Genomic DNA, 72089 nt, shown 5'->3' with positions numbered 1-72089 from the left:
CATAATACATGCTTTTTCCCATTGGGGAGTTGTCAGGTCACCTTGAGGCGAGGTGACAGATGCACATCGTAGGGATCAGGAGTGCACCGCAAGGTTGTGGACCCTACGGCTGACTGCTGCGGACAGGTCCCACCGGGGTTAGAGCGTACGATTCCCTGGGGCGCGGAGTCTAAGAGCCAGCAGGTGTTCACCAGAGCCTCGAGTGGTGAGGATAGACTTGGCTGCAACTGGCTCCAGGTCGCTACCCCCAGGGTCCCCCAGCTCACACCCACAGTAGGCAACAGGAGGATAGGGATGGTGAGGGACAAAGCCAAGGTCGGGGCCACAAGCAGACAGGAATAGTCAGGGACACGCCAAAAGGTCAGGATCACAGGCAAACAGGGATAGTCAAAGACACGCCAAAGTCGGTAACGTAACAACAGAAGAGCACACGGCAGGTAACAGGAAGCTAACACACAAAGGAATACACAATGGTTGGCCTGCAGTGCACAGGTTAATATAGAGTTCTCTGATAGGAGCTAGGGTGGAGTCATGCCAGAGGATGGATTACAAAAGCAGTCAGGTGAGGGTCGGTTGGTCTCTAGAGATGAATACATGGAAACAGGTAAGCAGACCAACTCTATTGCACAACCATGACAGGAGTACTGAATTTCATGCCCAGGTCATTTTCCCATTTCTCTTTATATTTTTTATTTAAATCTTGGGATGGTTGATTCAGCCAGGAGTATGCCAATTTTTTTTCAAGGTCTGAGATCTTTTATGACAGATATGTTCTAGGGGCTTCAGTTGCATGTAGTATGAGGCTTTGTGCTTACCGTTCAGTAAGAAATCCTTAAGTTGTAAATAGAACCAGGGGTTTTGGAATGGATCCCCATATTCTGCTTTTAAGATGTCCAGAGATTTCATTTTATTTCCGTTGAGACAGTGGATGGTGAGTAGTTTAAAGTCATTACCTGGAGTTATTAGTGATTTTTGGTTGAGGCCTGGAAGGAAATCTGGGTTTTTAGCAATGCGTGTTGAGGGGCCAGGGATTGAGGCAAGTTTGTTTTGGTCGGCAATGTACAGTAGTAATATGGCTGAACCGGAATGACTCCATCTTTATAAGTTCATATAAGATTAACTTGGGTTAATCTGCTAATTAGTTTAAATTCTGTATTTTACAGACTGTAGCAGTTTCCTATAAAGCATACATATAAAAAAAATATAGCTTGCATAAGCAGTTTTATTCTGTACTGTCTAAATAAAGAAATTGTGTCTCAATATGTCTGGACCACCCCAGACATGACATAGGGACATGCGGACATGGGGAAGCGGGACTCCTGACTATGAGTCATGAAAGCAGATGACATACTTAATAATATGTAATGTATACCTCTGTATTAACCACACCCATGTTTTATGCAATGATTGGCTAATAATAGTGTATATAAGTTGTAGACCCACCCAGAATTCAACCAGATAAGCTTTGAACATCAGCTTTGACTCATTTCTTCTTGTGTTCAGAAAGAAGCTGTCTCCTCAGTGCTGCAGTGCTGAGCGGGTTCCGTAAGTGTGGTAATTGCCGTGATTATACCTAGCTGGTCTTTGTCAAGTATATAGAAATACCTGTTTAATCACAACAGTTTTGAAGGCACTGCTGAGATTTGGATTTAGGACTTGACGGGGTGGGTGGTCAAACTTTGACTTTGGTGAAGTAAACGAATAATTGTTCATTGCCTTAGCTTTGACAGACACAACTTTGGTCAGATACATTTAAATTAAGAAGAGAATTGTGAGACGGACTAGGCTGTTAAGAAGTGGGTCTTGGGAAGCCTGTGTCCTGTGGGACTGTTGAGAAGTTTAAAACATAATATCACGCTCTTTTTGGGAAAGAGAATAAGATAAGGGTAATAGGGCAATTACCAATTACTACCGGGACCCACAAAACTTTTGCTCTATCTGGCTTTTTTTGTCTATCACATTTGCATAAAAGTAATAAGATATCTGTTGTGTTGTGTGGGATACAGGGCTGTATGGGGTAAGGCAGCCCCTGTTTTCACTGTTATATGATATCCCAAAAGGGGCAAATTAGATTAGTGAAGTAAATTTCCCTTGTTATGTTCAGGTATTGTGGAAAGGGTGAGTACTGTTATATGCATGCTCATATAAGTTCACTAAGGTTTTCTTTGAAGAGAAACTGATATAGTATATGAATAATATGACTTCTCCCCTTTGCTAGTAAGTTGGTTATAGAGCTTTGGAATGATATGTGCTTGATTCTGCTTGAAAAGTGCATCATTTGTTTGGACATGTTTAACACGTGTTTTGGTAACTCTTGGAATGGTATCGGAATCGTATTTTTTGAAGTTTGTGGAACAATTTGTGTTTAGATGGGAGGGGGTTTGTGAAAAGAATACGAGTGTTTTGGAGATAAGTAAGTGACAGTAGTTTAAAAGGTGTTTTTTTTTAATAAGAGCATCATACATTGTTGAGGGTAAGGTAAGTTAAGTAAGAAGGTAAGAAGAGAGATTTGAGTTATTTATTAAAAGGTGTGCATTTTGCAAGGTTTATTAATGCATTGTTCTTTTTAGACAAGCCGATTTCAAAGCTGTTTTAAAACTGACACATAGAGAAAGGAAAAAAAAGTGAAGGAAAATACTTTTAAAAACGGGAAGTTAGCAGTCAGAGTTGTTTTGAGATTTAAAGGGGACATTTTCCGGCATTGCATTCCGAGATTGAGGGATTTTTTCTCATGTTTGCTGTAGCAATGTGGAGATATTCGTGATCATGCATTTATTGATTATGAAGTATCTTTGAGGAAATTATTTTAAAGGACAGCCGAGATAGGAGGTTTTGGGCAGTTAAGGAAATTAACACAGAGAGAGTTTTGTTTAGAATAAGGATTTTTAAAGTGTCACAGCTAGTTTAATTTGAATTATAAGATAAAAGATGTTGTTAAAATAAGGATTTTTTGTGTAGACTTACCCTGTTACCCTGTTACCCTGTTTGTCTGTTTGTTGATTGTTTGTTCATTGTTGTTTTCTGAAGTTATAATGAGTCGGTACACGTGGGTCGGTAGAATGTGCAGATCAGTGTAGATCACTGTACACAGGCACGGAAAAAGGTTCAACCAAGGGTAAAAAGAGAGAGAGTTGGTGGGGAGGCTAGAACCCTTGTTGAAAGCACCCTACCTTGGTGCTAGGGTCTCGTGAGACTTTTGCGGGATTACGGAACCAGAGATTCACAGAGACATCAAGATGTCGGTTTATTGGGCAGTGATTAAATTGCTGATGGATGCACTGACAGGGGGACATGGTTACTGTTTTAGGGGGTCTGAATGAGGTAGAAGGAGATTATGAATCTTCCTCCTTCCCCCTCGGATTCCCCCAGATTCCCTCATCGCTCCCCGATTCTCCACCTCTGAGCTGGTGGGTTTGGGGGTGTAAATTCTGATATGGATCTCCGGTGAGGCGCTAGGGTCGCAGCTTCATGCACTGACTGTTTCTGTGTTGATCAGTGAGGATTCTCAGAGTGCAGCGATCATCGGAGGGAGAACATGTTTAAACACTTCTGCCACGACTGTCTCTGTTTCATGGACTGTTTGTGGACTGTGATCAGTGGCAATCCTTGGGGTCGCCGCTGTTTGCACTTTCATAAGACGGACAACTAGGTAGAGGAAAGTTGTTAATAGAGAGAAATGCTTAATTTTATGTGTATGTGAATTTTTGTCTTGTCTTGGACTTCCAATTTAGAGTATAAGATTGTTTTTTGTCTTCTGAATGCAGATAAATTGTTGGGTACCGTAGTTGATATATGTCCTATGATCCTGCCAAGACAGAGAGCGTTGTTAAAGTGGGCAGGTGAGAGGGACAGAGTAGGGTACTCATCTGTGTGTGGTGCTTTTAGAGGATTGAATCGTGGATTTGGACAAAGACAGATTACTATTTGAGTGATCCCTCCTGTCCAAAGTACTGTTTAGCACAATGCATGGAGGTACATATCCGCTCACAGAGATCTTCTATTTTGTTTCGGGTGGAAGAGAGGACCAAACCACCAACCATGCCTTCACCACTCCTTTTGTGGGGAGCATACTGCTATATTTGTATTCCATAGTTAGCGAGTCAGAGAGACTTGCTGAGGTGGAGAATGAATGTTAAAGAATTATTTGATTCAGAAAAGTTATATATGAAGGTATATGTTTATTGTTAAAATAGCGTCACTCTATTCATGAAATGTGTTGGGCACATATTAAGCCCATGCCCACTCCATAGTAAATTGGGAACATTAAAAGGGGAATGTGACATGTCACTGATAAAATTATATGTATGCGCTGGTACCAAATTTTTTATTTATTTTTTAGGAATCTGATCAGATACAAATTTTTAGAGTCTGACTTTAAGGACTGTTTTGGTTGTAGTTGCCTATCCTTACATTATTGAAGTTAAAATGTGTTTCTTCTGATAACAGCAAATATGTCCTATATTTGTGCAAATTGTTTTAACCACTTAAGCCCCGGACCAATTGTCAGCCTAAGGACCAGAGGTCTTTTTACAATTTGGCACTGCACTGCTTTAACTTGTAATTACGTAGTCATGCAATGTTGTACCCAAACAAAATTTGCGTCCTTTTCTTCCCACAAATAGAGCTTTATTTTGATGGTATTTGATTGCCTCTGCGATTTTTATTTTTTACGATATAAATGGAAAAAGACTGAAAATTTTGAAAAAAAAAATATTTTCTACTTTTTGTTATAAGAAAAATCGAATAAACTCAATTTTAGTCATACATTTAGGCCAAAATGTATTCAGCCACATGTCTTTAGTAAAAAAAAAATTCAATAAACGTATATTTATTGGTTTGCGCAAAAGTTATAGCGTCTACAAACTAGAGTACATTTTCTGGAATTTACACAGCTTTTAATTTATGACTACCTATCTCATTTCTTGAGGTGCTAAAATGGCAGAGCAGTACAAAACCCCCCCCCAAATGACCCCATTTTGGAAAGTAGACACCCCAGGGAAATTTCTGAGAGGCATATTGAGCCCATTGAATATTTTTTTTTTATCCCAAGTGATTGAATAATGACACAAAAAAAAAGTTTACAAAAAGTTGTCACTAAATGATATATTACTCACACATGCCATAGTTATATGTGGAATTGCACCCCAAAATATATTCTGCTGCTTCTCCTGATTATGGGGATACTACATGTGTGGGACTTTTTGGGAGTCTAGCCACGTACGGCACCCCGAAAACCAATCACTGCCTTCAGGATTTCTAAGGGTGCAAATTTTTGATTTCACTCCTCACTACTTATCATAGTTTCGGAGGCCATAAAATGCCAAAATAACACAAACCCCCCCAATGACCCCATTTTGGAAAGTAGACACCCCAATCTATTTACTGAGAGGCATGTTGAGTCCATGGAATATTTTATATTTTGCCACAAATTGCGGGAATATTGTCACTAAATTATATATTGCTCACACATGCTATGGGCATAAGTGAAATTACACCCCAAAATATATTCTGCTGCTTCTCCTGAGTACGGGGATACCAGATGAGGGGGACTTTTTGGGAGCCTAGCCGCATACGATACCCCGAAAATGAAGCACCGCCTTCAGGATTTAAATATAAAACGCTACCAAAAAAACTGTTAGCGATCGTAGGGATCAGGCCTGACTCTGCGAACGCTGAAGTTATGTGTTTAGTGTTTTGTAAGTGACAGTGATCGATCGATACTGCACTTGGGTGGGCTGGGCGGAGGGGCAAAACGCAGGTGCTAGCAGGTATCTTGGCTGATCCCGCTAACAATGCATTTTTTTGGAACCCTAAACTGCTGGGGACGCCAGTATAGATCTGATCGGATATTGATCTGTTCAGATACTATACCACTACGGGAGGTGTATGCTTTGCGCGTGGGTGTTAGCGGTACTAGCACTAACCTAGCGCTGCCTGGGGTGACGCAGACCCTATCTGACCCTAAAACCTAATTGATATCACCCGCCGGGTGATCAGGGGGTTAAACCTTTATTAGGTAATAAATGGTGGGTGCCCTGATGCTATAAAAAGCAAACTAACTAACCAGAGTCACCCGTAACACTTATACAGTGATCACTGGTGAAAGGGTTAACTAGGGGCAATCAGGGGGTTAAAACCTTTATTAGGTAGTATATGGGGGTCCCTGACGTTATATAAAAACCTGACGGGGAACCTAAATAACTAACTGGCTAACCAGCGTCACCAGTGACACTTATACGGTGATCGCTGGTGAAAGGGTTAACTCTAGGGGCAATCAGGGAGTTAAAAACTTTATTAGGTAGTATATGGGGGTACCTAACACTATAAAAACCTGGTGGTGAACCTAAAAAATAACTAGCTACCTAGCGGCACCAGTGACACTAATGCAGCGATCAGAAAAACGATTGATTAGTGACACTGGCAAAAGGGGGTGAAAGGGTTACCTGGGGGGGCAATTAAGGGGTTAAACCTTTATTGGGGAGTAGTGGGCTACCCTGGACCTAACACTAACTGTCCTGACACTTTTTACAGTCACAACTGACACTGAGAGCCCGTTCACACTGAGGCAGCACGACTTGCAGCGCGACTGCCTCAGGCGACCGGGATCCGACTTTAGCGGCGGCTTGTAAATTGACTTCTGTATAGAAGTCAATGCAAGTCGCCCCAAAAGTCGTACAGGAACCTTTTTCTAAGTCGGTGCACTTGTGTCGCTCCGATTAGAACGGTTCCATTGCATAGAGCGGGACGCGACTTGTCAGGCGGCTAAGTCGCCTGACGGGTCGCCCCTGTGTGAACCGACCCTAAATGCAGTGATCAGTAAATAAATGATCACTGCAATCAGTGACACTGACTGGGAGAGGGGGGGATCAGGGGGGTGATCGGGGGGTGATCAGGGGGTGACTGGGGGTTAAAGTGTGCCTATGTGTACCTACATGTCAGTGTAGTGTTGGTGCACTTACTAGGATGTCTTCTCTCCTCACCGTCCGGTCAAAAAAGACCGCCACGAGGAGAGTGACATCACTTCCTCCTGCATGTGTTTACACTACACAGGCAGGGGAAGCTTCTCATTCGCCAGGAGCGATCGAGAGGGGATGTCCAGAAACCAACGGGCATCCCCTCATCCCGGATCGCTCCTGAAGACCCCCTACCGGCTGGAAGGCAGGCACGTACAGGTACGTGCTTGTGCCTGTCCGTGCCATTGTGCCGACATATTTTTACATGCGGCGGTCCTAAAGTGGTTAATAGTGTTTAAGCTGTATTAACAATGATTGGGGATTTTAAAATGTTGATTTTAACAAATTTAAGAAGATTATAATTAAGAGTCCAGAATTCGAAAGTAAACAAAAGGAAGTTGTATATTCCAGGCACTACGCCAGAGGAATTGTGGTTAGTAAAAAGAAAAGAGAGAATTAACTTTGTTGTGTAATTCCGGACACTAGAGAGAAAAATATTAAGGTTTGAAGGTGTTATGGACAAATGAAGGATGAATGGAATGGCCAAATGAATGTGGAATGAGAGAGTTGGTTGTATTGTGTTTAATGAACACACAGGGTATCATTTAGATTATTAACCACTTGCCTACTGGGCACTTAACTACTTCCTGACCTTCCTACTTCATTTAATGGCCAGGCGCGCCCCTATTGTGGTGGGAGGCCGCCATATGACGGCCTCCCGTTTAAACTGGGAATGCGCGCGATCGTGCGTGCACATCCCTGTTTCTTCGGTGGCAGCGTGTCAGGGAGACACCGAAGGGGGTAAACAGCCATTGGTTATGGCTGTTTACCACGTAATTGGCCGTTATGTAGTAACGCCGATCATAGATGGTCACACCCCCACATTGGTGGCGGCGTGTTTCCCGGGAACACTGCTCATCGCCGCTGCTGGTAAACAGCCGGCCAATAAAATGTAAACAAACTGCGGTAACGAGATGTTACCGGGCTCTCCTCCTCACACACGATCTCGTTACCGCTTATAGTGTACACCAATCACACTGGTTGCCCCCCCAATAAAGAGGACCTGTCACCACCCCTCATAGTACCTGTTACTCACAGTCCATCAGAGTACCTGTCACAGTACATCAGAGTACTTGAGTACCTGTCACAGTCCATCAGAGTACCCGGGTACCTGTCACAGTCCATCAGAGTACCCGAGTACCTGTCACAGTCCATGAAAGTACCCGAGTACCTGTCATAGTCCATCTGAGTACCCAAGTACCTGTCACAGTCCATCTGAGTACCCAAGTACCTGTCACAGTCCATCTGAGTACTCGAGTACCTATCACGGCACATCAGAGTAACCGAGTACCTGTCATGGTCCATCAGAGTACCCGAGTACCTGTCACGGTCCATCAGAGTAACCGAGTACCTGTCACAGCCCATCAGAGTACCCGAGTACCTGTCACAGCCCATCAGAGTACCCGAGTACCTGTCACAGCCCATCAGAGTACCCGAGTACCTGTCACAGCCCATCAGAGTACCCGAGTATCTGTCACAGCCCATCAGAGTACCCAAGTACCTGTCACGGTTCATCCGAGTACCCGAGTACCTGTTACAGCCCATCTGATTACCAGAGTACCTGTCACCAGGCCATCAGAGTACCAGAGTACCTATCTGCAGCCCATCAGAGTACCCGAGTACCTATCTGCAGCCCATGCCTCATAGAATATATGTTGGGGTGTTTGCTTTCCAAAATGGGGTCATTTTTGTGGGTAATTTCACTGTCCTGGTGCTCCAGGACCTTCAAAAGTGTGACAGGTAGGAATGAAAAGAGATGTGTCATTTATGCTCCTAGAATGCCTGAACGTACTACTTCAATGTTCGGCCTCTCTATGTGACCAGGCTGTGTAAAAGTCTTACACATGTGGTATCGCCATACTCAGGAAGAGTAGCAGAATGTGTTTTGGGGTGTAATTTTTTCTATATACATGCTATGTGTTAGATATATCTTATAAATTGACAACTTTGTGTCAAAAAAAAAATGTGTTTTCATTTTTTTCCACATATTCCAAAAACTTCTGGACAAAAATGAACCGTTCAAAAGTGTCATAAGATGCGCACGGGTAAAGAGCTCTGGCGCACAGCTGTGTGCAATAAAAAATTAAATAAAACAAACAAGAACACACACACATGGTGTGACCCCTCGCTGACCTAGGAAGTGAGGTCATCCAAACACACTGCTGGTTCGTCTTCAGCTTCCTGTGATTCCCACATCTGCTCCTGTGATCTGTATTACCCGTTGTGACCCGGATTGCCTCATCGACCTCGCTGATCTTCTCCTGACCCGACCTCTGGCTTGACCTTGGACCGCTTTCTGAATGTGTTTGACCCTCAGCCTGCATCTGGACTTACCTGCTATCTCCTGTGTTCGACCCCTGGCTTGTCTTTGGATTACCCTTCTGTCTCAGCATTCCTGGTACTTGTCTTCTGATCTGGACTGTGTTTGACCCCTGGCCTGCCTCCTAGATTCTGCCTTTGCCTTACGGACTTGCTACCATTGCTTTTGGACCTTCCCACGGGACATCACCTTTCAGCTCTGCTCAAGCTACCTGCTGATCTACTAGCAAGTGACTGTCCTACTGGTAGCTTGTGCCTCTTGGTGCAACCACCCACTGTGCCACCTTCAGGGTTGGTCTGCGCCGAGTCGCAACAGCAACCGCTCTCGGCATCTTGGCCTCGGTGAGTACATTTATATGATCAAAAGACTCATTATGCCTCACAGATTATACGTTGGGGTGTTTGCTTTCCAAAATGGGGTCATTTTATGGTAAATTCTATTGTCCTGGTACTCCAGGGCCTTCAAAAGTATAATAGGTGGTTGAGAAATGAGATGCGCCATTTTCGCTCGTAGAACGTCTGAAGGTACTACTTCAATGTAATGCCGCGTACACACGGGCGGACTGTATGGCATACTTAGTCCGTTGAAACACATTTCAGCGGACAATCCGCTCGTGTGTGGGCTTCAGCGGACTTTTTCAGCGTGCAGTCCGGCGTACTAAGAATTTCGGATTTTTTTAAATTCTGTCCGTCGTACTCGCATTTCGGCAGACAATCCGGCCGTGTGTATGCCAGTCCGCCGTACTTTTGAAATGAGCGGACTTTTCCCGCCCGGAGAAAAGTCCGCTCATTTCGAGCGGGTCTCCAGGTAGGCGGGGCCCGCGAAGGAGACGTCGCTGGCCCCGCCGCCTGGTATGAACTTAAAGGGGAACCCCAACGCCGAAAAAAATCGGCGTGGGGGTCCCCCCCAAGTCCACAACAGACCCTTGTCCGAGCACGCTACCCGGCCGGCCAGGAAAGGGGGGTGAGCGAGCGCCCCCCCTCCTGAGCCGTACCAGGCCGCGTGCCCTCAACATGGGGGGGTGCCTTGGGGAAGGGGGGGGGCGCGGCCCCTCCACCCCAAAGCACCTTGTCCCCATGTTGATGAGGACAAGGGCCTCTTCTCGACAACCCTGGCCGTTGGTTGCCGGGGTCTGCGGGCGGGGGGCTTATCGGAATCCGGGAGCCCCCTTTAATAAGGGGGCCCCCGGCCCCCCACCCTATGTGAATGTGTATGGGGTACAATGTACCCCTACCTATTCACCTGTAAAAAAAAAGTACAAAAAAAAACACAACACACGAGATAAAATACTTTATTGCACAGCTCCGTGGGTCTTCCGTCTTCGGGGGTCTTCTCGCCGGACTCCTCCGCTATCTTCTTGTAGCTCTTTTGCTTTCTGCCTCGCCGCAGGCCTCTTCTCCCGACTTTGGGGGTCTTGTCCCCCTCTTCGGTTCTTCTGCCGGGCCACCGCGCCTTCTTATAGCTCTTTTACAGGCGGTGGCCCGGTCTTCTGTCGCCGCCGCCGCCGCCGCCTTCCGTTCTTCTTCTTCTTCTTCTTCTTCTTCTTCTCCAGGAGATGTTGACTCGACGCTCTCTCCGGCCACAATGCCAGGGACGCACTGCGCGGCCACTTATATAGGAACAAGGGGCGGTGTCACATGGCTTTATGTCACATGGGTTGGTGTCACATGGTGACCCCGCCCCCTTACGATGTCACAGTCCCCATGTGACATCAACCCATGTGACCAACCTATGTGACATAAAGCCATGTGACACCGCCCCTTGTCCCTATATAAGTGGCCGCGCAGTGCGTCCCTGGCATTGTGGCCGGAGAGAACGTCGAGTCAACATCTCCTGGAGAAGAAGAAGAAGAAGAAGAACGGAATGCGGCGGCGGCGACAGAAGACCACCGCCTGTAAAAGAGCTATAAGAAGGCGCGGTGGCCCGGCAGAAGAACCGAAGAGGGGGACAAGACCCCCGAAGTCGGGAGAAGAGGCCGGCGGCGAGGAAGAAAGCCGGACTCCTCCGCTAGCAAAAGAGCTACAAGAAGATAGCGGAGGAGTCCGGCGAGAAGACCCCCGAAGACGGAAGACCCCCAGAGCTGTGCAATAAAGTATTTTATCTCGTGTGTTGTGTTTTTTTTTTGCACTTTTTTTTTTACAGGTGAATGGGTAGGGGTACATTGTACCCCATACTCATTCACATAGGGTGGGGGGCCGGTATCCGGGGGCCCCCTTATTAAAGGGGGCTCCCGGATTCCGATAAGCCCCCTGCCCCCAGAGCCCGACAACCAACGGCCAGGGTTGTCGGGAAGAGGCCCTTGTCCTCATCAACATGGGGACAAGGTGCTTTGGGGTGGGGGGGCCCCCCCCCCCCTTCCCCAAGGCACCCCCCCATGTTGAGGGCACGCGGCCTGGTACGGCTCAGGAGGGGGGGCGCTCGCTCGCCCCCCTTTCCTGGCCGGCCGGGTAGCGTGCTCGGACAAGGGTCTGTTGTGGACTTGGGGGAGACCCCCACGCCGATTTTTTTTCGGCGTTGGGGTTCCCCTTTAAGTTCATACCAGGCGGCGGGGCCAGCGACGTCTCCCTCGCGGGCCCCGCCTACCTGGAGACGCGCTCGAAATGAGCGGACTTTCCTCCGCGTGTGTGGGCGAGTCCGTTGATTTCAAAAGTAGGGCGGATAGTACGGCGGACTTAGTACGTCGTATTAGTCCGCTCAAAAAGTGCCGTGTGTGGGCAAGTAGCCCGTTCGGAAAGTCCGACGGACAGTCTGGCGGAAAGTACGCCAGACTAAGTACGCCATACAGTCCGCTCGTGTGTACGCGGCATTAGTGTTCTGTATGTGGCCAGGCTGTGTAAAAGTCTCACACATGTAGTATCGCCATACTCGGGAAGAGTAGCAGAATGTATTTTGGAGTGTAATTTGTTGTATGCATATGCTGTGTGTGAGAAATAACCTGATAATATCACAATTTTGTAAATAAAAAAATCTTCATTTTGCAAAGAATTGTGGGAAAAAATGACAACTTAAAAAAACTCACCATGCTACTTACGTAATACCTTGGAATGTCTACTTTGTAAAAAGGTGTCATTTGTGGGGTATTTGTACTTTCCAGACTTGTTAGTGTCTCAAGAAATGAGATACACCTGATGTACTGAAGGCCTGATCAGATGTGATCAATTTTCAGTGATTGGCACCATAGTTTGTAGACTATAACTTTCACAAAGACCAAATAATATACACTAATGTGGGTTATTTTTACCAAAGATATGTAGCAGTATAAATTTTGGCCAAAGTGTATGAAGAAAAATTACTAATTAGCAAAAATTTATGACAAAGAAAAAGGCATTTTTTTCACAAAATGTACGTTTTATTTTTTTTATAGCACAAAAAATAAAAAACCCACTAGTGATTAAATACCACTAAAAGAAAGCTCAATTTGTGTGGAAAAAAGTGCATGACTGAGTAATTGTCATTCAAACTGTGAGAGCGCTGAAAGCTGAAAGCTGAAAATTGGTCTGGTCAGGAAGGGGGTGTAAGTGCACTGTATTGAGGTGGTTAAACACCCTTCCTGCCCAGACCAATTTTCATCTTTCGGTGCTTTCACACTTTGAATGACAAAATGACTTTTGGTGGTATTTGATCACCTCTGGGTTTTTTTTTTTTTTGCACTATAAATGAAAAAATAACGAAAATTTTGAAAAAACACATTTTTCTTTGTTTCTGTGATAACATTTTGCAAATTATTAATTTTTCTTCATAAATTTTGGCCACAATTTATACTGCTACATATCTTTGGTAAAAATAACCCAAATTAGTGGATATTATTTGGTCTTTGTGAAAGTTAGAGAGTCTACAAGCTGTGGTGCGAATCACACAAAATTGATCACATCTGTTGTACTGGTGGCCGATCTCATTTCCTGTGACCCAAACAAGCCAGGAAAGTACAAATACCCCCCAAATGACCCCTTTTTTCAAAGTAGACATTCCAAGGTATTTAGTAAGAGGAATGGTGAGCTTTTTGATGTTGTAATTTTTCCCACAATTCTTTGCAAAATTAAGATTTTTTATTTTATTTTAATTTTTTCCACAAAATTGTCATTGTAATAGGTTATTTCTCTCACGTGGCATGTGTATACCACAAATAATTCCCCAAAATAAATTCTGCTACTCCTCCGCCTGGCCACATAGAGAGGCCCAACATGCAGGGAGCACCATCACCTGTTCTAGGAGCATAAATTACACATCTAACTTGTTGACTACCTATTACACTTTTGAAGGCCCTGGAGCACCAGGACAATGACACGTGACACTGACATGGCACTGATGACAGATGGCACTGATACTTGGCACTAATACGTGGCACTGATGACAGATGGCACTAATACGTGGCCCTGATGACACCTGACACTGACAGATGGCACTAATATGTGGCACTGATGACAGATGGCACTTATACGTGGCACTGATGACACATGGCACTAATACGTGGCACTGATGACAGATGGCACTAATACATGGCACTGATGACACGTGACACTGATGACAGATGGCACTGATACCTGGCATTGATGACACGTGACACTGATAACAGATGGCACGTGGCACTGATGGCAGATGGCACTGATATGTGGTACTGATGACTGATGGCACTAATATGTGGCACTGATGACGCGTGACACTGGTATGGCACTGATTACAGACGGCACTATGTGGCACTGATAACAGATGACACTATGTGGCACTGATGACACGTGGCACTGATGTGGCACTGATGACACGTGGCACTGATGACAGATGGCATTTATACGTGGCACTGGGCACAGGTGACACTGAGGACAGCTGGCACTGGGGACAGCTGGCACTGGGGACAGCTGGCACTGGGGACAGCTGGCACTGATGACAGGTGGCAGTGGGGGCAGATGGCACTGACAGGTGGCAGTGGGGGCAGATGGCAGTGGGGGCAGTGGGCACTTTATTTTGATTTTTTTTTTACACTAACCGCTGCATCTCTGCAGCGGTTCATCTCTACCTCCTCACACGCTGTCTGTGTGAGGAGGGAAAGCCGGCAATGAGAGATGATCTCATATGTAAACATATGAGATCATCTCTCATTGGGCACGTCGATCACGCTGTAAACGGCCGCTGTGATTGGGCGTTTGCAGGGATCTGTGACTGGCTGTGTCCGGGGCACACGGCCAGCACAGAACTTCCCCAATGCATGCCCGCGGCGGTGCGCAGAGGGGAAGTTAAAGGGAGGACATCCAGGGACGGCCTCCCGCAGATAGTGTCTGCGCTGCAGCCATCTTTTGGCTATAGCACGGGCGCGAAGTGGTTAAAGTATTTTACATGTGTGTCTGGAATATGCACAACAGGTTGTCTCATATTGTGTTTAGGCCCATGTTATATTTTCCCTAAAAGTTTGGGGTTAAATTAAATTAAAATAATTGATAAAGGGATTTTGATAACGGAAGGGTGAAATTTGAAAAAAAATGTTTGAAGAAGTTACTGAAATTAAATGACTGGGATCAAGATACATTGCTGCATATATTGAGTCCATGGGGTACTAAAATGTGATGGGAAGGATTTATTTGAAATAAGCAATCAGAACGACTATTCTGGATATTTACATTCTGAATTCCCAGGGTGTCAGTCATGAAGTGTTGATGATGAAATGTTGTCTATCCATCAATGTTTTGTTTGTTGCTGATGATCAGACATATTTGCAAAGTCGGGAGACTTCTGGGTCAGAATATGTGTTTGGATAAAATGTTCTGTCCTAAATCCCTCGGGTCCACTTGGGTCCCGGGAATAGAAGAAACTAAAGAGGTTTAAGTTTTGTTGAAGTTCTGCTATAATACTGGATTTGGAAAAATGTTTAGTTTTTTTTTTTTTTTTTCTGTCAATAATTTTTATTAGGTTTTAACATGTTCAAACAAACATTTAATCAAAAAAAAAAAAAAAAATAAAAAAAACAGGTAGGAGTTACACACAATACAGCAGAGTACTAATTAGTTGTAATCTTATCAGTAATGCAAAGTACAAAAGGTAAGAAGAGGGAAGGAGACAATCCTTGAAGCAGAACGTTAGAAATCTTTATACTGGTCTCGAAAAATGTTTAGTTAAATATATTGAATCTATATAATGAAAACCCTTGCTGAGAAACATTTTCATTCCTGCATGTTTTACTTATGTTTGAGTCAATGAAGAATATTATTTCTAATACCTCTAATGGTTAAGGCCTGAATTGATCAGCTAGATTCTCTGATTACTCATGTCAGATGAGGAGTATCTGCCCCAGCCAGCCTGCATTCACCTACAGCCCTATGCACATGAAGAAATGCCCATCCCAGTCATACCCTACACCCCATTCATACCCTGCCCTATACCCTATCCGGATGAAGTGATGACTACAGCTTTTACATGGAAATCTTCATTGTTCATCTTTGTTGTTCAAATACCATAGGAGGTGCTCAGATGACTAAAGGCGGACTCCTGCTAGAAAATGTTCCTGCGAATGACACCTCAATGGGGAGCCAGATGACGCAAACCCGTCAGCACCACATGAGAGAGATCCAGATGTACCAGCCCAAAGTCCCCGGTCTCGTCCAACGCATCAGTTCCAGTCTGTCTATGGATATCAAGTTCTGTGATTACAAAGAGGCAGTGTTTTGAGGTAGAGAACTCATGCCTGTACATATGAGTGATCACAGAATTGAACCAAAAGGTTTCGGGAAAAGTTGAGCAGAATGAGTGTTATAATGTGGACATTTCTTTTTTTCCTTCCTTTTTTGCAAATGTAATGGACATTCAGAAGCCATCCAAGAGACTTTTCTTTTTGAGCTTTTCTTTGGGACTATTTTTATTTGGCCTAAAGGCTGTCATGCCCCTCCCACTTGTTTCTATGGACTATCACACTCCTTCCTCCCTTTTGCATTCCATGGACAATTGCCATACAGCTGAGATTACGTGTTTGTTGTTTTCTATTTTTGCATGTTTAAAAGGTGGTCCGGGTGAGGGTCAGGTGGCATATTGGGATTGTTGTTGTAGTGTGCCCAAGACATGCTCGACCATTTCAGTGTATATACTGTTTGAAGGGATGCTGGCATAGGCACTGTATTGTATATGTATTGGTTCACATGTCATCTACCAGCCTCTGTGTTCTAGGGGGAACCTTAAGGTTATATGTGGCCCACCCGATAACACCACTAATAACACACCCATTGGACATAGAGGGGATGTGTATTCAGAGTATTCAGGAACTCCACAGTGTTTGACACCTTAGATCGTGCCCTACATAACACTTCATGCATACCTCTGACCCCCATACTGAGATGGCTATGCTACTTTCACAGCTTGCCCTTGCAGGATTCTCTGAAGGTATTCAGTGGGTCCTTAACCACTTAACGACTGTCGCATGCCATTGTACGTCATCACAATGGCATGTACAGGCACAAGCACGTACATGTACGTGCTTGCCTTCCAGCGGGTGGGGGGTCCGATCGGACCCCCTCCCGCTGGATGCGGTGGTCCGGTTCGCTTCAGGAGCGACCCGGGATGAGGGGATGGCCGTTGGTTTCTGGCCATCCCCCCTCGATCGCTCCTGGCAAATAAGAAGCTTCATCCCACTGTGTATTGTATACACAGGCAGGGAGGAAGTGATGGCGGTCTTATTGACCAGACTACGAGGAGAGGACACAGTAAGTCTGCACCAAACACTACACTGACACTAACTAACACACAGGCACACAACCCCCCCCGATCAGGTACCCTGATATACTACCCAATAACTGTTTTAACCCCCTGATTGCCCCTAGTTAACCCTTTCACCCCCTTTTGCCAGTGTCACTAAGCGATCATTTTTCTGATCGCTGCATTAGTGTCGCTAGGTAGCTAGTTATTTTTTTAGGTTCACCCCCAGGTTTTTATAGGGCTAGGTACCCCCATATACTACCCAATAATGGTTTTAACCCTCTGATTGCCCCTAGTTAACCCTTTCACCAGCGATCACCGTATAAGTGTCACTGGTGACGCTGGTTAGCCAGTTAGTTATTTAGGTTCCCCGTCAGGTTTTTATATAGCGCCAGGGACCCCCATATACTACCTAATAAAAATTTGAACCCCCTGATTGCCCCTAGTTAACCCTTTCACCAGTGATCACCGTATAAGTGTTACGGGTGACTCTGGTTAGTTAGTTTGCTTTTTATAGCATCAGGGCACCCACCATTTATTACCCAATAAAGGTTTAACCCCTTGATCACCCGGCGGGTGATATCAATTAGGTTTTAGTGTCATGGTCTGTGTCGCCCCAGGCAGTGCTAGGTTAGTGCCAGTACCGCTAACACCCACGCGCAAAGCATACACCTCCCGTAGTGGTATAGAATCTGAACAGATCAATATCTGATCTGATCAGATCTATACTAGCGTCCCCAGCAGTTTAGGGTTCCAAAAAAACGCATTGTTAGCGGGATCAGCCCAGATACCTGCTAGCACCTGCGTTTTGCCCCTCCGCCCAGCCCACCCAAATGGAGTATCGATCGATCGCTGTCACTTACAAAACACTAAACACATAACTGCAGCGTTCGCAGGGATCAGGCCTGACTCTGCGAACGCTAATGCCGCGTACACACGAGCGGACTTTTCAACATCCAAAGTCCGACGGAATGATTCCGTCAGACTATTCGATCGTGTGTGGGCTGCAACTGATTTTTGATTCGCAAAAGTCTGACGGACTTTAGAAAATGGAACATGCTTCAAATTTTTCCGACGGAACTCCGCCGGACCAGGTCCCTTCGAAAAATTTGCTCATGTGTATGCTATTCCGACGGACTAAAACCGACGCTAGGGCAGCTATTGGCTACTGGCTATGAACTTCCTTATTCGAGTCCAGTCGTACGTCATCACGTTCGAATCCATCGGAGTTTGGTGTGATTGTGTGTGGCCAAGTCCGCTCAGTCGAAAAGTCCGTCAGAACTCTGTCGGAACTCCGGCAGAACTCCGGCAGGACTCCTTCGGAAGTCTGTCGGACATAAATCCTCTCGTGTGTACGGGGCTTAACAGTTTGTTTGGTAGCGTTTTATATTTAAATCCGGAAGGCAGTGCTTGGTTTTCGGGGTCCCGTACGTGGCTAGGCTCCCAAAAAGGCCCCCACATGTGGTATCTCCGTACTCGGGAGAAGCAGCAGAATTTATTTTGGGGTGTAATTTGACTTATGCCCATAGCATGTGTGAGCAATATATCATTTAGTGACAACTTTGTGCAAAAAAAAAAAAATTTTTAATAGTCCTGCAACTTGTGGCAAAATATAAAATATTTCATGGACTCAACATGCCTCTCAGTAAATACCTTGGGGTGTCTACTTTCCAAAATTGGGTCATGGGGGGGGGGGGGGGGGTTGTGTTATTTTGGCATTTTATGGCCTTCGAAACTGTGATAGGTAGTGAGGAGTGAAATCAAAAATTTGCACCCTTAGAAACCCTGAAGGCAGTGATTGGTTTTCGGGGTGCCGTACGCAGCTAGACTCCCAAAAAATCCCACATATATGGTATATCTGTACTCAGGAGAAGCAAAAGAATATATTTTGGGGTGCAATTCCACATATAACTATGGCATGTGTGAGCAATATATCATTTAGTGACAACTTTTTGTAAACTTTTTTTTTTTGTGTCATTATTCAATCACTTGGGACAAAAAAAAAAAATATTCAATGGGCTCAACATGCCCCTCAGCAATTTCCCTGGGGTGTCTACTTTCCAAAATGGGGTCATTTGGGGGGGGGGGGGGTTTGTGTTATTTTGGCATTTTATGGCCTTCGAAACTGTGATAGGTAGTGAGGAGTGAAATCAAAAATTTGCACCCTTAGAAATCCTGAAGGCAGTGATTGGATTTCGGGGTGCCGTACGCGGCTAGACTCCCAAAAAGTCCCACATATGTGGTATCCACGTACTCAGGAGAAGCAGCAGAATATATTTTGGGGTGCAATTCCACATATAACTATGGCATGTGTGAGCAATATATCATTTAGTGACAACTTTTTGTAAACTTTTTTTTTTGTGTCATTATGTAATCACTTGGGACAAAAAAAAAAATATTCAGTGGGCTCAACATGCCCCTCAGCAATTTCCTTGGGGTGTCTACTTTCCAAAATGGGGTAATTTGGGGGGGGTTTGTACTGCCCTGCCATTTTAGCACCTCAAGAAATGAGATAGGCAGTCATAAATTAAAAGCTGTGTAAATTCCAGAAAATGTACTCTGGTTTGTAGACGCTATAACTTTTGCGCAAACCAATAAATATACGCTTATTGACATTTTTTTTACTAAAGACATGTGGCTGAATACATTTTGCCCTAAATGTATGACTAAAATTGATTTTATTCGATTTTTCTTATAATAAAAAGTAGAAAATATCTTTTTTTCTCAAAATTTTCGGTCTTTTTCCATTTATATCGCAAAAAATAAAAATCGCAGAGGCAATCAAATACCATCAAAAGAAAGCTCTATTTGTGGGAAGAAAAGGACGCAAATTTCGTTTGGGTACAACATTGCATGACCGCGCAATTACCAGTTAAAGCAGTGCAGTGCAAAATTGTAAAAAGACCTCTGGTCCTTAGGCTGAAAATTGGTCCGGGGCTAAAGTGGTTAAGCAGACAGCCACTGGCTTTGGGCAACAGCAAGTACATATGTTGTGGAAGAACATGCCATCAATGGATTCTGAATGATTCCAAGGGATGGTGTTACTTGGCCTCATTGGTTCCGATAGTGGTGATTCTCGGGGACAGTGAGGAACGTCACTTGCTCAAGGCTGGTGTTTATCCTAAATTCCCTCTCAAACACCGTTATGCTGGGGCATTGTTTCTGGAAAAGAACATGACCTGGGCATGGTTCCCCTTAGGAGCCTAAGGGGGTATTGACATGATGAAAAGTCAAAATAATTGCTTTTGGAGCCCCTGGGTAACATGGGGGGGGGGGGGGGTTTGTTTCAATGCTGGATCCTGGATTAATCCTGGATTAGGGATTTTGCTATGTTTGTTGTATTTTACTTATGGTATTACTTTTATATGCCTGTTTCAAGTTTATTATGTGCATGATTTCCCGAGGTACTTGACCTTCCAACCCAGCTGCAGCTAATAGAATATATCTTAACTTTTACTATGGTCACCGAGATGAGTATGTCACAGTGAGAAGAAATAAGTCATGTTCATGATTTGATTTCATGACTTAAAGAGGGGATTGTAGTGATATGGTTGAACTGGAGTGACTCCATCTTTATAAGTTCATATAAGATTAACTTGGGTTAATCTGCTACTTAGTTTAAATTCTGTATTTTACAGACTGTAGCAGTTTCTTATAAAGCATACATAAAAGAAAATATAGCTTGCATAAGCAGTTTTATTCTGTACTGTCTAAATAAAGAAATTGTGTCTCAATATGTCTGGGCCGCCCCAGACATGACATAGGGACATGGGGAAGCAGGACTCATGATTATGAGTCATGAAACCAGATGGCATAAATAATGATATGTAATGTATACCTCTGTATTAACCACACCCATGTTCTGTGTAATGATTGGCTAATAATAGCGTATATATAAATTGTACACCCGCCCAGAATTAAACCAGATAAGCTTTGAACATCAACTTTGACTCATTTCTTCTTGTGTTCAGAAAGAAATTGTCTCCTCAGTGCTTCAGTGCTGAGTGGGTTCTGTAAGTGTGGTAATTGCCATAATTATACCTACAGTAGCTGGTCTTTGTCAGGCATATAGAAATACCAGTTTAATCACAACAGTTTTCTCTCAGCAGTGCCTCCAAAACTGCTGTGATTAAACTGGTAGAGAGGATGTGTATTCAGAGTCTACAGGAACTCCACAGTGTTTGACACCTTAGATCGTGCCCTACATCACACTTCATGCATACCTCTGACCCCCATACTGAGATGGCTAGGCTACATTCACAGCTTGCCCTTGCAGGATTCTCTGAAAGTGCCCAATGGGTCCTTAAGCAGACAGCCATTGGCTTTGGGCAACAGCACGTACATATGTTGTGAAAGAACATGCCATCCATGGATTCTAAATGATTCCAGCCCTGACTCGTGCCATTTTGTAGCCTGTTCTGAGCTGTACCCAAACCATACTTTTTTTTTTTTTTTAGGTCCAAACTTGCACATTTTTTCAACTAGTTCCTCACACCCTTTAACACTAAACTTGTTATTAAACCAAAACTTATTTTACCACTTAGTACAGTATTTAACCGTTGCTGGGTATTTTTATGCATAAACTTTTTGTCTCCCTCTAAGGGAGTGGCGGGGACACAGCAGCAGCAGTGACAGCCACATCCCCCTTTACAGATGTTGTTCCACATATCTCTGTTTCTTTTACTTCAGTTTTGAGTTTATTTAGAGAATTTAGTAATTCTACTCTTGAACCCTGCCAAAATCTATATAACAACAAACAGAGTCTAAACTCCCCAAGCAACAGGAAATATAAAAAAAAAAACTATTTATAACTTCACCTTTTTCATCACAAAGTATAGTTGGTTAACCACTTGCTTACTGGGCACTTAAACCCCCCTCAGTCCCAGACCAATTTTCAGCTTTCAGCGCTGATGCACTTTGAATGACAATTGCGCGGTCATACAACACTGTACCCAAATTAAATTTTTATCATTTTTTTCCCACAAATAGAGCTTTCTTTTGGTGGTATTTAGTTACAGCTGGGAGTTTTATTTTTTGCTAAACAAACAAAAAAAGATGCAAAAAAATAAATAAAAAAATCATGTTTTAATAGTTTGTTATAAAATTTTGCAAACGGGTCATTTTTCTCCTTCATTGAAGTGCGCTGATTAGGCGGCACTGATAGGCTGCATTGGTGGGCACTGATGGGCTGCATTGGTGGGCACTGATGGGCTGCACTGGTGGGCACTGATGGGTTGCACTGGTGGGCACTGATAGGCATAGTTAAGGCGGCACTAATAGGCACAGATAAGGCGGCACCGATGGGCACAGATAAGGCGGCACTGATGGGCAAAGATGGGCACAGATAAGATGGCACGGATGGGTGGCACGGATAAGTGGCACGGATGGGCACTGATAGGTACCACTGATAGATGGGACTGATGGGCACTGATAGGTGGCACTGATAGGTGGCACTGATGGGCGGCACTGCTGGGCACTGATGGGCGGCACTGATGGGCGGCACTGGGGTGAAGCACCTTTGAGGCAGATTGTGGGCACTGTGGGTGGCACTGTGGGTGGCACTGTGGGTGGCACTGTGGGCACTATGGGCACTGCTGGGTGGCACTGACGGGGGGCACGTACTTTTATTCAGGATGGCACTTCAGCGGGCAGGTGGGCACTGGCAGGGGGCAGGTGGTGGCTTGTATTGCAGGCCGTGATCGGGACATCAGTCGGTGATCGGCTTTTTTTTTTCTTCTCCTCACGCTGACAGCTGTCATTGGCTGCATCCCAAGTGGTTAAAGCAGAAACAGTAAAATCAGTCATCTGATCAGAAATCAATAACATACACACATTGCGCGCGCACACACATGAAAGAGGAAGTGCACTTAGATGTCTGGATAATTCTAAGGCCGCGTACACACGCGCGGACTGTTCGCCCAACTTTGTCCGTCCAACAGTTTCGGCAAACAGTCCGCTCAAACTTAGCATGGACGGACATGGCCACACACGACGGACGAACAGTTTGCTGAAACCGTGCGCGATGACGTGAACGGCACGTACGACGGGACGAAAAATACGACGTCCTATACACTGCATTATAGCTTTCGGCGTGAAAATCCTTTCTGAGCATGCGCGCAACTTTGTTTGACGAACAAGCCTACACACGGGCGGACTGTTCGCTCAAACAAGGTTTCAGCGGACAGTTTTACGGAATTTCCGAAAAACCTTGTCCGTCCAACTGTCCGCTGAAACTGTCCGCTGAAAGCCCACACACGAGCGGACTGTCCGCCCAAACACTGTTCAGCGGACAAAGTTGGGCGAACAGTCCGCGCGTGTGTACGCGGCCTAACAATACAGAGCTGACTCACAATATCTCTTCTCTTGTGACAAAACTGTCTTTTTTTTCTCTACCTAGGCAGGGGACTCAGTTTTAGTTACCTTGGCCCCAGTCCAGATGGCACTGCCTTCAGCACCCCAGAGATTCCCTCTACAGAATCCTACTCGGGTCACCGGTACCGGTAATGTTAATAAACCCAAAAAAATAAAAATACAAAGAAAAACAACTTGACTAATACTATCACTATCATACACAGGAGAAATCACCACAATACAAAGACCACAAAATAACACTTTCCGCTACAATCATAAGCCAAAAGAAAGATTCTTACCTTATTCGGAAAGTGGGAGGACCCGATGGTCAGATTCCAGACGAGCCCCCACGATGTCAGGAAAATCTTCTGTTCACCTTGGATCAATTAAGACTCCCAGTCAGCAGCAAGGAAAAAGCCTTATTCTTAGGTATCGATACATTCATATTGGTGAGGTCCATAGATGCATAGATTCAAGTGAGGAGTCACACCCAGTGACCACAGACTTAGCTTTTAATAGTAGTAAAAAAAGGAAGTTACAGGAGTCATAAGTCTCTGGGCATATGATGGCAGCTCATTTGGACTTAACTTTATTCTCTGCGTCAGCTAACCTTACAATCTTAGAATATTACCATATATAGTTATAGGAAAGAAAAAAACTACAACACTTGAGTGTGTACAGGATATAATCGCCATCTTGCAATACTTCTTAAGTGTCCTTAATTAAGCCTATAAGTTGGAGAACAGGCACAAACAGTTCTTTGATAATTCCAAGAGTTTGAGTGACAATATTATACTGAAATAATTCACATCCACAGTATGACCTTTAGATGTGAAAAAAATAAAATAAAATCTAGCTGAAAAACTCAGCCTACATAGTTTACAGAAGGTAGATGGATTCAATAGCTGTTATTTAAATAAAAAATGAATCAATGCAATGTAATGTCAAAATGTCATGCTATTCAGTTAATAGTTCATATTATATAATATAATTATGACGCTGATTAATTTTAATTGTGCATTCAAGCATTTACTGTGTCATGGGTTTCTATACATCCTTTAAAATGTAGCGCATATGAGACAGTAATACAAATAATAAAATTATTTTTCATGGAGCTTTTCTTCTTACTTCTATTAACTGGGATTATGTTACAATGCTTTATATCTGCAGATTACTACAACAACAATTTGAGCTTTGGTCCAGGACCAGATGTACATCAATTATAGTGTTTAATTATGTGATCATTTACACTCTGCAATAACCCTTAAAGTTAAATGCGCTTATACTTGGTAGTCAGGGTCTATAAAAAGGATCCTACATTGTCTAGTTTAATTCACTAACAGTACATAACAAGCAACAAAATATTTTATTCAAACCTGAACTCCAAGTAAAGAGCTAAATACACAATGAAAATACATATAAGGGAGCACTTTAACCTGCCAAAGTAAAAGAGCGAGGTTCATCTCTTGCTAGTGTCTTAGGATGTTGGATGTCTTTTCCTCAGCTCTGCTGAATAAAGTTTACTATATTTTTCATCCCTCTTCTCACTCTACTGCCTCCTTTTGTCACCATGTTAATTGTCAGCACATGTGTGTTCAGCCCATATCTCTAACAGTCTACTGATACCAAGTCATATGCAGTTACAGCATTTATAAATATATATATATATATATATATATATATATATATATATATATATATATATATATATATATATATATTTTTTTTTTTTTTAACCACTTGAGCTCTGGAAGGTTTTGCCTGCTTCATGACCAAAGCATATTTTGCTATTCAGCAATACACAATTTTAACTGGCAATTGCATGGTCGTGCAACATTATACGCAAATTAAATTTATAGCTTTTGTTTTCAAAATATTTTTTTTTAGTTTTTCAAATATTATGTAAGTACATGAATGAAACACAATAAACAGTATATATAACATATTGCTGGACTTGGATCTGTAAAAGGTATGCACCGAACAAGGTGCGTGCATTCCAGTTTAAGGTAAAAGAAACAATGGAGAAATCTAACGTAGGCAACACGAGCAGTAAGATATATTCACAAAAAAATGTATATTAAATAAAAAGAAGGGAGGGGGGGGTGAGGATAGGAGGGGGTGGAGTAAAGGAGGAGAGGGAGGGGATGGGGGTAGAGAGCATTCAATGAGAGGTTGTTGATCAAAGGTTGTATCTTTTTGTGTACCAGAGGTTCCATTGATTCCAGAGTTTCATGAGGTTAGTATGTGTATGTTTCCCTTGAGAGAGGATGATCTCATAAGTGTAGTGAGTTTGTACTAAGGTAACTACTTCCGTGAGTTTTGGGACATCCTTTGACTTCCATTTTCTGGCGATCAAAAGTTTAGTTGCCAAGAGAATGAGTGTGGTTACTAGTCGCAGGTTTGGTGGTATGTCGTCAATGGTCAAGTTGAGGATAGCTATTTGAGGGGTTAGTGAGATAGGGAGCTGCAGTACTTTTCGTAGCCGTATCTCCACTTCAGTCCAGAGTTGTCGTAGGTGTGGGCATGCCCAGAAAATGTGTATGAGTGTACCTGGTAAATTGCATTCCTCCAGTAATCATGTGAGGTGTGTGTATGTCATATACCATCTCATCAATATTTTTTGTGTAAGTTCCCATAAGGAGGTGCAGGATGTATACTTGTATATAGATTTGATTTCTGTTTGCCATTGCTGGCCAGAGAATTGGATTTGTACATCTGCTTCCCAATCGGTGAGAAGTTTGGTTTTTTGAAACATGACTTTTTCTTGCAAAATTGAACATATTTTCCCTTTAGTTTTGTGTTTGTCAGTTGAGAGTTGAGATATGTGTGTGAGAGAAAGTGTACGGAAGATGTACAATAACCTGGGTAGTATCAGCATTTTAAAGGCCGCCAAGCAGCCTGCCCATGAAAATTCATGTTTAGATATTTTTGTAGTTTCTTGGATCAGCATTTGTTTAATGTGAATGTAGTTATGGGTGAAGAGATCTTTTGTAGATTTAGTGAGTGTGATACCCAGGTATGGCATCCCAGTGTCTGCCCAGGGATAGGGATACATGTTCCTGAGGAGGTTGCTAGTAATTGAGTCTAGGCATCTGAGTGAAGGTGTCGCATTCTGGTATGATTTTCCATTTCCTGAGCAGTTAAATGCCTTTTTCTACTGTATGGATACTATGCTTCACCCCATTCTTGGTGACCAGAAGTTTGGTCGGAAATCCCCATTGGTAAGGGATCTTGTGGTTATTCAGGGGTTTGGCAATGGTTTGAAGTTGGTGTCGCTGTTGGCGGGTGTATTGGGAGAAGTCAGCAAACACTTGCAGCTTCGTATATGGTGGCGGTAATTGGTTGAGACGTCTCACCTTGTCTAGGAGCATGTCCTTGGTATGAAAGAAGTGGATCGTCATAAATGTGTCATGGGGGACCTCTGCGGGGAGATGAGGAGGTTTTTGGTAAGTGATGGATGCGGTCGATGATAGTCCCTACAGGAGTGAGTTCTGGCAGGAGCGATGAGATCATCTTCCTGGCATATGAGTTCTGATCAGCTGGTAAAATAGTTTTAAGTAGACTGACGATTTTCACGTTATTGTGTCTCGATCTGTCCTTGAGGTCCACCATTTTGGCTCGCATCCACTGTTGTTCTTCTCTAGTGTGATCATGTGCATCCACTAGATCATTAACTGTTTCGGTCATGGTGCCCATCTGCTGTTCAATGCGGCCCACTTTATTCCCCATATTCACCAGCTCAGATCTAAATGCTGAGAACATAGATGAAATGTCATTGTGTAGTGAGCTATGCAGAGAGATCAGCATTTCTTTCATCATAGTGTCAATAACCGGCTGGTCAGTAGTGGGAAAGGTTGCTATAGGGGATGATGCAGATGTCTGTGTAAGGAGATTCTCTAATGCAGGCCTTACCTCTGAGGCCTGGGCATCTGCATCCCGTCACATTCGCGATTTTCCCAGTCTGTTTGAGGTGGAAGATGGCCCAGATGATGAAGAGCGACCTGAGGTGTTTTCCTGTGGCAGGATGGTGGAGTCATCTGTATCAGACAGGTCAGTGTAAGCCCGTTCTCCTCGCGGTGAGTGATCACGGGTGCCTTCTTGGATATGGGCTCCGGGAGGCAGAGTGAAGAAATCTGTCAGTTTTCTCGGCTGGTGGTATTCTTTTCATTTGCGGGTGGTCCCGGTCTGGTTCTCCAGTGTGTAGGGGTCTGAATGGTGCATCCTTGTCTCTCGGGATAGTGATTTGGCGATCTTGTCTCCGTTCAGTGCAGGAGCTGTGGATTCAGGTTTTCATTCAGCTCGGCAGCTAGCCACGCCCCCAAATGTAAAGCTTTTTTTTTCACACAAATAGATTATTTTGGTGGTATTTGAGCACCTCTGTTTTTTTTTCTTTGTTATATATATATAACTGGAAACAGCCATAAGATTATGAAAAAAATTATTATATTCTACTTTCTACTCTGTTATCATTTCCAATAAAATCAAATTTATTCATAAATTTAGGCAAACATGTATTCTGCTACATGTCTTTGGCAAAAAAAAAATCCCATTGAGTGTGTATTCGTTTTATATTAATTGGTTTGTGTGAAGTTATAGAGTCTACAAACTATGGTATATATATTTGAAAAATTATCAGAACAGTACAAATACCCCTAAATGAACCCTTTTTGGAAAGTAGACCGCCTGGCATTTAGCAAGAGGCATAGAGAGTTTTCAAAAGCTGTCATTTTTTGTCAACCTTTCTTTTTTTTTTTTACATACTGTAGTACAGTACAGTGTCATCACATGACTGGTGTGGCAGTGATCAGGGATGCTGGCTGGTGATATCCTGTCATTAGGGCAACTCAGTGTCACCATAGTGACACTCAGGGCTGCCATCAAGGGGGGAACAGCCAATACACTTGTAAGGGGCCCGAGTGTCCCAAGGGACCCTGTCAAAGGAGCCCAGAGCTGGCTCACACCCCCTACAGCAGCATAATGACATTCAAATTTTAGCAGCCAGCCGCTGACCTGCATGCCGCCCGACCATAAAGAAGCACTACCTGCATGCTGCAGCCCTGCACACAAGCAGCCAAAGGTGGGACACTGATCCCCCCCCCCCCCCAGGTGATCCGAAATCCATGCTCCGGCACTTGCTCCACTTCCCTACTGAGGAGGCGCCTGCTGCTAAGTTAGAAATGTGACTGGACGGGACTCAAAAGGGGGTGTGGCCAGCCTAGTCAGTGGTGGGACCCAGCCCTCTCAGGTGCATGATGAAGATATGGTAAGTCACTAAGTCAGTGTGTGTGTGCAGCGGTGAGTTGCTGTCGATTGGTGTGTGAAGTGGACTGTGTTTAATCTCCCCAGATGAGACATCATACACCTGGCCCTGATAAACTGACATGATGAAGTTACACTGTGAAAATGGATGAGGATGTTTTTGGGCGGAGATGAGTTACGTTGGGGAGAGCCTCTTCATAATGAATGTATCCCCATCCCCATCCCCACCCAGAATCATCCTCATCCCTGTCCACAATGTATCCCCATCCCCAACCAGAATCAACCATCCCTCTCCATCATCCTCATCCCTGTTCACAATTTATCCCCATCCCCAACCAGAATCATCCATCCCTCTCCATCATCCTCATCCCTGTTCACAATTTATCCCCATCCCCATCTAGAATCATCCATCCCTCTCCTCAATGTAACACCATCATCCTCATCCCCACCCAGAATCATCCATCCCTATCCACAATGTATCCCCATGCCCACCCAGAATCATCCTCATCCCCACCAGGATCATCCTCAGAGGGATGTGGATGATTCTGGGTGGGGATGAGAATTACATTGTGGAGAGGGATGCAGATGATGACTCAGTGGGATGGCCAGTGGAGGAATGTTGGTGGTCAGGCCCGAGGGGGGGCCAGGCCTAAAGTTGACTAAGGGGCCCCAACATTTCTGATGGCTGCCCTGGTGACACTATACTACTGTGGGGGTTGCTCAGTTTTTGTATTGTTTAGACTGTTATTGTTTGTACAGTGATTATCACTGTATAAACAATAGTTTTAGCTGTCATGAATGGGTTAACCATAAATGACCAGCTTGCTTTTGGTTGTGATCTGTGATTGGCTAAGCTAATCACATGGGACAAATAGCTAGGAACCTTATGACTGCTTTGGGCCAATCACAGATCACAAAAGTAAGCAAGCTGGAAACCCATTCATAACAGGTTGTTTACATTGTTATCATTGTTACCGGTGCATACAGTGGTCACAGGAGGAGAGTGCTGTACATTGTGAGCATGCTGTGGTTAACCATTCCAGAACTGAATGAAATTACATTTTTTTATATCTGACTGGAGTTCTGGTTTAAAGACGTATTGCTTTCTATGCTATCTGCAGTATACCAGAATCACTGGGGATCATGATCAGAAAACCAACACTAGATACAAAAACACAATTGTAAAAAGAAGTTTACCTAAATGAAATATTTGCAGATTCTATTTATTTTTACAGGATAACGTGGAAAGTGTCAATAATGACATTAATGATGAAGTGCTGATAGAGTCAGCAGCTCAGCCTAGCTCAAAATCAGCTACTGTAAGCACAGTTTACAGTCCCATGTTAAAAGACATTTATTTTTTATTTTTATCCATGAATTCATCATGCCAATGGTTCCTAAGTTTTCTCTAAACTAAAATCTTTACATAAGTTTAGGACCTTATATTTATGCTTTTGAAAACTTTAGCCAAACAGAAACTCTTAAGTGAGATAACAAAGTAGACCTCTGTCATATCCCATAATTATCTAGTAAGTATATAGTGAAGACAACAAGAAGAAGCATAATAACCTTTTTACAATTTCCAAGCTTGTTTTGAAGCTTTTTTTTTTTAATTAAATGAAGTTAAGCAAATACAACGCATCAACTATCAAAGTATTGACCCTTTTTGTTTCTACACAATCACTGAAGTCTCTCTAATTGCTACCAGCTCTGATTATGCATAAAGATAGAAGAACATCTTGTTTTTTTTGAGAAAGACCTTGTCAAAAAACTTTTCCTCCGTAAGACTGGCAAATTCTCATGAGGAAATCATTAAAAAACAAACACGCCAATCTAATAGCAAGGGATGCGAATAAACGTCATTATCTTTATTTTTCTCATCAACTTTAAACATGGAGGACTTCACTTTACACAAGATGACTATGGCGATCCCTACGGAGTTCATAATTCATATGTGATTAGAAAAGTATAAGAATCACTTCAGATTCTGAGCACAAATGTCAAGTACACCTATCCTTCAAGTGCCTGTAAAATAAAAATAGACGTTCTTCCCTTGTGGTAAGTCCGTAAAATGTAACAGTTTGTGTTGGTCTAACGGTGATTCAAAGTTGTTATTTTTAATTTGACATAAATAATGTCCATACGATCTATAGTCAGTAGCAATTAGACATTGAAGTGTCCTCATGTTGTACAGAGTATTGTAGAAGACCATAGGCATCAGATCTTTGAAATCACGTATGACAGGTGTTTACAGTATATTCGTAGACAACGCTAAGGCTGGGTGCACAGGGACGACTTTTGCTAGAGAGATTACCAAGGATGATCACCCTGCAGTTGATCAGTGACATTTAACTACACATAGGAAACATCTGAGTGCAGTACCTAGTAGTAATTACTAAAGGTAGCACAATACTCAAAATTTTAAGTAAGTATACAAGGGTATTGAACTACAGAGGATAGCAGGTTATTTGATTTAACCAGGTCACACTCTAAAAAAAACTTCTGTAACACCCAATTTATTCTCAGGGGTAAAACAAAAGAAATCAAATGAAAAGTCCAGAACAATAGATACATTTACAGTTGCATAATCGGAAAGGTTGAATAAAGTCCATCCAGTTCAATCTGTGGTGTGTGCATGTTTATGTCAATGGTAAATCCCATATCCCTGTATGCTGTGATCATTGAGATGCCCATCTAATCATTTTTTAAACTATTGACACCCCCTACTGATATCACTGCTTGTGGAAGAGATTTCCACATCCTTACAGCTCTGACAGTAAAGAACCTTCTATGCAGTTTAAAGAGGAAGTAAAGGCTATTTTTTTTTAAATGCAACCTGCAAGGCAAAGGCATAATGAGCCAGTATGCATAGCATACTAGCTCATTATGAATAACTTACCTGAGAACGAAGCCCCCGAAGCGGTCCTCCTCCTTCATCTTCGCCGCTGCCATGTATCCTGGAGTGACTTCCGGGTCTCGCTGCTCCAGCACTGTGATTCGCCGGAGCCATGATGACGTCACTCCCACGCATGCGCAAGGGAGCCGACACAAGCGGCATATCGCCGCGATTTGCGGCGTGCTCAGTGCGCTTGCGCGCCGCTGTCTACGGCGCATGCACCATAGACAGCAGTGCCTGTCTTTTTGTAAATATCTCCTAAACCGTATAGGTTTAGGAGATATTTCTTGGACCTACAGGTAAGCCTTAATCTAGATAAAGGAGTGCTATGAATAGATCTGGCGCTATACCTGTGTATCAGAAACTTAATAATGTGCTAAATTAAATTTAAAATTATTACGTTAATCCGGTGTGTAAGTGTTAGTGTGCAATATATTAGTGTTGGGATAAAGTATAAAATATAAACTGTAGGTGGGAAGTAAAAACTCAAAAATATATGTGTATAAATTGTTAAAAATTTACCAGCATGCTGGCTGGAAAAGTAAAATATTGTCTCAGGTGCGATAAACCTAAATAGGTGATTACCTTATGCACTCTTAATCACATGAATACCTTAAACATGTGAACTACTTAATAAATCAGGTAAAAATTATACATGTAAATATGAACCATGAACATAATACAATTGTGCACAAATGTGACAAATAAAATCTATGCGTGCAATACTAAAATGTACAATAAATCTGTGATAAATATGAAATAAAATCTATGCGTGCAATACTAAAATGTACAATAAATCTGTGATAAATATCAATACCCCACGTGAAACATGCCAAATATTGGGAGTGAAAAAAGAAAAAATGAAAATGGAAATAAATTTAAAAGGAAGTGAATTAAAAATTCCAAAAATAAAATAAAAATGAAAAATAATTTTTTTTTTTTTTTTTTTTTTTTAAAGATATTTGTCCCAAGAAATAAAAATATAAAAATGTATACAAAGAGAAGAAAAAAGGAGTAAAAAAAGAAGCAAAAAAGCAGTCTCTGATGCAGTGCAATTAATGGGGGATTTCCCGTAGATACAGGAGGGGATGTGATGGATCCAAAACAACTAATCTTCATGCATTGTGGGCACTTATAGGATGTACTCTCACCAGAAAAATAACCCCATCCGGGGTGGATCAGCCTTCACAGTATAAGCTACCGTGTCGCTCTCTGGCTTGCTTCAAATAGGCTGTTGAGGATCCCTCGTTATTTCCAGGTGGAGTGTGCCTCAGTATATATATATTGAAAGAGAGGACCATACATAGTGTGATACTGTATAAATCACTTTATTAAGAAGATACTAAAAATTACTCACACTTTTGAAAGAAGAAAATGGCTTGAATAAATGCAGTATAAAGGTGCAGTGTGAAAGGTATGGAAGCTGCTGAGAGCGTTCCGTTCGTCTTCCACGCCGTAGTGTAAAGGTGCAGTGTGAAAGGTATGGAAGCTGCTGAGAGCGTTCCGTTCGTCTTCCACGCCGACTGTATTGGAAGTGTGTATTCGATAGGCCACGCCCTACGCGTTTCGTCACTGGGACGTCATCCGGAGCGGCCATCTTTACACACCTCACGCTCTTTATAGGACACAATACACCTATCGCGCATGCGCGGACAACCGCCGCCATTTTTGCTGTGGGAATGCCCATATGTCGAATAGAGCGCGGTGGTGATTGTGTTCCTATGACTATCCTACATAATGTTCTGCCGTTTTTAGCCCGCTGTTGGATTTTATATATACAGAGCTTATATGTGTATGTATTTGTTAATAAACAGTTACTCTGCTTATTTAAAATATAGATTACACATAAATATGGTAAATACAGATTGCAATTAAAAACCCATGATAAGAAATCCATGATAAAAAATACAAATAGGTGACATTAATTGCAATTGAAAACCAATGATAAAAGCAATGATAAAAGATAATGGTAAAAACATACAAATAGGCGACATTGATAATAGCGTACTATAAAAATGGACCATACTATAAGATGTTATTCTAAATGATCAGTGGTGGCAATAAGCGGATAAGATTTGGATTTTTGTTATGAAATGCGGAGGGAAAGAAAGATATATGATAAAAACCTATGTATGTAAAAATAGCTGGGAAAAAATTAAGATAAAATTAAAATAAAATTGAAATAAAAAATAAAATTAACATAAAACTAAAAATAAAAATCAGAATGAGCTATGTGAATTGGTAATAAAATTGAAGGATATATAGAAAAATAACTTGATGTAAGATGTTTTACAGCTACGTAAATATATGTATCCAAAGAAGAGGGATATTTTAATGGTTGGGTATGCCCTTCTTTGATTGTTATTTTTCTGGTTAAAATGATGGTTTGGAATATTCATTGGTTGAATAGATAACATTCGACCCTCGACATTCGACCCTCTGTGCTATAATTAATATTCGACCCATATTTCTACCTGCAAGGGTCTATGCTTATTTTTTTCAATGGTAATATAAGCGAAAAATATAAGCGAAAAATATACTCTTGCTGTATTGGCTGGTAGGCAACATTCGATCCCAATTATTATAGACTACATTCGACCCCAGATGTTATAAACTGTATTCGATCAGGAGTTTAGCACTGAATAGTGTTATTTTCGATAATCGTGTAGATGGGGTTGTATTCAAAAATAAAATAAAATTTAAATGTGAGAACTTTATATAGAAAATAAATTAAAGTAAAGGTTAAAAATTAAAATTTAAAATTAAAAATTGGTTATAAAACAGTTCAAATCCAGGTCTATGTTCATTCCTGCTGGATGTAAACTTTCTAAATTAAAAATCCACTTTGTTTCATTCTGTGAAATCTTTTTAGTCAAGTCTTCACCTCTCCAGTGTCCCTTCACTTTGTCAATGGCATAAAAAATCATTTGATTGGGATCTTGGTTGTGAAAATCTCTAAAATGCCGCGAGACACTATGTTTGTCGTATCCCTTCTTAATGTTTTTAATGTGTTCGCCAATTCTTATATGTAGTTCCCGTGTTGTTCTGCCTACATATTGTTTGCGGCACGGGCATTCTATGACGTATGTCACATGCGTGCTCTTACAGGAAATCAATTCTTTTATAAGGAATGATCTTCCATTGGTGACTGACATGAATTTAGTGGTTTTCCTTTGGGTTTTTTTGCTTTTACGACATGGGAGACATTGTCCACACTTAAAGAAACCTTTTAAATGTTTACTGATTGTTATATATCGTGGAGGGTCGATCGTGTTTTTAACCAATTTATTTCTTAGATTGGGGGCCTTCTTGTAAATGAACGCAGGATTATTAGGTAATAATTTCTTTAGCGTTTCATCCGTTTTAAGAATTGGCCAATGTGTTTTTATAATCTTTTCTATTTGTTTATGGTGTCTGCTAAAACCTGTAAGGAAGGCCATTTCTATATTGTTCTTGTTTCTGCCGGTCGTTTTGTCCTCTATTAATTTCTTTCTCTCAGTTTTCGTTATAATCTCTTTGAGGGCTCTGAGATAGGGTTCCTTGTATCCTTTTTGTGTGAATCTTCTAATAATAACCTCTGCTTGTGCGTCAAAGTCCTCTCTTTTGGTACAGTTTCTGTATATTCTTAGGAGTTGTCCTTTGGGTATGTTGCCTATCCATCTTGGGTGGTGGCAACTTGACGTGGGTATATACCCATTTCTGTCCGTAGCCTTAAAGAAGGTTTTTGTGCCCAATGATCCTTCAGACTTGAAAATTTGTAAGTCTAAGTAGTCTATGCTTTGAGTGCCATGTTTTCCTGTAAATGTGATGCCATAAATATTAGAATTTATTTCTTCCAGAAAGGACCGTAATTCATCTTGGGAACCTCCCCAGACTATTAAAATGTCGTCTATGTATCTCCTATACATTTTTAAATTCGCTCTGGGGGTTCCGTAGATTTGCTCCTCCTCCCAAAGGTCCAGGAATAAATTTGCTACACTGGGTGCGTACTTAGCCCCCATAGCGACTCCCTTGGTTTGAACATAGTATTTGTCTTGGTACCAGAAGTGGTTATGTTTCATCGCCAGGTCTAGTCCTTCAAGTACATAATCTATTTGTTCCTGTTTTAAGTCTGATCTTCTATGGAGGGCCCATTCTGCCGCATTGAGACCGTCCTTCTGTTTAATATTGGTATATAGAGAGTTGACGTCAATGGTGACTAATAGGTCCTCTTCCTCAATTTTAATGTTATCCAATTCCTTTAACAGTTGTCTGCTGTCTCTCAGATAAGATTTGCCTTTGGTTACCAGCGGTTGTAAAAAACCGTCCACATATGCTCCTAATCTTGAAAAAAGGGAGTCGATCCCGCTTACTATGGGTCTCCCCGGGGGTTGCGTTTGGCTCTTATGGATTTTTGGGACATAGTAAATTACAGGAGTTTTTGGTGCTTTTGGGATTAGATATTGGGCTTCTTTTTTGTTGAGTATCCCTTTATTTAGGCCTTTTTTGAACATAGCTCTTCAGTTTGTTTCTGTATGCCGTTTTCGGATTTTTCTTTAATTGTAGATAAGTGTCCGGAATATTTAAGAGATTGGCCATTTCCTGTTCATAATCCTTTTTGTTAAGTATGACCAGTCCACCTCCCTTGTCCGCTGGTCTTATGACTATATCCTTCTTTTTCTCTAACTGTTTTATGGTTTTCCAGATGTCCTTCTTCTTAGAGGGTTTGATGGTTAATTCCCTAATGTCTCTTTCAACTAGTTTTTTAAAAACTTTAATTCCCTCGTTTTGTTGCTGGTTGGGGTTAAAAGTTGAATTATTTCTCAGCTCAGAATGTTTAAAATTTGTTTGCTCTTTTCCTTTCCCTGAATATGTGTTGTTGGCAAAGAATTTTTTAATATTTAATTTCCTAATGAATTTTTGTAAGTCGATAAAAGTTTCAAATTTATCCAAATTCTTATCCGGCGCATATTTCAAGCCTAAGTCAAGTACTTTGAGTTCCTCCTCGCTGAAAGTGGTCCCGCTTAGATTGTATATACCTTCACCTAATATTCTCGCCTTCTTTTTCTTGAGGCCTCCTCGTTTGCCCCTCTTTCGTTTCCTTCTGCCCATCTTGGAGGTCTGTATTCTCTCCCCTGGTTCTCTCGGTAGTCCTGTTGTGCTGGATATTCTTCTCTCATGTTTCCTGGGCCTGTCCACCTGGGGTTCCATCCTCCATTCCTCCTCGGAGGTCCCTGGTGTTGGTTTCTTGTTGGATATCGGAAAGGCCTCCAGCCGTTTCTTGGTCCAAATGGGGGATTTCTCGGTGGTCTGTGTCCTTGTCCCCCGTGAAAAGGACCATTGTGGTGCCTATTCTGGAAGGGGGTAGTTTGGGGGTATCTTCTGAGGGGGGAGTACCTATTGTGATGTCTTGGGATATTATAAGGGTCCGGGTGTGGTTGTGGGACATATCTAGGAGTATCCCATTCTCTTCTGTCCCGGTTTGCATTATGGTTGGTTTCTGATCCTCGATAGTTAGGTGTATGAGGTTCTGTCAATCTGATTGCTCTGTTAGGTGTTTGAGTGGGTTGTTGCCATTCCGCATCTTCTCCATTTCCTTGGTCTTCATCTGGGTCATCTCCCATGGAAATGTTGTTGTCCTCATCTGTATAAGTGGTGTCCATTTGCCACTTATAAATTTGCTGATTTTTATAGTCCAATACATCCCTTCGAAATTTTTTCTGCTTTTTTTGTTGGACTTCTTTGTCATATTTTTTAATTGCTTCTTGTAGATTTTTCTCCTTCTCCTTGTATTCAGTAGTCTCTTTATAGGGTGATAGTTGTTCTTTGATGTGTGAAATCTCTACTTCAATATTTTTGAGTTTGACTTGTCTTCTAAGTACAATCTTTTGTAGTAGCAGAGTTTCACTTTCATTGAAAAATTTGAACCAATCTTCCATTAAATGTTTATCGTTGAGAGCATCATTGGGGGAAACATCCCATCTGAGTCTCCTGGGGGTGATTTTTGCTGAGATATACATCTCCAAAATGGCTATGTCCCACCATACTCTTAATTGTTTTTCTAAACTGTGTTTTAATTGTTTGAACAAGCTGTCTAAATCCTGTCTATTGGCTACATGTTCTTGGTTAAAAATTTCCATAAGATTAATAGCTCTACTATCCACGTATTTAAAAAGATCCATTGCTGCAACCTGTTATTGGGAGTCAAAAAGGCTCCGAATAAAAGAATAAAAATAAAAGGGGTAGGTTGCGCTAAGGAACTTATGAGCGAATCCAAATTATAAAAACATATAAAATATAAAAGAAAAAGGAAAATAGGTAAGAGCTGCCTCTATTACTATCCACCTGGTGGGGTGGAAAATGTTAGATAAAGGAGTGCTATGAATAGATCTGGCGCTATACCTGTGTATCAGAAACTTAATAATGTGCTAAATTAAATTTAAAATTATTACGTTAATCCGGTGTGTAAGTGTTAGTGTGCAATATATTGGTGTTGGGATAAAGTATAAAATATAAACTGTAGGTGGGAAGTAAAAACTCAAAAATATATGTGTATAAATTGTTAAAAATTTACCAGCATGCTGGCTGGAAAAGTAAAATATTGTCTCAGGTGCGATAAACCTAAATAGGTGATTACCTTATGCACTCTTAATCACATGAATACCTTAAACATGTGAACTACTTAATAAATCAGGTAAAAATTATACATGTAAATATGAACCATGAACATAATACAATTGTGCACAAATGTGACAAATAAAATCTATGCGTGCAATACTAAAATGTACAATAAATCTGTGATAAATATGAAATAAAATCTATGCGTGCAATACTAAAATGTACAATAAATCTGTGATAAATATCAATACCCCACGTGAAACATGCCAAATATTGGGAGTGAAAAAAGAAAAAATGAAAATGGAAATAAATTTAAAAGGAAGTGAATTAAAAATTCCAAAAATAAAATAAAAATGAAAAATAAATTTTTTTTTTTTTTTAAAGATATTTGTCCCAAGAAATAAAAATATAAAAATGTATACAAAGAGAAGAAAAAAGGAGTAAAAAAAGAAGCAAAAAAGCAGTCTCTGATGCAGTGCAATTAATGGGGGATTTCCCGTAGATACAGGAGGGGATGTGATGGATCCAAAACAACTAATCTTCATGCATTGTGGGCACTTATAGGATGTACTCTCACCAGAAAAATAACCCCATCCGGGGTGGATCTAAGAAATAAATTGGTTAAAAACACGATCGACCCTCCACGATATATAACAATCAGTAAACATTTAAAAGGTTTCTTTAAGTGTGGACAATGTCTCCCATGTCGTAAAAGCAAAAAAACCCAAAGGAAAACCACTAAATTCATGTCAGTCACCAATGGAAGATCATTCCTTATAAAAGAATTGATTTCCTGTAAGAGCACGCATGTGACATACGTCATAGAATGCCCGTGCCGCAAACAATATGTAGGCAGAACAACACGGGAACTACATATAAGAATTGGCGAACACATTAAAAACATTAAGAAGGGATACGACAAACATAGTGTCTCGCGGCATTTTAGAGATTTTCACAACCAAGATCCCAATCAAATGATTTTTTATGCCATTGACAAAGTGAAGGGACACTGGAGAGGTGAAGACTTGACTAAAAAGATTTCACAGAATGAAACAAAGTGGATTTTTAATTTAGAAAGTTTACATCCAGCAGGAATGAACATAGACCTGGATTTGAACTGTTTTATAACCAATTTTTAATTTTAAATTTTAATTTTTAACCTTTACTTTAATTTATTTTCTATATAAAGTTCTCACATTTAAATTTTATTTTATTTTTGAATACAACCCCATCTACACGATTATCGAAAATAACACTATTCAGTGCTAAACTCCTGATCGAATACAGTTTATAACATCTGGGGTCGAATGTAGTCTATAATAATTGGGATCGAATGTTGCCTACCAGCCAATACAGCAAGAGTATATTTTTCGCTTATATTTTTCGCTTATATTACCATTGAAAAAAATAAGCATAGACCCTTGCAGGTAGAAATATGGGTCGAATATTAATTATAGCACAGAGGGTCGAATGTCGAGGGTCGAATGTTATCTATTCAACCAATGAATATTCCAAACCATCATTTTAACCAGAAAAATAACAATCAAAGAAGGGCATACCCAACCATTAAAATATCCCTCTTCTTTGGATACATATATTTACGTAGCTGTAAAACATCTTACATCAAGTTATTTTTCTATATATCCTTCAATTTTATTACCAATTCACATAGCTCATTCTGATTTTTATTTTTAGTTTTATGTTAATTTTATTTTTTATTTCAATTTTATTTTAATTTTATCTTAATTTTTTCCCAGCTATTTTTACATACATAGGTTTTTATCATATATCTTTCTTTCCCTCCGCATTTCATAACAAAAATCCAAATCTTATCCGCTTATTGCCACCACTGATCATTTAGAATAACATCTTATAGTATGGTCCATTTTTATAGTACGCTATTATCAATGTCGCCTATTTGTATGTTTTTACCATTATCTTTTATCATTGCTTTTATCATTGGTTTTCAATTGCAATTAATGTCACCTATTTGTATTTTTTATCATGGATTTCTTATCATGGGTTTTTAATTGCAATCTGTATTTACCATATTTATGTGTAATCTATATTTTAAATAAGCAGAGTAACTGTTTATTAACAAATACATACACATATAAGCTCTGTATATATAAAATCCAACAGCGGGCTAAAAACGGCAGAACATTATGTAGGATAGTCATAGGAACACAATCACCACCGCGCTCTATTCGACATATGGGCATTCCCACAGCAAAAATGGCGGCGGTTGTCCGCGCATGCGCGATAGGTGTATTGTGTCCTATAAAGAGCGTGAGGTGTGTAAAGATGGCCGCTCCGGATGACGTCCCAGTGACGAAACGCGTAGGGCGTGGCCTATCGAATACACACTTCCAATACAGTCGGCGTGGAAGACGAACGGAACGCTCTCAGCAGCTTCCATACCTTTCACACTGCACCTTTACACTACGGCGTGGAAGACGAACGGAACGCTCTCAGCAGCTACACTGCACCTTTATACTGCATTTATTCAAGCCATTTTCTTCTTTCAAAAGTGTGAGTAATTTTTAGTATCTTCTTAATAAAGTGATTTATACAGTATCACACTATGTATGGTCCTCTCTTTCAATATATATACTGAGGCACACTCCACCTGGAAATAACGAGGGATCCTCAACAGCCTATTTGAAGCAAGCCAGAGAGCGACACGGTAGCTTATACTGTGAAGGCTGATCCACCCCGGATGGGGTTATTTTTCTGGTGAGAGTACATCCTATAAGTGCCCACAATGCATGAAGATTAGTTGTTTTGGATCCATCACATCCCCTCCTGTATCTACGGGAAATCCCCCATTAATTGCACTGCATCAGAGACTGCTTTTTTGCTTCTTTTTTTACTCCTTTTTTCTTCTCTTTGTATACATTTTTATATTTTTATTTCTTGGGACAAATATCTTTAAAAAAAAAAAAAAAATTTTTCATTTTTATTTTATTTTTGGAATTTTTAATTCACTTCCTTTTAAATTTATTTCCATTTTCATTTTTTCTTTTTTCACTCCCAATATTTGGCATGTTTCACGTGGGGTATTGATATTTATCACAGATTTATTGTACATTTTAGTATTGCACGCATAGATTTTATTTCATATTTATCACAGATTTATTGTACATTTTAGTATTGCACGCATAGATTTTATTTGTCACATTTGTGCACAATTGTATTATGTTCATGGTTCATATTTACATGTATAATTTTTACCTGATTTATTAAGTAGTTCACATGTTTAAGGTATTCATGTGATTAAGAGTGCATAAGGTAATCACCTATTTAGGTTTATCGCACCTGAGACAATATTTTACTTTTCCAGCCAGCATGCTGGTAAATTTTTAACAATTTATACACATATATTATTGAGTTTTTACTTCCCACCTACAGTTTATATTTTATACTTTATCCCAACACTAATATATTGCACACTAACACTTACACACCGGATTAACGTAATAATTTTAAATTTAATTTAGCACATTATTAAGTTTCTGATACACAGGTATAGCGCCAGATCTATTTCATAGCACTCCTTTATCTAACATTTTCCACCCCACCAGGTGGATAGTAATAGAGGCAGCTCTTACCTATTTTCCTTTTTCTTTTATATTTTATATGTTTTTATAATTTGGATTCGCTCATAAGTTCCTTAGCGCAACCTACCCCTTTTATTTTTATTCTTTTATTCGGAGCCTTTTTGACTCCCAATAACAGGTTGCAGCAATGGATCTTTTTAAATACGTGGATAGTAGAGCTATTAATCTTATGGAAATTTTTAACCAAGAACATGTAGCCAATAGACAGGATTTAGACAGCTTGTTCAAACAATTAAAACACAGTTTAGAAAAACAATTAAGAGTATGGTGGGACATAGCCATTTTGGAGATGTATATCTCAGCAAAAATCACCCCCAGGAGACTCAGATGGGATGTTTCCCCCAATGATGCTCTCAACGATAAACATTTAATGGAAGATTGGTTCAAATTTTTCAATGAAAGTGAAACTCTGCTACTACAAAAGATTGTACTTAGAAGACAAGTCAAACTCAAAAATATTGAAGTAGAGATTTCACACATCAAAGAACAACTATCACCCTATAAAGAGACTACTGAATACAAGGAGAAGGAGAAAAATCTACAAGAAGCAATTAAAAAATATGACAAAGAAGTCCAACAAAAAAAGCAGAAAAAATTTCGAAGGGATGTATTGGACTATAAAAATCAGCAAATTTATAAGTGGCAAATGGACACCACTTATACAGATGAGGACAACAACATTTCCATGGGAGATGACCCAGATGAAGACCAAGGAAATGGAGAAGATGCGGAATGGCAACAACCCACTCAAACACCTAACAGAGCAATCAGATTGACAGAACCTCATACACCTAACTATCGAGGATCAGAAACCAACCATAATGCAAACCGGGACAGAAGAGAATGGGATACTCCTAGATATGTCCCACAACCACACCCGGACCCTTATAATATCCCAAGACATCACAATAGGTACTCCCCCCTCAGAAGATACCCCCAAACTACCCCCTTCCAGAATAGGCACCACAATGGTCCTTTTCACGGGGGACAAGGACACAGACCACCGAGAAATCCCCCATTTGGACCAAGAAACGGCTGGAGGCCTTTCCGATATCCAACAAGAAACCAACACCAGGGACCTCCGAGGAGGAATGGAGGATGGAACCCCAGGTGGACAGGCCCAGGAAACATGAGAGAAGAATATCCAGCACAACAGGACTACCGAGAGAACCAGGGGAGAGAATACAGACCTCCAAGATGGGCAGAAGGAAACGAAAGAGGGGCAAACGAGGAGGCCTCAAGAAAAAGAAGGCGAGAATATTAGGTGAAGGTATATACAATCTAAGCGGGACCACTTTCAGCGAGGAGGAACTCAAAGTACTTGACTTAGGCTTGAAATATGCGCCGGATAAGAATTTGGATAAATTTGAAACTTTTATCGACTTACAAAAATTCATTAGGAAATTAAATATTAAAAAATTCTTTGCCAACAACACATATTCAGGGAAAGGAAAAGAGCAAACAAATTTTAAACATTCTGAGCTGAGAAATAATTCAACTTTTAACCCCAACCAGCAACAAAACGAGGGAATTAAAGTTTTTAAAAAACTAGTTGAAAGAGACATTAGGGAATTAACCATCAAACCCTCTAAGAAGAAGGACATCTGGAAAACCATAAAACAGTTAGAGAAAAAGAAGGATATAGTCATAAGACCAGCGGACAAGGGAGGTGGACTGGTCATACTTAACAAAAAGGATTATGAACAGGAAATGGCCAATCTCTTAAATATTCCGGACACTTATCTACAATTAACCCTTTCATGACTAAGCCTATTTTTGGAATTTGGTGTTTACAAGTTAAAATCCATATTTTTTGCTAGAAAATTACTTGGAACCCCCAAACATTATATATATTTTTTTAGCAGAGGCTCTAGAGAATAAAACGGCGATTGTTGCAATATTTTATGTCACACGGTATTTGCGCAGTGGTGTTTTAAACACAACTTTTTGGGAAAAGGGACACTTTCATGAATAAAAAAAAAACAAAACAGTAAAATTAGCCCAATTTTTTTGCGTAATGTGAAAGATAATGTTACGCCGAGTAAATAGATACCAAACATGTCACACTTTATAATTGCGCGCACTTGTAGATTGACGACAAAGTACGGTACCTAAAAATCTCAATAGGCGACGCTTTAAAAAATTTTTACGGTTACCAGGTTAGCGTTACAGAGGAGGTCTACAGCTAGAATTATTGCTCTCGCTCTGACGATCGCGGCGATACCTCACATGTGTGATTTGAACACCGTTTACATACGCGGGCGCGACTTCCGTATGCGTTTTCTTTGCTTCGCGAGCTCGCGGGGACGGCGGGCGCTTTGAAAATTTTTTTTTTATTTTTTTATTTATTTTATTTATTTTAAAACGACTAAATTGTTAAAAAAAAAAAAAAAAATTTGATCACTTTTATTGCTGTCACAAGGAATGTAAACATCCCTTGTGACAGTAATAGGTGGTGACAGGTACTCTTTATGGAGGGATCGGGGGTCTAAAAGACCCCCCACCCCTCCTTTACACTTCAATGTATTCAGATCGCCGAAAACGGCGATTCTGAATACCGGATATTTTTTTAAAACCGGCGCCATTGGCAGCCGAGTAAACGGGAAGTGACGTCATGACGTCGCTTCCGTGTTTACGATGAGGAGACTGGAACGAAGCCGATTACGGCTTCGTTCCAGTTCCTCCGCAGCAGCCGGAGGCGTCGGACAGGGAATCGGTGCTCCCGATCGAGCGGAAGCACCGGTAACAGCGGCGAGAGGCGGCGGGAGGGGGGGACGTCCCCTCCCGCTCCTCCGGCATAACAGCCGAGCGGCTTTTAGCCGCATCGGTTGTTATGGCTGGAAAGCCAATCGCCCGCTGTAAAAAACGGTACCGGGATGATGCCTGCAGGTGCGGGCATCATCCCGGTATACCCCCCGGAAGCCGAGTACGCAGATCTGCGTACGCTCGGCGGGAAGGGGTTAAAGAAAAATCCGAAAACGGCATACAGAAACAAACTGAAGAGCTATGTTCAAAAAGGCCTAAATAAAGGGATACTCAACAAAAAAGAAGCCCAATATCTAATCCCAAAAGCACCAAAAACTCCTGTAATTTACTATGTCCCAAAAATCCATAAGAGCCAAACGCAACCCCCGGGGAGACCCATAGTAAGCGGGATCGACTCCCTTTTTTCAAGATTAGGAGCATATGTGGACGGTTTTTTACAACCGCTGGTAACCAAAGGCAAATCTTATCTGAGAGACAGCAGACAACTGTTAAAGGAATTGGATAACATTAAAATTGAGGAAGAGGACCTATTAGTCACCATTGACGTCAACTCTCTATATACCAATATTAAACAGAAGGACGGTCTCAATGCGGCAGAATGGGCCCTCCATAGAAGATCAGACTTAAAACAGGAACAAATAGATTATGTACTTGAAGGACTAGACCTGGCGATGAAACATAACCACTTCTGGTACCAAGACAAATACTATGTTCAAACCAAGGGAGTCGCTATGGGGGCTAAGTACGCACCCAGTGTAGCAAATTTATCCCTGGACCTTTGGGAGGAGGAGCAAATCTACGGAACCCCCAGAGCGAATTTAAAAATGTATAGGAGATACATAGACGACATTTTAATAGTCTGGGGAGGTTCCCAAGATGAATTACGGTCCTTTCTGGAAGAAATAAATTCTAATATTTATGGCATCACATTTACAGGAAAACATGACACTCAAAGCATAGACTACTTAGACTTACAAATTTTCAAGTCTGAAGGATCATTGGGCACAAAAACCTTCTTTAAGGCTACGGACAGAAATGGGTATATACCCACGTCAAGTTGCCACCACCCAAGATGGATAGGCAACATACCCAAAGGACAACTCCTAAGAATATACAGAAACTGTACCAAAAGAGAGGACTTTGACGCACAAGCAGAGGTTATTATTAGAAGATTCACACAAAAAGGATACAAGGAACCCTATCTCAGAGCCCTCAAAGAGATTATAACGAAAACTGAGAGAAAGAAATTAATAGAGGACAAAACGACCGGCAGAAACAAGAACAATATAGAAATGGCCTTCCTTACAGGTTTTAGCAGACACCATAAACAAATAGAAAAGATTATAAAAACACATTGGCCAATTCTTAAAACGGATGAAACGCTAAAGAAATTATTACCTAATAATCCTGCGTTCATTTACAAGAAGGCCCCCAATCTAAGAAATAAATTGGTTAAAAACACGATCGACCCTCCACGATATATAACAATCAGTAAACATTTAAAAGGTTTCTTTAAGTGTGGACAATGTCTCCCATGTCGTAAAAGCAAAAAAACCCAAAGGAAAACCACTAAATTCATGTCAGTCACCAATGGAAGATCATTCCTTATAAAAGAATTGATTTCCTGTAAGAGCACGCATGTGACATACGTCATAGAATGCCCGTGCCGCAAACAATATGTAGGCAGAACAACACGGGAACTACATATAAGAATTGGCGAACACATTAAAAACATTAAGAAGGGATACGACAAACATAGTGTCTCGCGGCATTTTAGAGATTTTCACAACCAAGATCCCAATCAAATGATTTTTTATGCCATTGACAAAGTGAAGGGACACTGGAGAGGTGAAGACTTGACTAAAAAGATTTCACAGAATGAAACAAAGTGGATTTTTAATTTAGAAAGTTTACATCCAGCAGGAATGAACATAGACCTGGATTTGAACTGTTTTATAACCAATTTTTAATTTTAAATTTTAATTTTTAACCTTTACTTTAATTTATTTTCTATATAAAGTTCTCACATTTAAATTTTATTTTATTTTTGAATACAACCCCATCTACACGATTATCGAAAATAACACTATTCAGTGCTAAACTCCTGATCGAATACAGTTTATAACATCTGGGGTCGAATGTAGTCTATAATAATTGGGATCGAATGTTGCCTACCAGCCAATACAGCAAGAGTATATTTTTCGCTTATATTTTTCGCTTATATTACCATTGAAAAAAATAAGCATAGACCCTTGCAGGTAGAAATATGGGTCGAATATTAATTATAGCACAGAGGGTCGAATGTCGAGGGTCGAATGTTATCTATTCAACCAATGAATATTCCAAACCATCATTTTAACCAGAAAAATAACAATCAAAGAAGGGCATACCCAACCATTAAAATATCCCTCTTCTTTGGATACATATATTTACGTAGCTGTAAAACATCTTACATCAAGTTATTTTTCTATATATCCTTCAATTTTATTACCAATTCACATAGCTCATTCTGATTTTTATTTTTAGTTTTATGTTAATTTTATTTTTTATTTCAATTTTATTTTAATTTTATCTTAATTTTTTCCCAGCTATTTTTACATACATAGGTTTTTATCATATATCTTTCTTTCCCTCCGCATTTCATAACAAAAATCCAAATCTTATCCGCTTATTGCCACCACTGATCATTTAGAATAACATCTTATAGTATGGTCCATTTTTATAGTACGCTATTATCAATGTCGCCTATTTGTATGTTTTTACCATTATCTTTTATCATTGCTTTTATCATTGGTTTTCAATTGCAATTAATGTCACCTATTTGTATTTTTTATCATGGATTTCTTATCATGGGTTTTTAATTGCAATCTGTATTTACCATATTTATGTGTAATCTATATTTTAAATAAGCAGAGTAACTGTTTATTAACAAATACATACACATATAAGCTCTGTATATATAAAATCCAACAGCGGGCTAAAAACGGCAGAACATTATGTAGGATAGTCATAGGAACACAATCACCACCGCGCTCTATTCGACATATGGGCATTCCCACAGCAAAAATGGCGGCGGTTGTCCGCGCATGCGCGATAGGTGTATTGTGTCCTATAAAGAGCGTGAGGTGTGTAAAGATGGCCGCTCCGGATGACGTCCCAGTGACGAAACGCGTAGGGCGTGGCCTATCGAATACACACTTCCAATACAGTCGGCGTGGAAGACGAACGGAACGCTCTCAGCAGCTTCCATACCTTTCACACTGCACCTTTACACTACGGCGTGGAAGACGAACGGAACGCTCTCAGCAGCTACACTGCACCTTTATACTGCATTTATTCAAGCCATTTTCTTCTTTCAAAAGTGTGAGTAATTTTTAGTATCTTCTTAATAAAGTGATTTATACAGTATCACACTATGTATGGTCCTCTCTTTCAATATATATACTGAGGCACACTCCACCTGGAAATAACGAGGGATCCTCAACAGCCTATTTGAAGCAAGCCAGAGAGCGACACGGTAGCTTATACTGTGAAGGCTGATCCACCCCGGATGGGGTTATTTTTCTGGTGAGAGTACATCCTATAAGTGCCCACAATGCATGAAGATTAGTTGTTTTGGATCCATCACATCCCCTCCTGTATCTACGGGAAATCCCCCATTAATTGCACTGCATCAGAGACTGCTTTTTTGCTTCTTTTTTTACTCCTTTTTTCTTCTCTTTGTATACATTTTTATATTTTTATTTCTTGGGACAAATATCTTTAAAAAAAAAAAAAAAAATTTTCATTTTTATTTTATTTTTGGAATTTTTAATTCACTTCCTTTTAAATTTATTTCCATTTTCATTTTTTTCACTCCCAATATTTGGCATGTTTCACGTGGGGTATTGATATTTATCACAGATTTATTGTACATTTTAGTATTGCACGCATAGATTTTATTTCATATTTATCACAGATTTATTGTACATTTTAGTATTGCACGCATAGATTTTATTTGTCACATTTGTGCACAATTGTATTATGTTCATGGTTCATATTTACATGTATAATTTTTACCTGATTTATTAAGTAGTTCACATGTTTAAGGTATTCATGTGATTAAGAGTGCATAAGGTAATCACCTATTTAGGTTTATCGCACCTGAGACAATATTTTACTTTTCCAGCCAGCATGCTGGTAAATTTTTAACAATTTATACACATATATTTTTGAGTTTTTCCTTCCCACCTACAGTTTATATTTTATACTTTATCCCAACACTAATATATTGCACACTAACACTTACACACCGGATTAACGTAATAATTTTAAATTTAATTTAGCACATTATTAAGTTTCTGATACACAGGTATAGCGCCAGATCTATTCATAGCACTCCTTTATCTAACATTTTCCACCCCACCAGGTGGATAGTAATAGAGGCAGCTCTTACCTATTTTCCTTTTTCTTTTATATTTTATATGTTTTTATAATTTGGATTCGCTCATAAGTTCCTTAGCGCAACCTACCCCTTTTATTTTTAAGCCTTAATCTAGGCTTACCTGTAGGTCAAAGTGGTTTGTAAGGGTTTACAACCACTTTAGTAAAATATATAATACATAATTTTATATCATATATATAATTTAACCTTAAAGACATGTTTTAAAAGTATACAAATATACATACAAGGCAATTTGTGTTTAAAGAAATTATACAAGAAAAAGGAATTACATGGCAAAAGCAGTAGATGAGCATTAATAAGCTTCATAGAGTAATTTCAAGTCAGGTAGTTATATGACTGATTTATCATCAGTAGGGATTATGAAGAAGAGAAAGGGAAAAAAAAATGTATATTAAAAAAAATAAAAATTAGACATATGTTATAGAAATGTATCCACTTGCCAACCAGCCACAGTACATATACTGTGGCAGGTCGACTCTATTGCACAAAACGACGTACTTGTACGTCGTTTCATGTAATAGATACTTTAGGTATGTGCGCCCCAGATGTGTGCAGTGGGAGCGTGCGTGTGAGTCTGGCAGACTCGATTTCCGCCCACCAACCGCAATCGTTTCACAGAGCGGTAGAATGGGATCTGCCTATGTAAACAGGGCAGATCCCTGTTCTGACAGAGGACAACATGGAGATTTGTTGTTCCTAATGATCAGGAACTGCGATCTCTGTGTTGTCCCAGTGAGCACATCCCCCAGACATTTAGAACAAACCAAGGGAACACAGATAACCCCTTAATTGCCCCCAGTGTTAACTCCTTCCCTGCCAGTGTAATTTATACATTGATCAGTGCATTTTTTTAAGCATTGATCACTGTATTAATGTCACTGGTCCCCAAAAAGTGTCACTTGGGGTCAAATTTGTGCGCAGTCCTGCTAAAAATTGCAGATCACCACCATTACCAGTAAAAAACATAATAAATAAAGTCCATAGATCTATCTCCTATTTTATAGACCCTATACCTTTTGCGCAAACCAATCAATATACATTTATTGCGATTTGTTTTTTACCAAAAATATGTAGCAGAATACATATTGGCCTAAACTGATGAATACATTTGTTTTCTTATATATTTTTTTGGATATGTTTATAGCGCAAAAAATAAAAAGGGCAGAGTTGATCAAATACCACCAAAAGAAAGCTCTATTTGTAGGAAAAAAAAAGACATCAGTTTTGTTTGGGTGTAATGTTGCATGACCACGCAAATGTTAGTTAAAGCAATGTAGTGCCATATCGCAAAAAATGGCCTGGTCATTAAGGGGGTAAATCCCTCCATGGCTTAAGTGGTCAAACAGTAAATCAATATTTTGTAGCATATTAAAACATTAATAAAGTATGGCCTAGTCATATAAGAAATAATCAGTAAACAGTAATTTCCAGCGGATAGAAGGAATGGTGTAAACGGTGGGGTTATTGGTCATTATTCAAAAGTAGTTAATGGTAAGAGTTAGGAATAATATGAACAAAAAAGAAAAAGGGCCTAAGTATGTGTGTAATGATATGTCCTCAATGCATAATGGGTAGTTTCACTCTAGTCAACTAATACTGCATATACCAAAAATCTAAGTTGTCCTAATCAAGACTGAAAAGAACCAAAGGACCAAATGAGCGACACAGCATACTATGTATAGGAAAGAAGAAAATAATGAGTAATTTATTAATGAATAGAATTCCCTATAAAACTCCTCAATGAGGCACTCATCAATGAGAAATAATAATGGGTATACTGAGAACTTGACAAACAACCCAGGATGCCAGCATCAGGTCATATCTGGGTGTGGCTACAAATAGCACAGGACATGGACAAAACACTCAACAATAAAATACAAATATACAATCGTCCAGACGCCAAAGATCTATATATGGATGAGCATGCCACGACAATGTCGTATGACATAGAACACAAGTGATGTGGATAATAAGACATGTGCATCCATATAGGGGTCTCTGGAAGGCTTGAGCCCACAAAATGGGAAAGAAAGGTAAGACAGGAAGGGGAGGAAAAAATAGCTCACTGAGCCTCAAGAGTAAACTGATTGTAATGAAGGGGAACCCTAATAGTTTAAATGTCTGCTGATGATGAAAAAAACATTTTTTGGCCCGAAAAAACAAAATGGTTACTCCAAAAAAAGACCGTAAGTACTGGAGTACATAATTATTCCTTATAAGTGACCAAAGGCAAAGTCCTGTGTAAAGGTGGTGGGGATGACACCCCTGTAGTGACCAAGGGAATGAGGTCGGGACCAGACCATAATGCACCTGGTAGTTGAGGGTTATGAACACTTAAAGGATACAATCACTTCCTAGTGTGCTTAAGCAATAGGTGTATCCCTAATAATAGCTATATGTACCGGTGTATGATATAGACGCATGAAGATCTTAAGTGTCTATAAACAGCAGTCCCCTCTGTAATGCACAGCGTCTCAGACGATTTAGAACATGGTAGTCAAACATACAATACCCTCCTGTGGTAATGCAGTCTATATCAAGTCTGCATCCGAGGTGCTGCTTAGTTTCTATCATCTATGATGCTTGGAATCGCTGTGCAATACACGGTGCAGATGTAACCAGTAATATAGTTCACTTCCAGATATGGTCAGTCATAACATACAACAGCAGCTGTCAGGTTCTCCGAGCCTGTTGTGCTCACCGTGGACTTGCTTCTGGGATGCAGTGGAAGGGAGGCGTCACGTGACGCTGGTGAAGTCATTGCGTTTCACAATACAAATCACGTATCTTCATCTGGACCTTTCTTTCTCATTCATTTTGTGGGCTTGAGCCTGCCATGGACCCCTACATGGATGCCCATGCCTTATTATACACATCACTTGTGTTCTATTTCATATTACATTGTCGTGGCATGCTCATCCATATATAGATCCTTGGCATCCGGACGATTGTATATTTGTATTTTATTGTTGTGTGTTTTGTTCATGTCTTGTGCTGTTTGTAGCCACACCCAGAGATTACCTGATGCTGGCATCCTGGGTTGTTTGTCAAGTTTTCAGTACCCCCACTATATCTCATTGAGGAGTTGTATAGTTATTTCTATTCATTAATAAATTACTCATTATTTTCTACTTTCTACTTTCAGTGGTACATGATCCAGAGCTGAAAAGCAGATAACATCAGAATTAAACGCATGATGAATACCCACATGTCTGCTGATGGCCGTGACCATTTTGTTGTTTAATATTGGCTTAATATGGTCTTTAATGCGTTTATAAAATGGTCTTTTAGTTTTATCCACGTAAAAAAGGCTCCACACCGGCACTGCGCTAGGTATACAATGCCCTGTGTGGAGCAGATCACGCGGGATTTGGAAAAATGCCATCTACCATTTGGTAGCTTGATTTTAGAAACATTACTAATATAAGGGCACATGTCACAATGTCCACAAGAGAAGGTTCCAGGATGACTTAAATTGGGGGGGTCTCAGTATTTGAAAAATGACTACATATTAAACGGTCCTTCAAAGACTGGGCCCGCTTAAAGGTAATTTCAGGAAAATCTTGTATATAATGATGGACAACAGGATCAGCAAGTAGTAATGGCCAAAATTTACACAGGATATTCCTGAAGGTTTTATGCTGATTTGAATATTTGGTGATCACTCTGACTGTATGACTTTTCTGATGTGGTTTTGAGGAAAAGATAAGGGCATTCCTGTCCTTGTCTTTGACACTATTATATGCACATTTTAGACAGGCATGGGTATAACCACGATTCTTAAGTCTTGTGTATAAATCATTAGCTGCTTTTTTGTTTCAATTATATTGTTAATAGCTTGCACATCCCCTGACGAAGCTACTGCGAAACATGTAGGGATAAAGTGTTGCAAGTACCTTTTCATTCCCTGTCTTCAGGATCCCTCCTATGTATAATTCGCTTATGCGCTTTTGTATTATTGCATTACATGCAATTTTTAATTGTACTTTAATAAATGCAATAAAAATCTTTTATTTTACTTTATGTATGTGTTTCATACCTGAGCACCATAAAAATCCCCCCTTCCTCTTCTGTTCTCCCTACATTATAAATTTGACACTTACACTGTGATCACAGGTGACAGGGAGTAATCAAGGGGTTAAACTTTTATTGGGGGGGGGTTGGAGGGGTCCCTAAACCTATCTGAGCCTAATACTAATTACCCTAACACCGATTAGTGTCACTAATGACACTAGTATAGCGATGAAAAAAATTCTGATTGCTGTACTTGGTGGCACAGTGACAGGTGGTGAAGGGGTTAATTGGGAGGGTGATTGGGGTGAATTGTGTGTCTACGTGACCTGGTGTCAGTGTAGTGTTGGTGCACTTACTTGTATGTCTTCTCTCCTCTTGGTCTGGAAAAAGACAGACTGACACAAGGAGAGATGACATCACTTCCCCTATCTGTGTTTACAGTTACACACAGGGGAAGGATCTCATTCGTCAGGACCGATTGTCAGGTCCAGGCCAGATATCATTGGCCTGGCCCTGAGGATTGATCGGTTCCTGATCGCATTCGATTGTCGCGGCCAGCGTACAATGACAGTGATTCGCCTGCCTGTGCCATTCTGCCATAGTATAACTGCGGCGGACAGTCGGCAAGCGGTTAAATGCATATACTTGGTACAAATATGTTAGAAGTCGTATGATGTAACAGCTGTTTTGGTTGTGGTCAAATGCCATTCACACCTTCAGCTGTGAAAATGTCTATAGCCCCATACACTGGACATACATCAGATTTTCTGCTGATTTTAAAAAATGTCTATAGCCCCATACACTGGACATACATCAGACTTTCTGCTGATTTTTTTCCCTCAGATTTACCAAAACCATAGAATATGAGTTTCAATTTGTATGCAATCAGGCAGGCCCTTGCACTACATGTGTTTGGTTAATCAAATGGGAATTATATCTCTGGCTCTCCCACAGAACTTTGGAAGTGACTTGTATATGTTAAATGACCATCTGCATATCAATAACTATCAGGCCCGGACTGGGACAAAAAATAGGCCCGGGCAATTTAGACTGAGCAGCCAATTTTCCAGCAACCACCCGTTCGCGAGGGCAGTTGGTGATGGGATAATCACGGAGTCAGTCCTCTACACTGTAATGTAATGGGGGCACTATAATATAAAGGGGACTGCACTGTAATTTAAACTGTAATGATTACAGTCCCCCTTTACAGTGCAGTTCCCTTTTCATCACAGTATCCCTACCAATCACAGCCTTCCATTACAGTGCCCCTTGCAGTCATGCCCCCTACTTTTTCTCTGTAATCACAGTGGCCACTTTTACTCTCTGCCTCCCCTGTACAGTCCTACCTTTGGCAGGGCAGAGGCAGGATTCAGCCTGTGTGTCCTCTACCGTCTCTCCCACCCCTCCAACTATGTCATCCTATAAGCAGAGTAGGGGGCGGGAGGAGCTGTAGATCAGGATATATTAACAAACGGGTGATTACCTGCTTGTTGGTATTGAAAGACTCCCACTTTATTGAACCTGTATTACCATTGATTAGGTCTTTCTGCACCAAGGCTCTGTTCTCTTCTTTTTTCACCTATAATATTTTAGGTTTTCCCATTTTTGATTTTTCTTTTTTCCTTATTCCGGTTTCTTACTCTTCGTGTTCTTTAATTTTTATCCTTTATTATTATTTTTTATTTCTCCTTTTTTTCCTTTTCTTTTATTATTATCTATTTTTATATTTATATTTTATTATTTTTTTCACACTTTATTTTTTATTACTTAGGTAATTTTCTTTACTTTTTTTTATGTTTATTTTCATACATTTTTCTCAGTTGCACCTTTATCCTCTTAAATTGTCTCCTTTTCCCACTTATTTACTTTTTTCCTATTTTCATTTCTCTATCATTTTTATCCTTTTTTTATTTTTCACTTGTATTTTTCTCTCATTTTCCTCTCCTTTGTCTCCTTTTTCTGTTTCTTTTTTCCTTGTTTTTACTCTTTCTCTTTATATATCCCCCTTTTTTCTATATGTTCTTCTTCCTTCCTTCCCCTCTTCTTCCCCCTTTCTTATCTCCTTTTTGCCGCCATTAATTTTGATCTATTTACCCTTTCCTTAGCCCTTCATTACTCTTTTTCTTGTTTACCTGTTTACCTTCTGTGTCTCATTTCCTTGTCTCCCGATCTGATGGCTTCACTTCTCTCTATGCACTTACACTTCTCACGTAATCTGCCTTGGTGGGCGGGGTCTCCTGACATCATATACGTTTCCATGACATCAGCGGCCCCAGCCCTGACCAGCGTCCCCGTTGCCTAGCTACTGCCGGCAGCAGTGCGCGTGCGCGGACAGCTATCGCTGTTTTGATTGGATCCGACCTGCTGCCTAGCAACCACGGACCCCTGTACTCACGCTCTTCAGTGTCTCCGGCTCCTCCCGCCCCTGCTCTGCTGATAGATTACATTGTCGGCAGGGCAGGAGAGCCTGGAGAGGAGACACAGGCACAGCCGCGCAGTGAGAGGTGACCGCGGCCTGTGTTAACCCTCTCCAGGCCGTGGTAAGCGCTTGCCTACCGCTGTGCGGCCCGGTCATCACCAGGTATCGGACTGCGGCCCAGAGGTTGATCCCCACTGGGCAAATGCCCAGTGTGCCCTATGGCCAGTCCGGGCCTGATAACTATCACCAAAGAGTTGAATGGGATTTCAAAAGAGTCTCATTCAAGGTGCCACCCCCTTCAGAATGCATAAAATGTACTATGAGGCTCCCGAGCATTACAGAGCAATTATTTTTGAACGTATCACTGTATACTGTATTTATGTTTGCTCCCCTGCTTATGGCTAAACTATAGGCTTGAATATTGAATAGATATTTGTTGAATGTGGCTTCAGTAGTCAACATGTTATTGAAAACGCTTGAGTTCTGGGGTTTTCCTATCAGTGTGATTATTGTAAAATGAATTTGTGATCTTTTGTGAGCCCAGACAAATTGACGTTGTACATGTTGTGGGTGTCTAAAGGAGGGGGTTGGAATTTTAATAGGGAGGAAATGCATACAATACAGACTTCTAGAGAGGATAACCATTTTAACTATTATGGCTCTTCTGAACCATGAAAGTGCAATTTCTTGAGGTCTGCTGTAATGTTTTTTAAAAGTGGAGATAAAATTTGATGAAATAGGTCTCCTGTGGTGGGAGTGAGTCAAATTCCCAGGCAGGACAGCCATCACAAATTTTGGGGCCCCTTACACAGCTTTAGGCCTGCCCCCCACCCCCACCCCCCCCCCCGGGCCTGACTGCCAACATTCCTCAGGGCCCGCCCATCAAATCTGCCCACTGGCCATCCCCTGAGTCCTTTGGTGCACCCACTTTTATTTTAACACTCTTTTAATGCTGGACGTAGATGGGGATGCATTGTGGAGAGGGATGGATGGTGCTGGGTGTAAATGCGGATGCATTGTGGAGAGGGATGGATGGAAGGTGCTGCATGTGGATGGGGATGCATTGTGGAAAGGGATGGATGGATGGTGCTGGGCGTGGATGAGGATGCATTGTGGAGAGAGATGGATGGATGGTGCTGGGCGTGGAAGGGGATGCATTGTGGAGAGGAATGGATGGATGGTGCTGAGTGGGGATGGGGATGCATTGTGGAGAGGGATGGATGGATGGTGCTGGACATGGATGGGGATGCATTGTGGAGAGGGATGGATGGATGGTGCTGGGCATGGATGGGGATGCATTGTGGAGAGGGGTGGATGGATGGTGCTGGGCGTGGATGGGGATGCATTGTGGAGAGGAATGGATGGATGGTGCTGAGTGGGGATGAGGATGCATGGTGGAGAGGGATGGATGGATGGTGCTGGACATGGATGGGGATGCATTGTGGAGAGGGATGGATGGATGGTGCTGGATGAGGATGCATGGTGGAGAGAGATGGTTGAATGGTGCTGGACGTGGATGGGGATGCATTGTGGAGAGGGATGGATGGTGATGGGTGGGGATGGGGATGCATGGTGGAGAGGGATGGATGGGAATGGGGATACATTGTGGAAAGGGATGGATAGTTGGTGCTGGGTGGGGATGGGGATACATTGTGGAGAGGGATGGATGGATGGGGTGGGGATGCATTGTGGAGAGGGATGGATGGATGGTGCTGGGTGGGGATGGGGTTGCATCACAAGCTGACCATACCCCCTGACCTTGTCTCAGCAAATCAACTAAACTAACCCAGCAGCAGCTAGCTGGCTCCGCCTCAGCAGGGAACAAAGGGAAGCTAGTGCATGGCCGCGATCACCTGCTCAGGGGCCAGTTAGAAAGGCAGCAACACAGGGGGGGGAGGAGGGGATGGGATGCAAGTGAAAGGAGGCTTCTTTCTCTATAGTGACCAGGCACAGTTGATAGATAAATGTTCTGCTGTGTTGTAGGTGGAGAGGGCTCTGGTCAGCCGGGACCCTTGGGACGCTCGGGCCCTTTACTTCAGTACTGCCTGTAGCCCCCTGATGGCGGCCCTGTACCCAGGTATTTCAGTGCACTTTTCCCATTTAAAATGGGTAAGTTTGTTATGCTAATTTCAAGGTATCATCCAGTAAGATGATATTTAACCACTTAAGCACCGGAAGATTTGGCTGTTCAATGACCAGAGCACTTTTTGCAATATGGCACTGCGTCGCTTTAACTGACAATTGCGTGGTCATGCAACGCTGTACTCAAAATTGACATCCTTTTTTCCCACAAATAGAGCTTTTTTTGGTTGTATTTGATCATCTCTTTGGTTATTTTTTGTGCTATAAACAAAAAAAATAGCAACAATTTGGAAAAAAAACACAATATTTTGTACTTTTTGCTATAATAAATATCCCCTTTTTTTTTTTTTTTTTTTTTAAAGCTATTTATTTGTCTCAGTTTAGGCTGATATATATTCTTCTACATATTTTTGGTAATAAAAATCTCATTAAGAGTATATTGTTTGGTTTGCGCAAAAGTTATAGCATCTACAAAATAGGGTATAGATTTATGGATTTTTTTTTTTTTTTACTACTAGTGTCGGTGATCTGCGATTTTTATCGTTACTGCGACATTATGGCGAACACATCAGACACTTTTGACACATTTTGGGATAATTGACAATTATACAGCAATCCGTGCTATAAAAATGCACTGATTACTGTATAAATGTTACTGGCAGGGAAGGGGTTAACACTAGGGGCGAGCAAGGGGTTAACTGTGTTCCCTGATTGTGTGTTCTAACTGTAGGGGGAGGGGACTGACTATAAAAGATGACAGATTGTGGTTCCTAGCTATTAAGAACTCCTCTCAGAACAGAACAGGGATTTGTGTGTGTGTGTACACACACACACACGTCCCGGTTCTGCCCCTTGTGCCCGTGATCACTCGTGGCCGGTGGTCATCGTGACCACCGATTACGAGCATCGGCACCCCCATGCATTTGTGCCAACCTGCCGCAGTATAATGATGGTGGCTGGTCGGCAAGTGGTTAAAGCATCTTATTTGCTGTCATTTATTTTTAGGTTTGAGATGTAGCCATCTGTCTTAAAGTTGTCTAGTAGATTGGGAATAGAGGGCCGATCCTAGGGTCACAAACGCCTGGGTGCAGAAATATTTGCGACGCCCCCACATGGGTGTGGTCATCTTACCAACTCCTTCCCTTTATAAATGTTTATATAGTAAAGACTCAATCACAGAGATGCTTCCCTATGAAGTCTTCATTACCCTGGAATCCTACCATGATCTTTTAACAATAAAGAAAATACAGGAAGGGCATACACTAATGAGACCTGGAGAGGAGTCTCTCTGATGCACACAGAGAGGGTTTCTGTTAAAGAGTCTGTTAGAAAGAGACCCCAAACATAGTACAGGAGATGATAAAAAGTATACCGTGCTATATGCTAAAAAAAAAATTACATATGGGTAATTAATGATACACTGGAAACAATTAATAAAATTAATCAAACAGTCCCCAGTGAACCAATATCCAGTGCTGTGACTTGAATAATAGATGGATGAGCCCGTGCTTCTTAAGTGCTATAAATAGGGTGCCCCCCTAATAGATGTGCACTCACCCCTGGTAGTTAGGTCAAATGCGCGTGTGGGGCGACCCCTATGGATATCCTCTGGACCATTGATTGGCAGCGGTGAATGTTCCTCATATATATATATATATATATATATATATATATATATATATATATATATATATATTAGAAAAAGCCTCATTGCGCAGTGCCGTTGATAAAGAGCTTTTTATTCCAAAAAATATAAAGGTATTGAACTCACATGTATGAATGCCTAATGTCCTGGCACCCGGAGTGAACAGCAGGTATAAGTAAATCTGTGAAATCCACCTGGTTGGTTAATGCAGCTGCTGGCTCAGTAAAGGCTTGAGATACGGAAATCAAGCCTTTACTGAGCTAGCAGTTGCATCAACCAACCAGGTGGATTTCACAGATTTACTTATACCTGCTGTTCACTCCGGGTGCCAGGACATTAGGCACTCATACATGCGAGTTCAATAGCTTTATATTTTTTGGAATAAAAAGCTCTTTATCAACGGTACTGCGCAATGAGGCGTTTTCTATTATATCTATTTATATGAGGAACATTCACCGCTGCCAATCAATGGTCCAGAGGATATTTATAGGGGTCGCCCCACACGCGCATTTGACCTAACTAGCAATAGTTGGTCCACTCCCAGGGGTGAGTGCACATTTATTAGGGGGGCACCCTATTTAAAGCACTTAAGAAGCACGGAGTCGTCCATTATTCAAGTCACAGCACTGGATATTGTTTCACTAGCACGAGCACCTTTTTTCACTGGGAACTGTTTGATTAATTTTATTAATTGTTACCAGTGTATCATTTAGTGCGGTATACTTTTTATTTATTAATTGTTCACACCAATTTCACACTGCAGCTGCTTTAATTATGTGGTAAAGCAATTCATTTTCTTTATCCATATTAACACATACATGAGGTTTTTTCACTTACTTTCATCCTTTGGCACTTTGGTTCAGTTTCATATTTTTTCACATAATACAGGAGATGGTCAGCGATGACAGATATGATACATAATATGATCAGAGACTGCAGGCATGATACAAGAGATGGTCAGAGACTGCAGACGTGATACAAGAGATGGTCAGAGACTGCAGACATGATACAAGAGATGGTCAGTAACTGCAGACATAGTAAAGGAGATGGCCAGAGACTGCAGACATAGTAAAGGAGATGGTCAGAGACTGCAGACATGACAAAAGAGACAGTCAGAGACTGCAGACATACTACAGGGGAGGTTCGGAGACTGCAGACATACTACAGAAGATGGTCAGAGACTGTGGACATGATACATGAGATGGTCAGAGACTACAGTTCCTATGAACATTAATAGATAATGGCCGATCAGCCCTCTCACCTGACCCAGTGATACATCAATGACTCTGCTGGGTAGCGCCCAAATCTGTATTCTGGCAATGACTCCATTCCTTCCTCCACCATGGATGATGCTAGCTGTGTGGCTTTAACTCTGGTGGTGCAGGGCAGCGGGGTTCTCTCTCTGATGGTGTTCCCTCAGCACTGTCCTCTCCCTCTGGAGTCCTGGGTGCACTTCCCTGAAAGCTTTCCCAGGCTCCTGCCTATCTCCCTCTCCCGGCTGCAGTGGCGTAACTAGGGTTGATGTCACCCAGTGCGATAAAACATGGTGTCACCTCCCTCCACCAACTATAGTCACCCCTCTGTACAGACCCCCCTCCACTAAGTATAGACCCCCCCTTTATCAGTGCAGACCCCCACTAAGTATAAACCCCTCCATCAGTATAAACTCCCCTCCCTCAATACAGACCCCCCTCCCTCAATACAGACCTCCCTCCACTAAGTATAGACCTCCTCCGTCAGTACAGACCCCCCACTAAGTATAAACCCCTCTCTCAGTACAGACCCCCTCCATCAGTATAGACCCCCCAGGACAAACCACCCCCTCCATCAGTATAGACCCCCCCCAGGATAACCCACCCCCTCCATTAGTACAGACCCCCCTCAGGACAAACCACCTCCCCTCCATTAGTACAGACCCTCCCCCAGGACAAACCAACCCCCTCCATTAGTACAGACCCCCAGGACAAACCACTCCCGCTCCATTAGTACAGACCTCCCCTTAGGACAAACCACCCCCCATCCATTAGTACAGACCCCCCTCAGCACAAACCACCCCCCTATTAGCACAGACCCCCCCAGGGCAAACAACCCCCCCTCTATTAGTACAGACCCCCCAGGACAAACCACCCCCTCCAAAAACCAACCTCATCCTCAGAAACCCCCCCCCCCCCCACCATTACCACACCAGCTCGGGCAGCTCTGTTACATAAAAACACCCAGGTGGCAGCTGGAGAGGAGAGGGCAGCCACGCCACCCGGGTGGAGAGCAGATCATGACAGGCTTGGGCAGAAGGCAGGAGTGAGCGACAGAGAGGAGGAGGAGAACTGGAACACATGTCAGGCACTGACCCCCCCCCCCCCCCCCCCCCCGCGATGTCACTGCTCAGCTGGTCTCTTTCCGCACAGAGACAGCCACTCCGAGCTTCGCTCTCCTCCTCCTCTTCCTCAATTCTCAGCTCATAAGTACTGCCAGTGTGTAACCCTTCATTTAAAGAGGTATTATTATAGTTACCTTTCCCCATTCAGTTAAGTTGGAAGTTTTCGGCTTTCAGTCTTTTATTGGATTGAACTAGATGGACTTGTGCTTTTGACCAACCAGGCTAACTATGTAGCTAATAGCAGTAGCAATGTAAATCAATAATCAGGCCTGTCCAAAAGGGGAGCGCAATAGCGGTGGCCTGTCCAAAAGTTGCACCCCTCCAAAGTTGAGCGCCGCCCCCAAAGTTCATATTCATAGAACAACTTATTTTTAAATAAACAAAACAATAATATGACTAACATTTTTTTAACATCTTAAAGTTAAAAAAATGTTAGTCATATTATCATTTATTTAAAAATAAATCATTCCACTGTGCGGGGCACTGGGCTAATAGCTGTCTATTAGCTATGTCATTTTTTAACAAGCACTTGATTAGAGCCTGGGGCTCTAATTGGCTTGTTTAATGTTATCCTCTGCACCCCCCTCCCACTTTTGAATTAGTGAATGAAAATTTGCCATTGCATCATTTCCAGTTTACAGGCCAGGCTGGAGACTGCAGGTAAGGACTTGGACTGAAGGGGTTTGTTTTCGCTCACCCCAAAAAAAATAAAAAAAATAATCACCAGCCGCCACTGGTCTGTTTATATTAATGGAAGTATTTGGAATGCGTCTCAGAGATCGATTCAAATCTGTTAATGGATTGGTCTCTCCTTTTGCGTACCCTTTCCTGAGTGGAAAGCTATTCAGACATGATTCTTAGATCTTTAGGTCTGTTATGGCTGCAGTCACTGACTTCTTAATGTCAACGGCAATCTCGGTCATGTCTACAAATATTAAGGGCATGTCGGAGTGTGTGGGGTCTCTTACCCAGTCCTCAGATGCCACAATAGATTCTTCATTGTGGTCCTACTTGTGGTGGGACATCGCCAGCTAGCTGGCTAGCGAGCTGTTCCTGAGGGCTGAGCGAGGTCTGAAGATATCAGGGATATGCTGGGTGGACACTAAGGCCGCGTACACACGCGGGGACTGTTCGCCCAACTTTGTCCGTCAAACAGTTTCGGCAAACAGTCCGCTCAAAATTAGCATGGACGGACATGGCCACACACGACGGACGAACAGTTTGCTGAAACCGTGCGCGATGACGTGAACGGCACGTACGACGGGACGAAAAATACGACGTCCTATACACTGCATTATAACTTTCGGCGTGAAAATCCTTTCTGAGCATGCGCGCAACTTTGTTTGACGAACAAGCCTACACACGCGGGGACTGTCCGCTGAAACAAGGTTTCAGCGGACAGTTTTTCGGAATTTCCGAAAAACCTTGTTCAGCGGACTGTTCGCTGAAACTGTCCGTTGAAAGCCCACACACGAGCGGACTGTCCGCTGAAACTTGGTTTCAGCGGACAGTTTCAGCGAACAGTCCCCGCGTGTGTACGCGGCCTAAGGCCGCGTACACACGGGCGGACTGTTGGCTCAACTTTGTCCGCTGAACAGTGTTTCAGCGGACAGTCCGCTCGTGTGTGGGGCTTCAGAAAATTCTGAAAAACTGTCCGCTGAAACTTTGTTTGAGCGAACAGTCCGCCCGTGTGTAGGCCACTTTCGGAATGAGCAAACTGTTCCCGCTCGGAGGAAAGTCTGCTCATTACGAGCGCGTCTCCAGGTAGGCGGGGCCCGCGAAGGAGACGTCGCGGGCCCCGCCGCCTGGTATGGACTTAAAGGGGAACCCCAACGCCGAAAAAAATCGGCGTGGGGGTCCCCCCAAAGTCCACAACAGACCCTTGTCCGAGCACGCTACCCGGTCGGCCAGGAAAGGGGGGCGAGCGAGCGCGCCCCCCCTCCCGAGCCGTACCAGGCCGCGTGCCCTCAACATGGGGGGTGCCTTGGGGAAGGGGGGGCCGCGCGGCCCCCCCACCCCAAAGCACCTTGTCCCCATGTTGATGAGGACAAGGGCCTCTTCCCGACAACCCTGGCCGTTGGTTGTCGGGGTCTGCGGGCGGGGGGCTTATCGGAATCCGGGAGCCCCCTTTAATAAGGGGGCCCCCGGATACCGGCCCCCCACCCTATGTGAATGAGTATGGGGTACAATGTACCCCTACCCATTCACCTGTAAAATAAAAGTACCCAAAAAAAAAACACAACACACGAGATAAAATATTTTATTGCACAGCTCCGGGGGTCTTCCGTCTTCGGGGGTCTTCTCGCCGGACTCCTCCGCTATCTTCGTGTAGCTCTTTTGCTAGCGGAGGAGTCCGGCTTTCTTCCTCCCCGCCGCCGGCCTCTTCTCCCGACTTCGGGGGTCTTGTCCCCCTCTTCGGTTCTTCTGCCGGGCCACCGCGCCTTCTTATAGCTCTTTTGCAGGCGGTGGCCCGGTCTTCTGTCGCCGCCTTCCGTTCTTCTGTCGCCGCCTTCGGTTCTTCCGCGCGCCCCCCCCTTCCCCAAGGCACCCCCCATGTTGAGGGCATGCGGCCTGGTACGGCTCGGGAGGGGGGGCGCGCTCGCTCGCCCCCTTTCCTGGCCGGCCGGGTAGCGTGCTCGGACAAGGGTCTGTTGTGGACTTTGGGGGGACCCCCACGCCGATTTTTTTCGGCGTTGGGGTTCCCCTTTAAGTCCATTCCAGGCGGCGGAGCCCGCGACGTCTCCGTCGATGGCCCCGCCTACCTTAACATGCGCTCGAAATGAGCGGACTGTTGCCTCGTGTGGGGGAGAGTCCGCTCATTTCAAAAGTTGCGCGGACTTAGTACGACGAACAAAGTTTGCCGTATTTGTCCGCTCAAAAAGTGCCGTGTGTGGGCGTGTTCGTTCATTCAAAAGTTTGAGCGGACTGTTTGACGAACTTAGTTTCGGCAAACAGTCCCCGCGTGTGTACGCCGCCTCAAGCTTGATTCACACCTATGCATTTTTATTGAGTTTTGCATTTTGCAGATTTGCACTACAGAACGTGTTCCGTAGGAAACCATGTTAAATGGACTGTAGTGCAAAATGCAAAAAGCACTAAAACTGCATAGGTGTGAATCAAGCCTAATTCTGAAGAGAGCTTTGATTTTGAATGTGGTGTCGCCCTGGTAAATCTGCCCATTTCAGAGTGACCCGGAGCTCTCCTAGAATGCTTCCATCCATTCTACGTGTTAAACCACATCCCCCCCGTTCTGTGAGGAGAAGCACAGTTATGCCACGTACACACGATCGGTCTATCCGGCGGACTTAGTCTGGCACACAACCCACCAGACTTTGCAGCAGAGGTCCGCCGGACTTTCCTGAGCAGACCTGCCCACATACGACCGGACTTTTGAAATGAATGGACTTGCCCACACATGGAGTAAAGTCCTTTCATATTGAACGTGGCTCCAGGTAGACAGAACTAGCGAAGGAAGTGAATGCCGCCGCCTCCATCGGCAAGATTAACACCTCGCTAGCCCTGTCACCTGGTATGGATTTAAAGGGGAACCCCTATCCCGGAGGCCCGGCAAGAAGAACCGAGGAGCGGGACAAGACCCCCGAAGTCGAAAGAAGACCTCTGGACGGTGGCGAAGGAGAAAGCCAGGCTCCTCCGCTAGTAAAAGAGCAAGCAGAAGATAGCAGAGAAGTCCTGCGAAAAGACCCCCGAAGACGGAAGAGAAGACCCCCCGGAGCTGTCTAAAAAAGTATTTTAAAAACCTGTGTCGTGGGTTTTTATCTGTATACTTTTTTCCCCAGGTGAATGGGTAGGGCTACATGGTACCACATACTCATTCACATAGGGTGGGGGGGGCCGGAATCTGGGTGCTTCCTTATTAAAAGGGGCTCCCGGATTCTGATAAGCCCCCCACCTGCAGACCCCGACAACCAACGGCCAGGGTTGTCGAGAAGAGGCCCTTGTCCTCATCAGCATGGGGACAAGGTGCTTTGGGGTGGTGGGCCGCAGGGCCCCCCTTCCCCAAAGAACCTCCCCATGTTGAGGGCATGTGGTCTGGTATGGCTCAAGAGGGGGCTCGCTCATCCCACCCCCTTTCCGGACCGGGTGGGCTGCGTGCTCGGATAAGGGTCTGCTACGGACTTTGGGGGGGACCTCCACGCCGTTTTTCTCAGCGTAGGGCTTCCCCTTTAAATCCATACCAAGTGATGGGGCTAGCGATGTGTCAATCTCGCCGATGGAGGCAGCGAAATCGACTTCCTGCGCTAGTCCCATCTACTTGGAGCCACGTTCAAAATTAACAGACTTTTCTCCATTTGTGGGCAAGTCCGTTCATTTCAAAAGTCCGGCGGACTAGCACACAGACGGGCGGATTGACAATTTTGAGTCAAAACTTCTTTCTAGGTCTGCCGGACTTTTGTGAAGAAAAATTCTGCCGGATAATCTGATTGTGTGTACGCACATTAGAAACACAAATGAGGGAACACATTTAACCCCTTGATCACCCTCTAGTGTTAACCCCTTCCCTGCTAGTGACATTTATACAGTAATCTTTTTATAGCACTGATGGCTGTATATATGTCAGTGGTCCCAAAAATGTGTCAAAAGTGTCCGATCTGTCCACTGCAATATCGCAGTACTAAAATGCTATAAATCTATCCCATAGTTTGTAGATGCTATAACTTTTGTGCAAACCAATCAATATACGCTTATTGTGATTTTTTTTTACCAAAAATATGTAGAAGAATATATATTTGCCAAAACTGATGAAGAAATTAGATTTTTAAAAATATGTTTGGGGATATTACAGTAAAAAGTAAAAAATCGTTTTTTTTTAAAAATGGTCTCTCTTTTTTGTTTATAACGCACAAAATAAAAACTGCAGAGGTGATCAAATACCACCAAAAGAAAGCTATATTTTTTGAAAAAAGGGCGTCAATTTTGTTTGGGTACAGCATCGCATGACCGCGCAATTGTCAGTTAAAGCAACGCAGTGCCGTATCGCAAAAAATTGCCTGGTCATTAAGCAAGCAAATCTTCCAGTCTGTAAGTGGTTAGACAACATACCGTTGGTTGATCACAGTTTGAGACAGATTGCTCTATCTGTCCTTCTAATAATTGAGTCCCCTACCACCAGAATCTTTCTTTCCTTACCCTCAGCCATGTCTTCATCATCACTGTGTTCACACATTCAGCCCTCAAAATTTACACTCGCCTGCTCGTATTTGGCGAGTGGAAATTAACGTAGGGTGAGTGTGGAGCAGGGGCCGACTGGACTGATAGTTTCCTGGCTGATTGCAATCCTGACTGATTGCTTCTGGCAGAAGTGGTCCCGGGCCACTCTAATGTCCTGTACAAAAGGCTGCACTGCTTCTGCCAGAAGCAGTCAGCCAGGAAATTGTCAGAAGGATTGGTAAACCAGATGTAACTGAGCAGGGATCTCCCGCTGAGATGTGGCTTGTATATGAATAGCCAGCCACTGTCAAAAAAGGCCAGCCTCCTGGACCAGCATTGGCCCAGTTTGCTGTCTATTAGAGTAGCCAGTGTAGGAGGTGGGACTTTGACAGTGGCGGCTGTTCATATACAAGCCACGTCTCAGAGGGAAATCCCCACTCTGTGTAATTTGGCCATGAGATCCTCCCAAGGCCTCCCTGATGCATTGCTGGACACTGATGAGGTTGCACGTATGGGCAATGATATGCTGCACTAATGGGCAATGATATGCTGCACTAATGAGCAATGATACGCTGCATTGATGGGCACTGATGAGCAATGATGGGCTGCACTGATGAGCAATGATATGCTGCACTGATGGGCAACGATAGGCTGCATCAGTGGGCACTGATAGGCTGCACTCATGGGCACTGATACGCTGCACTCATGGGCACTGATTAGGCTTCACTAATTGGCTCACTGATGGGCACTGATATGCTTTATGTTAATATTGTAAAAGTGTTAATATTTATTTTTGGAACTTAATTCTGTATAAAACATTTAACAATGTAATTTCATGAGATAGTTTACAAGGGCGTGTGTAAGGGCAGACATAGGGGCGGGACAGGGTAGAGGTTAAAAACAGATTAGAAATTACTAATCAGACAATGGCAGCTTGATCCTTCTATTAAAGCGGGAGTCCACCGGGACTCCGCGTTTTTTTTTTTTTTTTTTAAAGCCAGCAGCTACAAATACTGCAGCTGCTGACTTTTAAAATAGTGACACTTACCTGTCCAGCGCGCCCGCGATGTCGGCACCCGAAGCCGATCTCTAGGTCGTCTGTCGGGTCCTGCCGCCGCCATCTTGGGTATGGGAATCAGGAAATGGAGCCTTTCAGCTTCATTTCCCGGTTCCCTACTGCGCATGCGCGAATCGCGCTGCGCAATAAGGACGCTCCCCGCTGCCTCTGGGATCTGTGTGTGAGAACACTTACCTGTCCAGCGCGCCCGCGATGTCGGCACCCGAAGCCGATCTCTAGGTCGTCTGTCGGGTCCTGCCGCCGCCATCTTGGGTATGGGAATCAGGAAATGGAGCCTTTCAGCTTCATTTCCCGGTTCCCTACTGCGCATGCGCGAATCGCGCTGCGCAATAAGGACGCTCCCCGCTGCCTCTGGGATCTGTGTGTTTCCCAGCAGGCAGCGGGGCACTTGCGGGAAGGGGCGGGCACTTGCGGAAAGGGGCGTAAGTTACGCCCCTTTCCGCAGAGAGCTATCCCGGAAGTGGGTGCAGTTACCTGGATTATCCAGGTAACTGCACCCCCCTCCCCCCTGAAAGGTGCCGATTGTGGCACCGGAGGGGGGGAGGGTTCCGATGAGCGGAAGGTCCACTTTAGGGTGGACCTCCGCTTTAAGCTTTTGCATCTAGTTTCTCAAACCTCTCAAACATTTGCATGCCTGCACTTTATATGCTGACAAAGCCCCTCTCCTTCATGGCATTGTACTAAAGGAGAGGAGCATGGGTCACCTTAAAATGATGCCCCCCCCCCCCCGAAAAAAGTTCTGCGGACACCCATGGCAACAGGACGTACTTATTGGGATGTGCCAGCTCAGAACTGGCCTCCTTAATGCTTTTCCCTCTACCCAGCCTGTCACTCAAGTTCTCTGCTCTTCTGCCTGCACACCTGTATCTCCACCCACCTCAGTGCTGGCCCCTAACAGCACCTGACTGGTACAGTCCAAACCCGCTTTCAGGTTGACAATGCTTTGCAGTGTTGCCAGCTGCATCCCTAGATTCAGGAGCTGGGCTTTCAAGGAAGCAACCTGCTCACATTTAGTGCAACAGTATTCGCCTTCAAATGGATGCTCAAGGAATGCATACATATCACATGATGTGCACCGGGTCATATTGCCATACCCCTTGAACATCATACCCACTAATTTATTGGGGATAATCCAAAAGATTAGAAATTACACTCTGCCCAATTTAATGTTAAACTCACTTCCTGATTCTAATTTGTTCTATTCATGGCATCCTCTCCTCCTGATCCCTGATTACACTCAGAGTACTCCCAGTTCTCCCAGTTAGACTTGGTTCTCACAGTCCTCCCAGTTACACTCAGTACTTACAGTCCTCCCACTTACACATGGTACTCACAGTCCTCTCGGTTATACTTGGTGCTCACAGTCCTCCTAGTTACACTCGGTGCTCACAGTCCTTGCAGTTGCACTCGGTACTCACAGTCCTCCAACGTACACGTGGTACTCACAGCCCTCCCAGTTAGATTCTGTGCTTATAGTCCTCCCAATTACACTTAATACTCACTGTCCTCCCAGTTACACTTGGATACATTCAGTGCTTACAGTCCTCCCATGTACACTTGGTACTCACAGTCCTCCCATGTACACTTGGTAATCACAGTCCTCCCATGTACACTTGGTACTCACAGTCCTCCCATGTACACTTGGTACTCACAGTCCTCCCACTTACATTTGGTTACACACGGTGCTAACAGTCCTCCCAGTTACATTTGGATACACTCAGTGTTAACAGTCCTCCCACTTACACTTGCTACTCAGTCGTCCCACTTACACATGGTACTCACAGTCCTCCGAGTTACACTCAGTACTCACAGTCCTCCCAATTACACTCGGTGCTCCCAGTAACAGACGGTACTCCCAGTTACACTCTGAGCTCACAGTACTCCCAGTAACGTTCTTTACTCTCAGTAATTCTTGATACTCCCAGTTACATAGCTACAGAGTTACATAGTAGGTGAGGTTGAAAAAAAAAAAGACACAAGTCAATCAAGTCCAACCTATGTGTGATTATATGTCAGTATATCCCTGTATGTTACGGTCGTTTATGTGCTTATCTAATAGTTTCTTGAAACTATCAATGCCCCCCGCTGAGACCACTGCCTGTAGAAGGGAATTACACACCCTTGCCACCCGTACAGTAAATAACCCTCTATGTAGTTTAAGGTTAAGCCTCTTTTCTTCTAATTTTAATGAGTGGCCATGAGTCTTGTTAAACTCCCTTCTGCCAAAAAGTTTTATCCCTATTGCGGGGTCACCAGTATGGTATTTGTATATTGAAATCATATGCCCTCTCAAGCGTCTCTTCTCCAGAGAGAATAAGTTCAGTGCTCCTCATAACTAATATCCTCCAGACCCTTTATTAGCTTTCTTGCCTTTCTTTGTACCCGCTCCATTTCGAGTACATCCTTCCTGAGGACTGGTGCCCAGAACTGGACAGCATACTCCAGGTGCGGCCGGAACAGAGCCTTGTAGAGCGGGAGAATCATTGTTTTTATCTCTGGAGTTGATCCTTTTTAATGCATGCCAATATTCTGTTTGCTTTGTTAGCAGCAGCTTGGCATCGCATGCCATTGCTGAGCCTATATTCTACTAGAACCCCCAGGTCCTTTTCCATCCTAGATTCCCCCAGAGTTTCTCCCCCCAGTGTATAGATTGCATTCATATTTTTGCCACCCAAATGCATTATTTTGCATTTTTTCTACATTGAACCTCATTTGCCATGTAGTTGCCCACCCCATTAATGTGTTCAGATCTTTGTGCAAGGTTTCCACATTCTGTGGAGAAGTTATTGCCCTGCTTAGCTTAGTATCGTCCACAAATACAGAGATTGAACTCCATCCTCCAGGTTGTATATGAACAAATGAAATAGGATTGGTCCCAGCACAGAACCCTGAGGGACCCCACTACCCACCCCTGACCATTCAAAGTATTCCCCATTTATCACCACCCTCTGAACTCGCCCTTTTAGCCAGTTTTCAATCCATGTACTCACTCTATTGTCCATGCCAATGGATCTTATTTTGTACAGTAAACGTTTATGGTGAACTGTGGCAAATGCTTTTGCAAAATCCAGATACACATCTACGGGCCTTCCTTTATCTAGCTGGGAACTCACCTCCTCACCGAAGGTTAGTAGATTGGTTTGGCAAGAACGATTCTTCATGAATCCATGCTGATTACTGCTAATGATACCGTTCTCATTACTAAAATCTTGTATAAAGTCCCTTATCATCCCCTACAAGAGTTTACATACTATTTATATTAGACTAACTGGTCTGTAATTCCCAGGGATGTATCTTGGGCCCTCTTTAAATATTGGTGCTACATTGGCTTTTCTCCAATCAGATGGTACCATTCCAGTCAGCAGACTCATTAAAAATTAGGAACAATGGTCTGGCAATTACTTGACCAAGTTCCCCAAGTACCCTCAGGTGCAAGCCATTTGGTCCTGGTGATTTATTAACCACTTCAATACAGGACATTTATACACCATTCCTTCCCAGACCAATTTTTACCTTTCAGTGCTCTCACACTTTGAATGCCAACTACTCAGTCATGCAACACTGTACCCAAACAACATTTTTATCATTTTTTTTCATACAAATAGAGCTTTCTTTTAGTGGCATTTAATCACCACTGGGTTTTTTATTTTTTTGCGACATAAGTCAAAAGAGCGCAAGTTTGAAAAAAAAAAAACTAACCTTTTTTTTTAGTTTCTATGATAAAATTTAGCAAATAAGTAATTTTTGTTCATAAATTTGGGCCAAAATTTATACGGCTACATCTCTTTGGTAGAAATAACCCAAAATTAGTGGATATTATTTAGTCTCTGTGAAAGTTTTAGAGTCTACAAGCTAAAGTGCAAATCACTGAAAATTTATCACACCCGATGCACTGACAGCCTATATAATTTCTTGAGGCCCTGAAATCTCAGGAAAGCACAAATACCCACCAAATGATCCCTTTTTGAAAAGTAGACAATGAAAAAGTTATTTAGCAAGGGTCATGGTGAGATTCCAATTCTTGGAAAAATTAAGAATTTTTTATTTTATTCACAAAATTGTCATAAGAAGTTATTTCTCACACACAGCATAAGCATATGTCAGGCCACCTTGAGGCAAGGTGACAGATGCACACCGTAGGGATCAGGAATGCACCGCAAGGTTGTGGACCCTACGGCTGACTGCTGCGGACGGGGGATCCCACCGGGGTTAGAGCGTAAGATTCCCTGGGGCACGGAGTCTAAGAGCCAGCAGGTGTTCACCAGAGCCTCTAGAGGTGAGGATGGACTGGGCTGCAACTGGCTCCAGGTCACGACCCCCAGGGTCCCCCAGCTCGCACCCACAGTAGGCAACAGGAGGATAGGGATA

Source organism: Lithobates pipiens, unplaced genomic scaffold (genome assembly GCF_037356315.1).
Source record: "Lithobates pipiens isolate NorthernLeopardFrog02 unplaced genomic scaffold, aLitPip1_a1.2 Scaffold_8, whole genome shotgun sequence".
NCBI lineage: Eukaryota > Metazoa > Chordata > Amphibia > Anura > Ranidae > Lithobates > Lithobates pipiens.
The sequence above is the reverse complement of the archived record's forward strand: the minus strand, read 5'-3'. Positions refer to the sequence as shown.